Source organism: Molothrus ater, chromosome 1 (assembly GCF_012460135.2).
Source record: "Molothrus ater isolate BHLD 08-10-18 breed brown headed cowbird chromosome 1, BPBGC_Mater_1.1, whole genome shotgun sequence".
Taxonomy (NCBI): Eukaryota; Metazoa; Chordata; class Aves; order Passeriformes; family Icteridae; genus Molothrus; species Molothrus ater.
Window position 1 is genome coordinate 114696567 of NC_050478.2, and position 72089 is coordinate 114768655.

At 39.6% G+C, this 72089-nt stretch overlaps 2 protein-coding genes across 2 annotated transcripts; both read right to left on the bottom strand.

Annotated features, from left to right (window-relative positions):
- Positions 1–4623: 4623 nt before the first annotated feature.
- LOC118683937 (epidermal retinol dehydrogenase 2-like) lies at positions 4624–13363 on the bottom strand. The gene is made up of 6 exons (XM_036378576.1): positions 13037–13363; positions 9619–9750; positions 8091–8190; positions 6259–6403; positions 5218–5340; positions 4624–4717 (listed from the first exon to the last, which is right to left on the bottom strand). The coding sequence occupies exons 1-6, from the start codon at positions 13361–13363 to the stop codon at positions 4624–4626; spliced, it is 921 nt and encodes a 306-aa protein (XP_036234469.1).
- Positions 13364–27970: 14607 nt separating this feature from the next.
- PENK (proenkephalin) lies at positions 27971–32748 on the bottom strand. The gene is made up of 3 exons (XM_036378662.2): positions 32519–32748; positions 31883–32024; positions 27971–28951 (listed from the first exon to the last, which is right to left on the bottom strand). The coding sequence occupies exons 2-3, from the start codon at positions 32018–32020 to the stop codon at positions 28286–28288; spliced, it is 804 nt and encodes a 267-aa protein (XP_036234555.1). The 5' UTR covers positions 32021–32024; positions 32519–32748; the 3' UTR covers positions 27971–28285.
- Between the last annotated feature and the right edge of the window lie 39341 nt (positions 32749–72089).

Consider the following 72089-nt stretch of genomic DNA (forward strand, 5'->3'; position numbering starts at 1 on the left):
CAAATTGTGGGGGTTGTTCTTGTGTAGGAATTCTGTGTGTTGCCTCTGCAACTTTTTCCATATATAAAAGAAGTGGTATTTAATTTTCTGATCCTTACTTTAGTTATTGCAGTGGCTTCTGACTTTCGTATAGATGAATGTTCCTTGCTTGGAAAGCAGATTGTAAAAATGCAAATGGAAGGAAATAATTGATTAGAAAGTCATTGTAAAACCTTTGCAAAACAGGAAATCAGCTGCCATGAAATGGTATATTAAAGAATTATGTAAATTAAATAAACACCACCAGTTTACCAAGTGGTAAACAGATGTATGTAAGGCAAGCAGAGTCCTATGTAACATGGCTTAAATATCGAAGAAGAACAATTTCCTTCTAATTTCCATTCCTTCATGGTCCCACAGTGTGGTCTCTCATCTCCTGCTTTTGCAGACATGGTTAGAATCATGGGTCTTCTCTTAGTTTGTGTGGGGACTCTTAGGTTTGCCAGTTTAGCAGTCGAGGCACTCGTACTCCTTCAGCTTCCAGCGAAATCCAAGCTATAGATAATGAAGGGCTTTAGACAACACAGAAGACATCACGTCTACCCTGATTTCTTGCTTTTAATTTATTTGCTGTCACACTCTAAGTAGCTTTCAAAGATCTTTTCAGGACTATCACACTCTCTGGCTTCTTTTCCTGTTCTGTAGGAGTATCTCAGTCCTTATCTCCTGTCACCAGCTAGCATATCATCCCAGGCAGACAGGCAACACGACAGACTCTTGAGGCCAGCTCTACTCAGCCCATTCAGCTGCAGAAAAGAGAGTATCTTTAATGCAAATATCCAGTTGGACTTTAAATCTAATATCCATCCAAAATGGATATTGGAACTCTTGACATTTAATTTGTTAACTACATTTCTGAGAAAGAAGATATGGAGGAAACAACAGAGCAACTGCTAGAATGCCCCTTCCATCCAACAGTTCACTTGATCAATGAGCACTGCAGAATTGTGGAGCTTATGAAAGCATTGAGCAATGCCTCATGACTCTTTAAATCACTGCTACCTCAGGCACTGCTGCCAGCTGAGATAATTAAATGAATTGGAAGATCACCTGACCATTTATTTGGCTTCAGCAACAGTTCTGTGCAATGGTAGAAGGCAATTAGAGCTGTATTAATTATTTTTAAAATTACACAGTCATTCTTTATTAGCAATCTGTAGCATCCTGAAGAATCTGAAGTATTGAACAGAGGCATTGTATTGACTGCAGAAATAGACTAGGAAAATCCATAATAGTAATCAATGTAGAATTTTGATCTGTTAATAACTGAGCTCTTTGGATTGATTCAGATCTTTCTTCCTCATTAAATTATATAAAATATTGAAAATCATCAGGCAATATAGAAAGTATAACATTTCTCTGGGTGTAAAAGTAAAGAGATGAAAATTCTTTTTTTAGTCATCATGAACAATTATATAGGCATGAAGCCTCCTTTTCCCAGGACAGGGATAAAAGACAGGACAGTACACCTATAACACAGTTTATGCAGCTTTCAATATTTCTTTTGTTTCTCAGGGTACAAATAAGGTCAAAGACAAAGGTAAGTGACAGAGAAACAGGGAATTTCCAGACTTCCAGTGTCAAATCTATCCCTCCACAATTGTACCATAACCTGTGGGAACTGTGAACCAAACATCTTTCCAGAGAGAAGCTGAGAAAATTCAAGTTACTAATGAAAAAGACTCCAAATATTGCAGGATTTCGAAATATGTTTTTCATTTTAGTATATGAAACTTGCCTCAAATTAGCTTTGAGTATTCTTAGAGTGTCTTCTATAAAAGCCATCCTTCTAAGATAATAGATGGTGATCTGGCCTTCAGAAAGATGGAGGTTTTTATGGAAATGTTTTCAAATTTAATGGGGAAATGTCAATTCAGGTGATAAAGAAGAACAGGCTATCAATTTCTGGGAAAGTCCAGTTGTTTCCTTGATTTCCTGCAAGTTGCATCTCGGTGTCTCTGGGCTTTTATTACATGCTTAGGTATATAAATGAGGAACTTGAGCACCTATGAAAATTGTAATAATGACTTACAGGGAACACATAATGAATTTGGGTGAAACATTAAACTCTGAAGTAAAAGAGGAACTAAGTAATGTAGAAGAATGAAATTAATGAGAAATCAAAGTTGCATATCATTGCCTCTAAGGTTTATTCAGAGAGTTAGATTACAAAGTGACCCAGAAGAATTCAGATGTTTCTTCATAAAAATGCTTATAATTTGAATATGATTAATGATCTTCATAAGATACACAATACTACAACTTCCTTTACATGAAAAATGTGCTCTGAAGGGCTATGCTGTACCAATGGGCATAGAAAAAGTACAAGAAACTGACATCACAGATTATCTCACTATAGGTGCAGCAACACAGGCCTTTCTTCATCAGTTTTGCTTAGAACAAGGAGTGAGAAAACGATATGAAAAAATTAACATAAACTATTGCAGTCTCATTGGCAGCTTCTGTAGTAACAGAATTTCTCCTGTAAAAATGTTTTTGTCATGGAGGAATTACAAATAAGATAAAAAGCCTCAAAGAAAGGACAGGATTCTCAGGAGTTGTTGGTAAGTCTGAGATACTTCTTAAGTGGCGCACTATATTTCAAAATATGAAGATAATTTCCCATTAAAAAACATGAACACCATTCAAATGCATCTTCTGAACTTTAATAAGAAGTTTTTGGCTTACAGTTTTAGAATTGTATTACTGGATCTATCACACTTCTTTTCTGTATGAAAAAGAAACTACACCCCCCAAACAGCACCACCATCAGCAACCCCAAACTCCAAATTTTTTTCCTGGTATTTTCATGGAAAAGAGTGAGTTACTGATTTCTAGGACTGATAAGAAGATCTAACAGATCACTGTGAGACTTAGAAAGTATAAGCTTAACAAATTCTTTCTTGAGACAAGCAGATTAGCCTGAAAAGAATATGGAGCCAAAAGTGCCCTTGGCTGAGGTTGCAGCAATACAGAATAAGGTTCTGCAGGGTGGCTTTGCAGAAAAGCTGAAATACAGCTTAGAGAATAGGGTATTATTTCCTTTGCACTATTCTTAACCTACTCATGTCCTGCCTATATGGTTGGTTAATTTACAACTGCAGATGTAGGTGGTAAGGTAGACACACTTCAGTTAAGAAAACTGAAAACAAGAAAGGCATCCTTAAAAGTGAGCCCTCACATTGAGCTCCTCGCCTGCAAATATTTAATCCTGAAACCTTTAACATTTAAATGATGGATAGTCACCATATATTAATGTCACTAGCATGTGAGACTACTTCAAGTGGGAGTTTTGTTTCACAAATAATTTTTAAATACATTTTTCTCATCTCATAACCCCTGCTCTTAAGCTTTTAAGCTCTGCAGCACCAGCAATGAAATTATGCATTAAGATGTTCGGGCTCTCAATATATTCCCAATCATAATGTCATGTCAATTTGCATTGACTACTGTAATCATACTTTAAAATGATAATAGATCTAGAGCCAAATAGTAACATTCATGCAGAACAAGGGAATCCCAATATTCAACATATTTGCCTGCAATTGAGAAAATGATTGGTATTTGCAGGAAGTAATTTAGGCTTTGCTGTCTCATTAATAAGAGGAAAATAATATTTAATTGCTCATCACCTAGAGAGTTTTAAACAATATAAATCAATAAACCTTGCTTTCCAAAGAGCCAAACTTCAGATAGCTTTTCCCTTCTCTCAGAGAAAAGGTTCCCTGTAATAGCTACTGGTACATGAAAGAATTTATTGAATGCATACATGCTTTGGAAACACAGGGATTTCAATAGTGTGTACTCTAATAACTATTTGTATCTGGGAGCTTGTAAGTATGAGTTTAGTTAAGTACAATTGAATTTTGATGGCAAACATGGTCAATAGATGACTGTTAAATGTTTTCTGTAATTCCTTAAGGTTTTATGAACCAGGCTTTGTAGATTCACTATTTGACTATGCAGTTTATTTGTTTTTGAATTAAGATAATTATGAACATTTTATGTTAGCATTTTCTGAAAATTTACATGAGGATTACATCAGGATTGATGTTTACCAATTAAGAACTAGCACATATTTTGTGTAACTAATCCCCAAACTTCTGCTATTGGGGAATTTTTTTTCTTTAGGACCCTTATGTTGTAATTTCATTCGAAGACAGTTGAAGAACATGGGTGTGACTTCTCTCCAAATACAAGGAGAGATTTCACGTATAACTTTCCAGGTATTCCTCCTGTCTTCATTTTCCCATGATTTACAACAGAATTGTGTTCCACACTAACAGGATACCTCATTGAAACTTCAGTCTGAAAACGGTACAGTCTGTGCAAAGTTGTTGCTTGGTCATTCAACACAATACCTAATTTATTTTAGATTTTAGTGATTTTTGAAAAATTTCTCAGAAAATTGCCAAACATTAGGCTTAAAAGACAGTTGGAAAGAATTAAATGGCATGCTGGCCAATGTAAAATATCATAAAAGAAGTGAATTTTTTTGCCAAGAAATAAATAAGACTTAAAATTATTTTTTTACTAAAAATGTTAAATTAGATAGCACTTGAGATCTTCAGAATACTTTTTGTTTCAATCCTTTTTCTTCTGAGCAAAGGCTTCTTCCATGCTCTCAGGGAACTTGACATAAGACTCAAGGAACAGCACTGCTTTTCTAGGAAGGAAACTGAGGAGACAAACATTGAATTAGCCTATTTTTTTTTTTAGATAAAGGTACTCTGTAAATAAAGAAATGACAAATACATTATATGTGCTCAATATTTCTAATGTCTGCTAGTAGCACATTTGGCACTTCAATGTTATGAATTGGGAAAATGAATGACAGACCAAGACATTTTGTGAAATCCCACCCTGCAGTGGTGGCAGGGACTGGAAGCAGACAGTGCTAGACCAGGCATTGCTCCCAGTGTATCATCTCAGGAAAAATTTTGAAGTTTCTGCACCCAACTGCAGCTTAAAACATATCTTGGAGACAGAAGAGGCCAGAGGAATGTTATTCACCTAGATTATTGAAAAATCAAACCCACTGTTTCTTTAAAATTGGGTACATATTGATTGATTGCGGGAACATTAACTAAAGGACTGTTTGACTAAATGCTCCTGCTGGTTTTACAGGCAAATGGCAAAGGAAAGAGGGTAATGCTAGAAGACAAGTCACGTGCTTACATTTTGAGACCAAGTAAGTATACAGCTGGAGGCATGATCAGATAAAATTTCTCCTTTTTAATTGCATCCACGATCCTACTGGCTGCATACTCTGGATCATAAACAGGAAGCAAACAGGGTCTTCTGTAAAACAAGAAAAAAGGGTTGTGAAATTTTAGAACTTTACTTTCGTGGTAAATACACACGCATACATAATTGAATAATGTATGCAATTTCCCCTTCCCCTCACATAGTCTTGAAAAGGAATCTCCAAATCCTTTTGTTCCTGCTATCATCAAAATAAATTGAAGACACTTTGATGATGTTGTGAATTTAAGGACTTTTTTGTAAGCTGACCACAATGAAGTTGATGCCCACACTGATTGCAGCTTTGGAAACTTCCAAGCTTAGCCATACTATGTGCTGCTCTGTGCATCATTGCTCTCCAGCAGATGTAAGTGCTGAGGTGACAGCTGAATAGACCAGGACCAGGCTTGTCACCAGCCAGGAGAAGGGCTCTGCTCTGCATACATATGCTGCTGCACGGTGAAGAATGGTGCAAGCAGGAGCAGAGCACTGAAAATCCAAGATCACTGGTCCTGCACTCCTGCAATGGCTCCTTCAGTGCTTGCAGCCTCTCCTATCAGTGCAGCCACAGAGCCACCCAGCAGATACCATCACCACAGCTGTTCTCACTCAAAGTACAGTCTCTGCCAGTGCAGACAGTTAATAAGTACAGGTCATGGGTATCTTGACAGCCATAAATGTAATTATACTGCCAAAATTACTTGGGGCAGAGAACATCAGCGCTCTCCTGACAAGTAAGGGTCCCTTAACCCTTAAATACTGCTGTGTATCCCCAACTGTTCCTTGACTGTGAGGTTATTGCACAGTTCTTGTTATTCATCGTATGCAAGACTTGCATTTCTTTATGTCTGTGCCAATAGGGCAAAAATACTGAATTGAAAATCAAATCAACCAACCAAAAACTGAATATGATATACCCAGTGAGTGGCAATTATTTTTTATAGATGAAATAGTACAAATCGAAGCTTTACTTACGCGCTTTTGAAGCCTTTGCTTAACCTGGTACTAATAAAATAAGGGCAAATGATTGTGGTTTTAATGCCACGTTTTCCTCCATGATACAGTTCTGAATTTATGGCTTCCATCATTGTAATGATTGCAGCCTTACTTGCTCCATAATCTAGAAAGGGAAGAAAAGAGAAATATCATAAATTTTAAAAGCACCACAATAAAAGCTGTATATAGAATTGTATTCTTTATAATACCATTTAAGCCACAATATTATTTACTTCTATTATTGGCAGTCTTATAATTAGTATTTAAAGCATATTGGTGATCCAGCTCTGGATATTAATGGCTCTTCCCTTGAATGATGCACAGTTGCCTAAGGATAAAATGAATCCTTTTCAAAGGAGGTTTTTTTCTTTTTTTTCAGTGCACTATAGAAAGATATAGGCAAATGAGCTTATTCAGCATTTTCTGTAAATTTCCAGATACTCATATACCAACCAGGCATTCTTTCAGTTCAGAATGTCTTCAACTTTTAATATCATAGGCTACATTTCAGACAGAACTATTTCTAGTAGTAAAATAAAAATACCTTACTTAAATGCTGCTTCAGCCTATTACTTTTGATTTGCCCTGCAACTAGAGCACTATTTTGTTTGCCCAGGAAGACTCATCTGATTTTTATTGTTTGATGAATGTATGGAACCCCATCCTTGGAGATAATCAAAACCTGCCCTCACATAGCCCTGTGCAACCTAACCTAAGCTGAGCCTGTTTTTATCTGGGGATATGGAGCAAGTGACCTTCACAGATTTCTTCCCACACAAATTATTCTACAGTTTTCCAATTGTTAGAAATGAATTTAATACCTTACATGTAATTTCCTAAAACCTTTTCAAATATGTGTGAAAATAGTTGCTAGATACAATGAAATCCAATTTTGCTAAAAGACTGACTCCAAAGTCTGGCATCAGAAATAGTTTGCTATTCTTCAGGAGTTCACTCACAGTGAATGATGGGACCACACAGCCTAAAAGTATATACCTGTATATAAGCTGTAAAAGGTTGTAATGCACGGATGGGAAGGACTATTCTCATGAGCCTTATAGTTATATGATGAAAGCTGAATGTGATTTGTATTATCAATACCGAATACTGATAATATATCAAGGTAACCCCTAGGCAATAGATGGCAAGTAAATGCTACAGTAACACCATCAATCAGTAGAAGAAACAAGAGATCCTTATTACACTGAAGTTCAGGTTTTCACAGGGTGACCTCAGAGATACAATCAACATGTAAGAGAGGCTTGAGGGGAGACTGGGAAGCAGACCCAGACTGATGAAATAGGCTAGACTAGCAGACTGCTGTCCTGAGGGAAACAGCTGAGAATACTGAGCTTTAAATGGCTTAAACCATACTTCATTCAAAATAATTTTATTGAAAATTCTGCCAGAATGCCTTCTGCACTTGATAAACCAACTGAATGTGTAGTTCCAGGTTACAACCCTTGTGTGTCTCAGGTCTCTGAACATTCACCTGCAGAAAAATTGTCATGAGAAAGCACTACACAACCTGTATGCAGGGCTCCCTCCCACTGCATGTGTACAAGCAGAATTGTCTTTTTTTTTTTTTTTTTTTTTGTGGAAAAAAGATAGTCTGTAACCAGACAGTAAAACCTGCAGCGAGCCCCCTGCGTTGCTCAGGCATGTGACACCATCACACTCCAGTACACCATCACCTCTGGAGCCCACAGGCTATTGTCAGTACAGGCTGCTTAAGCCAAGCATTTATAAGGCACACAGGAAAAGTGATTAGTATGTAGATCTATTTTGTAATGGCAGTTGACAATAATTACCTGACTGCCTGTAGAGTCCCAGGAATCCAGCTCCACTGGCCATGCTAATCAGGTGCCCCCGGTTACAGGCCACCATGGCTGGAAGAAAGGCCTTGCAAGTCTAAAAGAATATAAATACATTTATTTTAAAATCTCCTTTATAAATAGGCATAACAAAAATGTTTCTTTCCAAAATTAGGTGGTACAACCTGACTTGCTTTCTGGGACTTCAATATACAAGAAACCCAAATGATATTTTATTTCTGTAACAATTTTTAAATGAAAGACAACATTTCCTTGAATGACTGCCTCTGTCTGAAGATCTAACAGCATTAAAAGCATCTTATTAAAAGCAGTAAAGTCTCTGCTCTCCTGGCTCCTCACAGTTTGTCTATTGCTAAAGGTTTGGTACACAAGAGGGAGCTAGAAGTCAACACATTAAGGAGAGTTCAGCTGTTGTGGGTCCTTTTTGTTACAAGCCGAACTGCCGGACAATTCCAGCGGTCCAGGACATCACTGTGGGTGATACGAACTGGGAAGAATGCTAGTGTTTTACAAAGGGGGAGATAAGAAAAAGAGACAAGAGCAGTAACATTTTTTTTTTCAATAGCTGAAGAATCCTATTAGACTTCAGATGTGAGGGCTAAGTACATTGCTGTCCTCCTGCCCTGGGTTTCTTCAGACCTTTCAGGGGGAACACCTCTCCCAGTCCATTCTCCTCAAGTGTTTGGAAGAATGATGCAGTGTGACTGGGGAATACTTAGAGAACTTCTATCTGCAATGATTATCCATTGAGGAATGCCTTTTAACAAAGGAGTTGCAATGCTGTATTGCTCCCTGGTGCAGGCTGTTCACTCAGGCACATAAACAAAAAATGCAAGAGGGGCAATAGTAACACTCTCTCACAAAAAAACTCTCCTAAATCTACTGAGACCCCAAATAACTGCAAGTTCCTCCAGAGGTAAAAATACCAAATAAATTTTTACTAGCTGGATTAGTTTTCTGTGTATTTCAAGCAGATGGTGACTAGGAATGAAAGCACAGCCCGAAGGGCAACATGTGTAGCATAAAATCATGGGATCATTTAGGCTGGAAGAGGCCTTTAAAATCATCGAGACCAACTCTAAGTGTACCGCTCCTAAGTCTGCCAGTAAACCATGGTTGTGTCTCCCTCAATGCTGCAAGTCTCTTAGGCAAAGCCTTCAGATGCTTTGGAAACATCAGGAGCAGGGAAGTCAAATGCCATCATGTCAGCACTCTCCTTTCAACCACAGCTGTTACAGGTAGGGTGTGTTTCATGATGCAGCTCCACAAGCTTTGATTTACCTGAGTGCCCTGGCAGGTTTGTGTTAACATTGCTGAGACATACTGGGGAGACTGTCTCAAATTACAGGATGATCATGAAAACATATATTCCCCCAATCAAGGTCCTTCATATTCCTATCCCAGATGAGTTTTTAAGATAGATGCCACCATTGTGGTTTTCACACCAAAATACTTGTCTGTACTTTTTGGTCACTCAGGAGTAAAAAACCCACAAAAACTTTACCCAGACTTGAGAAAAGAAGTTGATTCTGAAGGTCTTTTCAAAGTCTTCATCTGTGAGATCACAGAACTTTTTCCCAATCAGTATGCCAGCATTATTGATTAGAATAGTAACATCCCCAACTTCTTTTCTAACCTGAATTAAGGAAAAAAAAAAAAGATAAACAGAAAGCTTTAGAAGGTATCCTTGAGTCTTGTGCTTCATTTATGAAAATGTTTAGTAATATTTGCAATAATTGATATGTATGAAAACATAAGTGTGCAAGAACTGTTGTATTGCATCAGATCAAATTCATGGTGGAAAGCAATGAAAAAAGGACCTGGGCTCTAAGTCCTCCTGCACGCTCAACTTTTCACCTGGTCCAATTTAGGATCTTTAGAGAGGTATAAGATATCTATATCATTGTCTTTAATATATCCCAGTGGTTCTCCACCCTGCCCTCCTCCCCAAATTTGTCTAATTGCTCCCTGAACTCTGGAATACTTTTGGCTCCCACAGAAACCAAAGGTAAAATGTTATGCAGCTTTAGTATGCACTGTAAACACACTTTAACTACAATCAGAACACTTCCAGTCCCCTGTTCTTGGTATTGTGAGAACCTGCATTCCTCTGCTAAGCCTGCTCCCATTTTTCCATGTAATTTCTACTGAACTGAAAAGAATTCAGCTCAGATAACTGGGGGATACCATCCTCTGAGCACAATAGCATCTACCATGAAATAGACAGATAAAATCATCATTAACTCCATTTGGGTTTGTTTTAAAAGATTTTGTGCCATGATTTGGATTTGCATCAAAGCAGATGGCCAAGATTTACTTATAGTATGAAGAATAAGTCTCACAGATTTCTCTGCTAAAGGTAGATGATTATGTGTGGTGTCAAAAATTATGACTACAAAAACATTAAAATCCTATATATGCTGTTTTCTGGCAATTTGGAAACAGGTGATTGGATCTGGTGCACCAACATTTGACCTTCCTTTTTCTCTCTCAGGGAACCTTAGCATTCAGTGAAGATTTGTTTGACATTTCTCCAGCTGTGTCAGGTCTAGGCCTTCTCATTGACAAGTAGGGCTCAGATGCTTGCACCTTTCACCTGCCTAAATGAATGCAGATCTAGACACTGTTCACTATGGCAGGATTACTCAATTCTTCCTTTGAGGAACACATCTGCACCTTCTCCCCACTCTTTTAACTGCTGTGTCAGTCCATATGATGATCCTCTTTTTCTTAACATGACAACATATCTTCACCAATGGCAGCATTTTATTTACCATGGCATCGGTTGTCCTGTTTACTCACTACTACAAAATATGTGTGAAGCTTGGCTTCCATTTAGAAAAAGTCAAGATGATTATTCTATATTATGTACATTTTTAGGTGTCTGTTTATTCTTCTGTTAGCATAATTTCTACTAGTTTTGTGTAAGACAGGTTCACAGTGTGTTTGGCTCTCAAGAGAACTTCAAAAGGCTCTCAAGTGCCTTTTAAGACTGGCAAATTTACTGTGCTTTATTTATTTAACTATGCTTTGTTCCTTGCTCATCTGTTGTAGCAAAATACACATTCTGCATTTCTAGTCCACCAGATCCATGTCTGATTTCCTTCAGAATTCCCAGGTGGGCATCTCTTGTTCCTGAAAATTAGTTGTTGCTCACTTGATCAATTTATTCTAAAACCTCTTCTTTAAAGACTTCAATGGTCTCTTCTGTTTCGTAGAAGCAAAAGTTACATTATGGGAAAATACTTATGCTTTGCAGCAGTAAGTATACCAAATAAAACCAATTAATTTAACTTCCTTGCTATTGCTTTCTTTTCTGTGTCGAAGCTCAAGTCTTTTCATATTACCAATCAAAAATTTGCAGGTATTTCCAAGAGTAGAGTACGTTCATATTTGAAAAGCTCTTCATCTAAGAAATTTTTTATCTCCACCAGGACTGAACAATACCTGTAAATATCTGTGAATATGTTGGTGTTGTTAACAATAATTTGACACCTTAACAGCAATTTTTAAATGTTGAACTGCTCTTTAAGTTTCTGTTGGCAGGTCAATCTGTGCACTTCAGAATAGTGTTTGCTGATTTGGGCACAGCAAATTCCACAGGTTGGAGTCCTGTGGCTGATTTGGTTAATGTGTTTGGAGATTGAAAATTACTGGGGGACACAAAACAAACCTTTTGAGACTCTGCTAAAGTAAGAGCAAACAAATAATTTCAAAATGTTCATTTATTTGTCTACAATGTGAGTGAGCTGTGGCCCACATGCTACTTACAAGTATGGGTAAAAGAAACCCTTGCTGATTTGAAATCATGAGAATTGCAGTTCCAGACACTTACAGATCCTGAATCCAACTTACCTTTTAAAAGTACTTTTCCTCAGGAACATTTCTTGAGGAAAAAAGGTGTTTCAAACTTTCATTACCTTGCTCAGAAAGACTTTATCTGATTTGGTTAAAATTAAAAACAACAACCACAAAACAAAGAGCTGAGCCCCCACTATGTCCCCACCTTTCCACCCACAACTCATAGAAAATTAATGTTACATTTCAAGTCTATTCTGAAACAATCTATCAACATTGACATTATAAAATAATTTAGCTAATTTCTCTGATGTATGCCTTCAGACACAGAATGTCAAAGATGTGGCTTGAGAATCATGTATATAAGCACATACATTGAGAATTTAACAGAAGTTTACACCTGGATGAAGTTTGCAGAGTGAGTAACTGGATTGTAAGTGAAGTTACACTGAGAAGCATTTTGAGGCAGTTTAAGAAAAAGTAAAAATTAATCATGTTAATTCAATGTCCAATTTCTGAACTCTGACAATATTAATAAGGTAATAGTTTACAAAGCACAGGTCAGCACAGCAGAAGAGTTTCATCAAAAATAGAGCTCTTTACCTTGTTTTCCACCTGTATTGATCAAAAAAAGACCTGAAGCTGAATCATCAATTTGACTGGAGACTAACCACATCCCAATGACATGTCTGAAAACATTACATCCCACATCACCCTTAAAGAACTATAGTTTCCTTCCTAAACAAATAGGCAAAGGAAATAATCCCCCTTTCACAACATCCACTGATTGTTCTTTTCTTTTAAAATTATTTGTTGATATCTTAAAGAAACTATAAACTTTATATATGTTAATATATGGAGATAACCTCTGCTGCAGGCTTTACCACACTCTTAATATAAACATCACCATCTCACAATGAAGAACAGAAATGGATAAATCTCAACAGAACCGACTAAACCCAGTTACTTTGTTGCAACCATAGTTTAAGTTCCACCTAGAAACTATTCAAAAGTAGAAAGACATTACCCTACATGATAGCTTCCCTCTAGGCATGGTTTCTAAAAAAAACCCAATAAATTCAATAGGATATTCTATTAGAAAGAAGCAAAAATGCAGATCTTACCTTGTCTGCCTGTTCATAGACCTCCTCCCTCCTGCTGCAGTCACAGTGGTAGACAAACACCCGGTTGGCTCCATTTTGTTGGGCCAATCTGCTTGTTTCTTTGTTACCTTCATCATCGATGTCCCAAAGAACCAAGGTTACTCCCAAAGGAGCCAATTTTAAGGCAACCAGCCTTCCAATCCCATTTGCAGAGCCAGTAATAAGTACTATTTCACCAGCAAAATATTTTTTGCGGAGAGAAAATAAACAGAAGGTGTTCTCGATAATTAAAAAAATAAAAAATTTCAGGTACTGTAATAACTTCTGGATGCATCTGAAGTTGAACATGATTTCTCAGGAACAAGCACCGCTCTTCTGTTGTGCAAACCCAGAAACACAACACATTACAACAGTGGGATATTGACTGAAAAAAAGAAGAGGTTGACCTTTAAACAGCAAGTTCTTTTGCAGTGTTCTTCTGTTCTGACACAAAATACATTAAAGACTTGTTTCGTGAAAGCTACCTTGCTAGTAGGGGTAAAGCAATTGTCTTCCTCTAGATGCTACAGACCTGTTTGATTCCAGGTTCCTCACCTTCCAACTCTGCTTTTAAAAACGTTTAGTAACATACATTTTAGGGAGGTATGTTACGGCAATAGCACTTTGTTTTTGCAGCAAGCTGATGCCAGCTGAACAAAGAGCACTGAACACACTGGTGCGACATCAACCTTCGGAAGGAAGGTGTCTTCCTTAGCAGGAGACGTGACCTCTTTCGGAAGCCAGGCAATTGGAACGTTCCCACACCCTGCGTCTTTTCCAGTGCTGGGCGGCCGAAATCACACCACGCATTCCCATTTGCAATTGGCCAGCCGTGGGGAAAAGCCTGGCCCTGGCACTTACGAGCCTTGGTTTTCATCCTGCTTTAGGCAGCACCACTCCCTTTTCAGTATTTGACACGGGACAGGAGAGGCTCAGGAGGAGAAGCGCCCGCACATCCCGGCGGATCGGATCGGATCGGACCCGTCCCGTCCCGTCCCGTCCGGTCCGGTCCCCTCCGGTCCCGTCCCGGTCCCTTGGCCTCTCCCGGCCCTGCCCCAGCAGTCCCATCTTCGCGCCCTCCCTGCGCCCGCTACCCCCGCACTCACCGCCGGCTCCCGTCTGTCCCGCAGCCGCCTGCCCGCCGGAGCAGGGCTGGCCTGGCCCGGCCCTGCCCGCCCCGAGGGCTTGGCTCCGTGCGGGGGCGGCCCAGGGGCGTGAGGGGTGCGGGCCCGGGCGGGCGGCGCTTCCCGGCTGGGCGGGTGCGGGATGCCGGCGAGGCCACCCGGCTCAGGGTACCGGGGTGCCTTCCCGAGGGCACCTGTTGGGCGGCACTGCTGCTGCTGAGCCACGTCGGTGGCCCTCCTGTTGGGCCGGCCCGGCCAGCGAGGAGGCTCTCCTGGCTCCATCCCGCCCGGCCGAGGGCTCGGAGAGCAAGTGCTCTCTCCTGCGTCTGCTGCTCCTTCGTATGAGGTACCAAGCTAAACACTTCTTAATTTATATAATGTTACTGCTTTCCAGCTTGCCAAGCTGGGAGCAAGAAGGCAGATGATGATTGTGTGGCCCATAAAACAGTGAATCCCCTGATTATAATTTCACATATTTGAAATTATTTTTGTGGGTCCTCAGTTTCCCATACATGAGTTATCCAACTCGAAAAGTACAGCCCCACACCACTGTATCATCAATATTTTTGGATAGAAAGCCACACACATACTTAGGTCCATATGAATGTGCTTCTCCTGTGGCATCAGCTTGTATCAATCACCATGATGTCTTCCACATATTGTTTATGTAAAAAGGCAATGAAGAGAACACTACTGAGTTGGTGTTCTTTGCATTTCAAATGAGTTACATTAGAGGCCTTGTTTATTGGCAAGTCATAAAAGGAAAAAAATGGAATAAACTCACACTGTGCTCTGATGTACACATCTGTGTTGTATACACCATTCAGATTACAGTATATGGGAATTCATAAGGTATTTTTCTGTTGAGCTGAGATAAAATGATAGCTCAGAAAATTTGATGTCATTTACACCAAGAAATACAGTGTAAAACTGTATGCTGTCAGTGTAAACAGTTGTATGGAAAGGATGTGTTTCCATGCACAGTTAACTGTTGAATATTCTATGTAGGTGCCAGCAAAAGGGAAGCTGAAATACTCACACTGAGGAGAGTGGCAGGTCTTTAAAGCCTCGGTGTGCTGTGGTTCCAAACAAGGTGCCAAGAAATGCAAAATAGGTGGGTGACCTGACTCCAAGTGTCCCATGCTGTAATCAGTAATTACATGGCAAAAGCAGCAGATTACGGTGGGGAAACTGAGATGATTCAGCAATGAATTCCTGGTTATGAAAAAATTCAGGGAAGATGCTTGTTTATTATGATGACATTTCAAGGTGAACAACATTGGTGACTAATGGTGTTGCAACCAGAACTTCGTAAGCTGTAAGTTAACAGGAGGAGCCTGTTTCCAAAGCACGTCCTTATGCAAGGATGCAAACACATGACTTCCTTGCTCTTATGCTGAGCATACCTAAGGAGCAGCCAGCTATCATTCTATTTGTGATGAAAATGACAATCATGAGTAATAATTTATATATCTAAATTAGATGCTTTGGTGTGGTAATGGAATGTCACAGCTCATCGCTATCTTGAGATAAAGAGTGGATGTGGTAAGTGACAAGAGTCTTGGGGAAGACAGAGTGATTTAGGATAGCTTGCATTCCACTCACTGCCAGCTGGATTTGATGTTTCATTTAGAGAATTGTTTAGCATTTTGAAATTAAGTATTTGTGTGGCTTTTTGTCTCAATTTTGTCCCAGTGTTTCAAAACATTGAATTTTTTGTCAAACAGAAACTTATTCTCCTGACTGATGTATGCACTATAGCTGGTCTCTAACCCCAAACTTATCTTTCTCTGCATTAACCTTGAATTTGTACCAAAAGCTCCATTTCCTAAGTGATAGTAAGAAAACAGGAATGAAATTGTCCACATTTGATTGCACTGAAAAAAAAAAGAAGCAAAGAAGCAAAAAACTTGCTGCAGCTAGTGAAGCCATGGAAGTAATTCTGTGAGTGATATTTTTATTACTGACCTTCCAGTAACAAACCTTCACATGTCTGTCATTTGGTTTAATCATAAAAAATCTATTAAATGTAGGAAACAGGGCAAATGCACAAATAGATCAATCTAAAAGTACATCACTAATGATATTGAGAGCAGGGATAACCACACAACCAAGAATGCCTAAAAATGACAGTTCACCAGTATGTTTATTCACCTCTGTACACTTTGTATGTACTCCATGTTATGAGAAGTTAAGAGACATCGTAAGAGGCTGTTGTGGTTTAACCCCAGACATCAACCAAGCCCCATGCAGCCCTTTGCTCACTCCCCACCAGTGGGATCAGGGAGAGAATTTGGAGGGAAAAAACTAGAAAACTAGTGAGATAAAGATAATTTAATGTGGAAAGCAAAAGCTGTGCACACAAGCAAAGCAAAAGAAGGAATTCATTCACTGTTTCCCATGGGAAGGCAGGTGTTTGGCCATCTCCAGGAGAGCAGGGCCCCATCACATGTAATGGTTACTTGGGAAAATAAATGCCATCATTCCAAACATCCCTCTTCCTCCTTCTTCCCCCCACATTGTACACTGGACATGATGCCATAAGGTCTGGAGTATCTCCTTGGTCAGTTGGGGCCACCTGTCCCAGCTGTGTCTTCTCCCAGCCTCCCATGCACCCCCAATACATTCATGGCAGCAGGAGAAGCAGAAAAGGCCTTGGCTCTGTGTAAGTCCTGCTCAGCAACAACAAAAGCATCTTTACATTATCAACCCCGTGTTCAGCACAAAAATCCAAAACCAAGCCCCAAATCAGCCACTGTGAAGAAAATTACCCCGGCCAAAACCAGCACAGAAACATGTCAAATTAAGCCTCTCAAGTCTACCAAGCAAGTCTATTAAAATAACTCATTCTCCTTTTTTTATGTGTGTAAGAATCAGTCAAACACATATGCTAAAATCTACCCATGTAGTGAGGGATTTGGTTTTCTCATTGTGTAAATCCTCTGGCATACTTGAAATCGTCAAGGTGATAAAGCTGACACTATTTCAGTATAGTAATGTATAAGCTTGTGTGACACATGAAATTGTCATGGCCGCTAATGACCATGCATAGTAATTGTAAGTATAATTCATTTTATTGGCTGGCCTTTTGATTGGTAGTAAAGATTAGGGTTAGATAATTACTCTTATCCTCAAGCCAGCTGGACCTTTTGAATATTTCTGGTGGATTATACATTGATCAGTACTTTTTGTTACCAAAAATATGAAGATGCTTACTTGCAAGGTGCTGAGATGAATGGTATTGAAAAGTATTTTCACAGCTGAGTTGCAATAGATGCTTTAAATATATGTTTAAATATATGTTTTATATGTTATAAATTACTGTTAATTATTATATCCCACAGCTTTTAATAAATGGTTATTAAGTATTTTTCAATATGTTAATAAATCATTCATATATTATCAGCATAAAACTCCACTGAACTAAAAAGAAAAATATGGATTTAGTGGAATAAGATTACTTTATTAAAGTGCTTGATAAATAATTACCTTACTGGGAAGCTGAATGACTTGGGTTTGTCTTTTTAAAACTTAATATAAGCCATTCACATACTGCAAACAGATGTGACAAACTCCTTGATAAATACAGGCAAGAGATATTTTAACATTTTCCGACAAAACTCATTCCTGCAGGGTCTAACAGTTCTTTAGGTCTCTGCTGAATTTATGGAAGAATTTTATTTAACATTCAAAATTGTTTGATATCATATCATATCAGTGCTAACAATTAATGTAGTTTTTCAAATGAGGTGGCAATTTGCATTCATGTGTTTGGAGGAACAGAAAACCTCCTAAATACACATAATTCCTCAAAAGGTGAACTGTTTAGCACTGGTAAAGACTGGTGAGAAAAAGAACCTCTCTGTAGGTCACTAGCATTTGTTGAAGTTAGTGAATTAATATCATGAAAACAAAATATATATAAGGACCCAGAAAGAAGCACATAGTGTCTGTCTGTGATAGTGAATTAAGTCATGTGATTGACATTTTAGAGTAATCCAATATTAAATACAAGAAGACAAGTGGGAATCCCTTACTACACAGTGTATGTGACAACCTTAACTCTCCAGTTTTAATAATTTTAACTTTCAGAATGGCAGGAAAAGCTCCAATTGTTTCCTGGGTGAAAACATGGTTCTGATCCATAGAGGTCAAAGGCACCAGCCTGAAATCTTACCAGATAGCTATGTCTTAAAATCTAAGTAATAGTTTTATTAATTCATCAGAAGGAAATCCTCAGCACAAGTTCAATGAATCCTGTGGATCTGTGTGTATTCCTTCTGACAACTTTGGCCAAAACTCAGGACTACAGGGGAGCACCCACTAGGCAAAGCCCTCTGCAGAGAACCTGCCATCCTACCTCAAGATGAAGTTGATCAGAGGTATGCAGGAAGTGGCTGTACACCCTATAAATGGAGAAGAAAAGGAGTTCCAGCTCAGAAAACTTTGATCTTGTATCCTGAATCAAAGCATATGTTGCTTGCTTTCCAAGGAATAGTATGGAGCACAGAAGACCTCCTTTTCTATGTTTTTTTTCTTTTTTCTTTTAGTTGGTTCAATATACTTCATCACCAAACAGTCAACCAAACTAATTTAATCTCTACTGAACTAAAAATTAGTAGCTGCTGTATGAGGTAGATGTTGTAATACTGCTGAGGCATGATCCAGGGGATAACTATAGGCTACTGCAGCTGTGGGAGGGTATGTACTTAAGAGGCATGTGAGAAAAACTTTCAATACTCTAAAGAAAATCCTTAGCTAATGAATTTAAGCCATCCTACAGTGAACCTGCAGAGACACTGCAGCTCTAGAGCTGTGGAGATGGGCAGGGATCCCTCTTCAGGCCTGTGCATGCCTCATCCATCTTCTAAGATGCGGCTTATCTGGATCCACATCTAACCCTGAAGCTGCTTCATGTTCTGCCAGTTGGTGACTACCATGTCAGTCAAAGGGCAACTCCACCCTGTGACTGAGAAGGTGCTTTGGGTATGTGCCTCAGCAGCTGCAGGTCTGTGACCTGGCAGTATCCAGGTGTGGTATCTGTGAGGCTGCAGTCATATCTGGTGTAAGGGCACCAGCTGCAGGGCACCAGTGCTTGTCTGCTGCTTCATTCCTGTGAAAACACACAGCTGATGCTGCATTCCCTGGGAGCAGGGCAGAGAGCGCAGAACCTGTCATTATTGTGTGTAAAGACACTTGAGAATTTAAGCTGCAGAGCCTCACATCCCTGGAAATATAAAATATTTGGGGAAAAGCTGCTGTTGACTGTGGTCTTCACAAGGGAATATACAGGTATCTTGGGGACAATTTTAGGCAAATGAGAAGTGGACAAAATGATAAAGCTTTCTGTCACAGGTAGAAAACTGGCTTTGCTTTGCAGAAATAACATATTCGCCAAAAAAATAGCCAGGTAGGAGAATGATGTCTTCTTTAAGTTAGTCAGACATACAAAGTAATTTTGTGTGTAGTCTGACCAGTTCTTCCTGTCAAATGGTATTCCCTTCCTCCCAATTAATTGAAGGCTGAAATAACCCTCTTTAACTCTTTTCAACTTGAATGACAAGTATTTAGACTATTTTACTAGGATGGGTTGTTTATTTACATGTAGGTATAATGGCACTTGAATGTAGTCATAAATAACGTACATATTTTCTTGTATACTGAAAAAAATGAGTTCTTATTTAAGTGATGGTAGTATTGAGGACTACAAAAATGGGTAACCTGACCTCTTTTAGCCTGACTAAAAAATATTCACTATCACTGTGCAGCTACAGAGCCCTAATAGTGATGGGTCAGTAATAGAAGTTATGGGGAGACTGGCAGTAAGGGGAAGGAAAGATGATACTCCTGTTCAGGAAGTATCCCTTATTCTGAGACCACTTTCTGATATCAGGGACTGGGTTGGCTTAGGGACTTTGAACTCCAGCAATACAGAACAGAAGACAGTGCTGATGGATGTCTGGGCACTTAGGCTGACAACCTGCTGTTTTGTAAAAGCTGAAGCTTCCTCAAGGCGTGACTCAATGCAGCTGCTGAACTGGAATTATCAAATAGTCTGAAAATCACTAACAAAAGAATGATTACCCCAGGAAGAAGTGCAACCAGGAGACCAGAAGAGCTGGAGTATACTAACAGTGCCAGCAAACCACAAAAGACCTCAAAGCAGTGCAAGAACTGGAGGAGATGTCTTCAGCAGTGACAGGTAGAATTTGGAAAAGGACTTCCTCTAAGAATTTATTGCTGCTATGCCTATTTATTTTGCCTCAGGTTAAGGTCATTTAGTAATTTAATTGCGCTTTTTGTTAAGATACTGAGAAGCTGAATGACGATGGCATTCACATTTACACAAAGAGTGTAGAGCAGATTTGTTGTCATGCTGTCACCATTTCGGTCATGCTTCACCAGTGACCTCAGCCTTTCGAGGGCCCACGAGGTTTGGTGCTGGGACAGTGAGGCTGGTGATTTCAAAAGGCATTAGCAGGCACCATATGTTCTGAATTGTCATGTTGCTGGGAACAGATTTATTTTATGTGCTGATGGTGAAATCCCTGGAGACTAAAAGATCTCTGAAGAATCCACAGGGAGAAGATATTACTTCTAAACCTCATCTAGCCCGAGAACCCTGGTTCAGACTTTTTGTCTCAGTTACTACAGAGAAATTCAGTATGATGGATACCTGGGAGTGAAACATATCCCCTGTCTTCAGTCTGCTGATCAACAGCTTGGTTAGCAAAGTTTAAGCATGCAATGGCTCCCATAGAAGTTCTATGCTTTGATTAATTTCCACTGAGTCTGTTCAGATGGAAGCTGACAGCTTTTCTTCTGGTTGATGGGCAAAGAATCAGTTAATCATGTTCTGAGAATGACTTTGTCACATTAACTGTGTCAACCGCTGTCATAGCATGACAGCTATGCTGTAGTAACAAAAATGAAAATTAAAAAAGGTATAATTCCACATAATATTTTTCTAGACAGAGAAATGTGGTGCAGTTGAAACTTCAGCCCTTTTCATCTAGTTATTAGCAGAGATGAAAATGTAGAGAAATGTGAAACTCCCACTGTAAAACCCATTTATACTGCAGGTCATGATTGAAAAACACTGGTTTATATGTACTAAGAGAGGCTTATGTGGCTTATCTGCTTCAACTGCTCTTGTGAGAGAAAATTGCCTCTCATTTGTGCTGTTGCTGCCATTTTCTCCTGCTCAAGAAAAAAGCTTTGCCTGAAGAAGGGCTTTAGAGTATTTTGCTGGGCATTAAGTCTAAAAGTTAAGTTGCAGATTCTCATAGGACTGTAGAAGTGGTTTTCCTAACCTGGTATCTTGTAGTTTTATATGGATCGGAATTGTGATGAGCTCAGACCAGACTAACACAGAGATCTCACTGCAATCGGAGTGCAAGTCAGTGCACACGTTTAAGAGTGCAAACATTTAAAAAGTAGGAAAATACAGGGTCTCTTATAAGCAGCTACATGGGCTGGGGAAGACTATGTTGAGAAACAGAGTATGTTGAGGGGCAAGAGGCAAAGGTCATGTATGTCCTAGCAGACATGGACAGCTATGAAAAGGTTTAGCACTCATGATCTGTGCATAAGGAAATGCCATCTTTCTCCTTGAGGAAGCAGTACTGCACAGCACAGAGCTTTTAACTAATCTTTTAGCAGAGTGATGTGCTTTTGTGACAACTATTTAACCTTGAGAGATTTCATTTCATGGTTTCAGCAAGGATTACAGTAAATGATCAATTTAGGTAAAGTCACAATCTAATTAAACAAATTCAGTCTAAATCCCTGCTGGGCCAGTAAAGATTTGTCTGTCAAATACCTCTAAGCATTTTAATTTTCTATAGCAACAGTTAATTGGATATGCAACTGTCAGTTTAAATGCCTTAAATGAGGCTGATGGGATTAGTAATTGAATGCTGGGATTAATGATTTACAGCTGGTTTTGCTGCCCTGTTCCTTGCTTACAGCTATGCTTGTGATAACTCCCTATCCTTCTCAGATGGAGGGAATAGTGTAATAGTGTAACTGCAATATAGTTGTGATAGAATGAAATCCAGGTATGATACAGGTTTGATGTAGCCAGTGCATTCCTGTTGACACAGAGAACGATTTTTAATTCTGCATGGAGCAAAGAATTATGATCAAATTGCTAAAAGCAAGAAGTCTAAGAGCAGCTGCCTAACTTCCACAGGTAGTAGTTGGAACTGAAGGTCTCAGTCACTCTCCAATTAAAGTAGGCTTTTATGGTTTGAGTCAGAAAGCAAACCTCAGTGTGGTGAAATTAAATCCAAGGCTGTGAGTGGAGGCTGACAAAGGGATTTCTGCAAGAGGTAGTAGGATTTCAAAGGGGGTGGAACAGATGAAGTCTGTGCACTGCCAAAGTGTCTGCTGTTGGAGAAAGACCTGACTGCAAAGTGTAGTCATGTAGAGGAGTCTCATTGGGGATGCTTGAATCTCTCAGCTTGTTGGGAACTGAAGAGAAGGATGGAAGCATTTAGGGAAGTGGTTGCACTGTTCTCTGTGTGATTTTGAAGATCCCTCTTTGATGCTTTAAAAGACCAGAAATACAGTATGCTCCTTGGGGTGTCACAGCTTTCAGGGCCAGCTAACCTGTTCCAGGAACTTCTTAATTCTCACAGCAAGCCAGAGTCAGAAAACTTTACAATTTGTTTGCCTTTTAAGCTGAAAATTCTAGCATGGTCTTGTTCGTATATAAAGGAATTTTGTTTTTTGTGTCCAGATGATCACTGTAGTGCTTGAGGAAGAAAGCTATAAGGAAAACTTTCTGAGGCACTGTGATGTGTCCATAAATTACAGAGCACTGTGATGCTCACATAAATTAGAGAGACAAAAGAATTTGTCATTTTGCCTTACATGTAGGCCTCCAAAACCACTCTTAATGTCAGAGACACCCTTATGTACCATAAACTGAAAATTTAGGTTCTTCTTAATTAAGTTCCCTTCAGAATTAAAATGAGTCAGTGCATATTTAGAGTCTCTGTTGAACACAGTATAATAATACTTATTTCAGTATATTAAATTAGAACATGTTTCTGTTGTATAGATTCTATCTTGGGAAACATTATCTGAAACAGCTAACAACATTAGATGTTATAATTACTTGTATTTATGATATAGTTATAAACAATTATAAAGTAAATTATTGTAACTATTTAGAAATAATTACAAAATAATGATTGTAATAATAGCCTTGTAGTTATTTATATTTATTATATATCATACTATATTTTAATTTACCAGAAATAATCAAACAGGAAATTCAAAGTTATGCTGTGCATATTTCAGCTCATATTTCAGAATAAGCCAAGTTCAGCTGAAATGTGGAAATAGATTTATGGCCTTTGCTCATTATCCCAAGATTTAAGATTAGGTTTTCAGGCACAGCTTCAGCTGCAAGCAGTTTGGTATTCAGAAATCACTGTATTCATCAGCTTCTGTCTCTCTCCTGTATGTGAACTCCATTTAGTTCAGGAAATACTTTTTTTGTTGTTGTTCCTTCCTGTAATTAGTTCCTATTAAAAAGCCCAACTCATCCTTGTCTAACCTCAATTAGACTATCTTTTTTTCCCTTTTGTTCCTTATGCAGAGGCATTAATCTCCTTGACTGGTCTGGACCCTTCCAGCTACGTTGTTCATATTATTATTTTTTTTAATATATACTTAGTTATCAGACCAATGATTCTATTCTGGAACAATGATAAAAGCCAGAAAAAGGAAATATATAAATATATATTCCTGTTTTTGGTCTCAGAATGACATTTCTTTCTTCAAAATACTCTAGCAATTAATTTTCTTTCTAGACATCAGGCTTTCCTCCTTTCTCCTTTTATTTATATAAAGGAATGCAGCTATTTCAATAATCTTCTGATGAAATGATAGTTCTAGGAATGTATTGTAAGATGAAAATTAATGGAGCCTTTCAGAACTTGAAATGAGAGGGAGATGTCTTTTTTCATCTCCCAGCTCAGTAGGTCCTATCTTCAACCTTATTTTTGATTTGTGATTCAGGAAACCTTGATTGATTCACTGGCACATTTTGAGCTGATTTAACTTGAAATGTTAATTACTGGAAATATTAGAACACTTTAGAGTTAAAAAGGGCCTGAATGGTGGTATAACTGAAAGTCATAAAATAAGAAATTCCATATCAACAGAAGAAATTAGATCTTATTCTAATTTCACATCTTTTAAATTGTAATTATTGAAGCAAGAAAAAGTGTGACTGGAGATATTTTCAGTTATAATGGAAGGAATGGGGACTATTCAGTTTTACTATTTCATTCTGAGAATCTAAGTCACATCTGCCTTCCATGTACATTGTTCAGCCTTGGAAGAGACATACTCCAGTTTGGATGGCCTTACTCTAGCTTTGGCTTGCATGCAGATATCCCAGTTAGATGTTTGTACCAAGTGCTTTAGTTTTTCTATATAAATTCACAGAATCCATTAGGTTGGACAAGATCTCTGAGATCATTGAGTCCAACCTGTGACCCAACACCACCATGTCAGCTAGAACATGGCACAGAGTGTCACATCCAGTTTTTCCTTAAACACCTCTGGGGAGGGTGACTCCCCCACCTTCCTGGGCAGCCAATTCTAATGTTTAAATGCCCTTTATGTAAAGAAATTCTTCCTAACATTCCAACCTAAACCTCCCCTGGTGTACCTTAAGACTGTGTTCTTGTGTCCTGTTGCTGGCTGCCTTGAGAAGAGGCTGAACCCCACAACTCTCCTTTTAGGGAGTTATAGAAAGCAATAAAGTTTCCCCTGAGACTCCTTTTCTCCAGGCTAAACACCCCCAGCTCCCCTCAGATGCTCATCAGACTCGTACTCTGGACCCTTCACCAGCTTTGTTGCACTTCTCTGGATACACCCCACCACCTCAAAGTCATTCCTGAACTGAAAGGCCCAGAACTGAACAAAGGATTCAAGGTGTGGACCTGTCCCATGCCAAGTTCAGAGGGACAATCACTGCCCTGGTCCTGCTGGCCACACTATTCCTGATACAGACCAGGATGCCATTGACCTTCTTGGTCACGTGAGTGGCCATGTTCAGAAGCTGACAACCAGAGCTTCCAGGTCCTTTTCCACCAGGTCCCTGTCCAGCCACTCTGTCCCCAGGCTGTAGCCCTGCAGGGTTGTTGTGGCCAAAGCGCAGGACCCGGCACTTGGACTTGTTAAACCTCATATTGTTGGATTCTGTCCATATATCCAGCCTGTCCAGGTCCCTCTGCAGAGCCCTCCTACCCTCCAGCAGATTGACACTTGCACCCAACTCAGTGTTGTCCATGAATTTGCTGATTTAATCCCCTCATCCAGATCATCAGTGAAGATATTAAACAGGACTGGCCCCAGCACTGATCCCTGGGGGACACCACAAATGACCAGATGCTAACTGGATGCAGCAGCACCACCACTCTCTGGGCCTGGCCAACCAGACAGCTCTTAACCCAGTGAAGAGTGCACCTGTCCAAGATGTGGGCTGCCAGCTTTTGAAGGAGTATGCCATGGAAGATGATGCCAAAATGATTGTTCCTTTTATACATATTGTTCATATATATTTGTAGCTCTGCAGACTGTTCTTATATAGTTATACATTTACTTCAGTACTTTTCCTATTAGACATGAGAATCCTGAGGGCCTGCTCTAATCTTGCTTCGTATGGGAATCAAGACCAAGAAACCTTCCCAAGACACTTTCCCATTAACAACTACCAAGGAAGGTGAGCTTTAGAAGAGGTTGAACCAAGAAGGGGAATTCATCACTTGTGTTTCTAATTGGGGAGTCTTGTCAATTATGCTAATTTGCTAAACTTATAAAACTCTACATGCCCTATATTACGTGTGCATCTTTGGCACATTTTTGGTGTGCATTTCAGCATGTTGTGCACCTGGAGGGATCTTCATTAAAATCATAACATTTTATTACCTAATCTTGTCTGGCTCTTGATTTTAGGGCTCAAAAGGTGACAAAGATGGTGGCAAAGGTGTCATATTGATATAAATTTAAAGGTTTAGTTGATCAGACCACTTCATTTTTCAATATACATACTAGATCTCTTGAGGTCTGGGAGTTTTATTCCTTTTTAAATTACCAAGTTTTTGTTAACTGTGAAGGATGGGTAAAAACAGCTGGTCAACTGTTTGCATCAACAGGTACAGCAATGCTTGTTTTAGTTTGAAGGCCAGCAAGAGTCCTTTGGCTAAATTACAGGTGAGTAACTTTTTAGGGAAAAGAAGTGACTAAACGTTGAAGTGAAATATTAAGGATGTCACTTATTTCTTCCTGGAGTGTACATTTAAATCAAACCTGTTGGTGATGGCTGCATCCCATGTATGGGTTTGTGCTCCAGAGCAGCCCTAGTGCACACAGCCCAAGGTTCTTGTGGATGAAACCACTCAGGTGATGCATTGTTCTCCAGCCACTGTGGGCAGGTGCAATGGAGGAAAGAATGGGAAGACTTTTCCTGTGGCTGGTGGCATCTTGAAGAACTCTATAGTAAGGTGATAGGGAACACAACTGAATCCTGAAGAGGCTGTGGAGCTTCTCCAGGCACCTGTATTTTCTGGATTTAAAAATTTTATATTATCACTTCTGTACAGCAGGAAGAGGAAAATAGGTGCCATGATTCTAATTGAAGGAAAAGGAATGCCTTACACTTTAGCCAGCCTTCAGCAGGATTTTGACCACTTCAGACTACCTATACCATCCTCTAAGGGCAAAGCCTAAAATCATCATAACTAATTGTATGTGATGAGGCCTTCAAGTGCATTTTGAAACACATCATAATTTTTATAAGACATGAGAACCTAGACAATCCCATTGCCTTGAAATTAAAGAAAAGTCAGACCATTATTTTCCCTTTTTGTAAATAGCTAGTACTGTGCAAAACTGAGATACAGATATGGAAAGCACAGTCACAGATGGTTTTGGCAGTGCCATGGCCAAGGCAAATTTCATCATGTTAGTTTAGGTGGGAAGTGACCAGTAACTAATAGTAATAGGTGGGGGAAAACTGCTCACAGACTAGGAATAGAGGAGGACCATCAGGATTTTGGAAGGAGTTGTATACTGGAATGGGGTCTGGCCTTTGATGTAAGCCTACCTGTGTAAACTGCAAAGGATCTGCAGTGTTAATGTTTGCTTTTATGTTTGTTCTCAGATTTACTTATACTGCCTTTGCTTGAAACACAGAAGTCTGACCAGCACTTTCCTATATTTCAGTTGTGCAAAAGTGATTTATAGCAGCTGAGGAATGAAACACAAAACTATTCCATGGAAAAACATTTGTCAGGTGCCCTGCAAAATCGAGTATTTCTATGCAATTTTAAGTCATGTTTATTTTGCACAAATATCTTACCACTTTTTAAATTAGTGTTTATTATTTTTAAAGCCAAGTATACAACCCTATATAGATAAACATCAAAGATGTACCTAATCAAACATATAACTGTGTTTACTTGAGAAATTATTTTGGTGCTTAAAGTCAAACACACTTGTGATTTTTTCTTTTTTTAATGTCAATTGTTTAACACTGTGAATTATAAATTTAGGCTTTAAATATTTATTCTGTTAACTGATTAAAATTATTTATCATTTTAGTGTTCGAAGAAACAGAAAACTAAAGACAAAAGTATATTTAAACTGTTGTGTGTGCACTACAAATCCTGTAATTATGGAAAAAAAGGTTGGCATTGCTCTGATGGCTTAAAGAAAAATTGAAATGATATTTGATTAAATGACAGAGAAAAAATAGCACTTCAGAATGTTTGCAGTTAGGATGAAGAATTTATTGTATGTACAGTTAAGCAACTCTACTGTAGATGTAGTTCCTCTTTAAAGAAAACGAATACAGTAATCAAAATAGTTCTAGCATGGAAATTACAATACAGACTGAAACTTGACTAAACCAGAAAGTAGTTATTTGACTTGAAAGAACACAGAACCTGAAACAACAAATTGCAGTCTGCATCATTAACCAAGGACAGTAAAAAACTGTACAGTACAAGCAACACGTTACAATAAGTTATGACAAATAAGGCAGTCTTTCTCATTTAGGACAAAAGGGATAAAAGGAAAGGTATTAAAATCTCATAAAACCACCATATCTCTTTTCCATCTCTGGGACTTCTTTGGAATAAGTTTCCCCATCTTCTTCTGAAGGGAGAATGGAGTCGGCAAAGCGCTTAAGGAACCCACCATATCGTTTCTGGTAATCCAGCCACCACTCTGGCCTGCCCACTCTTCTCATGAAGCCACCGTATCTCTTTTGCAGCTCTTTGGCCTCGTCTTCCAACTCAGGGCTGCGCTTTGTGCTTCTCATGAAGCCTCCGTATCTTTTGCTGACATCGCCGTCGTTTTCATTTACCTCTCGGTAGTGCGCCGCTTCGGGGTTATCCCCTGTTCCCAGAAGCTCCTTCAGCAGGTCAGAGGAGTTGGCAAGGGCATCGTCATCCGAGTCTTTCTTCATAAACCCTCCATACCTCTTAGCCAGGATTTCTCCTCCATTAGCTTCATCCTCTGGCTCTGCCCGATAGAGCTCATCCATTTTCTTCATGAAACCCCCGTATCTTTTCATGAAGCCTCCATACTTCTTCGCAAGCAAATGGTTCTCGTCCAGCTCTTTCTTGTCTCCTGGAGCAATGTTGCCATCCTCAGAAAGATCCAGCTTTGCCAGTTGCAAGAGCTCCTTGCAGGTCTCCCAGGCTTTGGCAGAAGGCAGTTTTCCTTCGCATTCTAGTGTACATGCCTGAAAAATGGATGTGGTTTGCTGAGAATTATTTGATAGCAACTATCACCTCGCTACAGCCTTATCTTAGATTTACTTGTTTATAAAAGAGCGTGAGCGAGCCTCTCTTTGTGAGTGGCTTGGTAGAAATGCTCTTTGGGAATAGCTGTTTTGGCACCTGTCTATTTTGAAGCTCTTTATATCCCTCTCTGAAGGACAAGGTAGTCTCCACTACAAGAGGTAGACTACCAGATAACATGAATTGTGGATCCTCTATGTTCAGGTTGCAATTATGCTTCTGTTTCAAAGGAAGCCAAAATTACAGTTCCTGTTATCTGCCTTACACTTGTGAGAGTTATGATTTATTTTTTAAAATTTACTACCGGGAAGCTAAAGACCAATTGTGGTTTGCTTCATAATGCAAGTGTAGAAATATATTCAGACTTCATAATTAAAAGTATCATCCAGAAACTGTGCAGAAAAGCTGCACAGCATGGACATTGCAAAGAAGCCAGCTGTACTGCACTGTTCAGTATCTTCAATACACTGCATAGCTTTAAAGGCTGTGTGTTGCCATTTGTTTCTCGTTGTGGAACAGATCATTCCAACATGTACCAATAGAAATGTAGAAACACAGGCTCTCTTAGGGCAGGATCAAAGTTCCCTTTTTGCTAGCTGGAAAGCAGTGACCATTAAAGAGACGGAAAAAAAATCCTAAGCTGTGTGGTTTCTGACTGTATTGAAAAATTGTCAGGCTACAACATGAAAAAGCTTTCAGTACCTTATGCATATCTCATAACCTGTCTTGTGATGATAATAACATGGATATTAGCTATTATTATCTCTCTTGTGTCAGGGGAATTTACTTCTTGTGCAGCCATACCCTTAAGTTGTAAAATAAGGTGATTCTAGTGTTTTTTCTTCTTGCCTGTGGTTTTCATACCACAATAGGTAAAGAAAAATCATCAATATTTTCAATAAGATAAACACTCATTCTGACTCTAGACGATGTGTTCTAAGGATCCTAACATACTTTAAAATGTGAAATTAAACTCCAGCACAGCTCTGTCTGATAGCTCATTATCCACTGCACAGTCTGTCTCTTCAGCATCACTTTACTCTAAGAAATTTAAATATGACTTTTATGGTATGATCACAAGAAAATTAAAGGGGTTTATATATTGTGTAATACAATAATTTAACTGCCACTACCTGCTTATTACTATAAGTTATAGTCATGCTGTAGAGAGAGTAAGATTTCAGCTTCAGTCTGAATTGCTCTAAATCAAAGAAAGAATAGGTCTCTCTCTTTCTCAATTAGTTTTAATAACCTCCTATTGTCAGATGAACATACTTCATCAGTGTAAGTGACCAGATCAGCGTGCAATGTCTGGTGTCTAACAAATACAACATAATAAATTCAGTTATTATGTTACTTGATACTAATACATAGAAACAATAGTTTCCAAGGATTGTTCATACATGTTTGACAAATACAAGGTGTGCTACATTGTTTCTTTACCTGTTTAGTTAATAAACAAACATTCTCACAGAACAGAACTTTGATTCTTTCTTTAACGACTACTGAAGGTGTGCAAGAGAGACTGTCAAAATAGACATGCAGAATATATACTCTGAAAAGCCCTCCCTCCATAAGGGCAAACTACCACTTTTTTTACCCTAGTTGACATTAAAACTAAAGTTTGATTGAAAGCTAATGTGAGCAGAGAGAAAAAAAAAAGTAGAGGGAACTGTTTGGCCAGCTGTCCAAATAATCTTGCCCTTCTGAGCCTACTATGGTTAAGAGCTCTTGAGCTTTTGGAGTAAATAGAAGTACTCAGTGGTTCCTAATTCTGTGTAAGTCTAGAGAGCCAAGCCCTTCCTTTTGCATGATCCCAAGTAACCAGTGACATGAGAGGAACAATTTTTAAGATCATTTAGAAGTGCTGAGAGCATGATGCCTCAATATAGGTGTGTGTGTGTGTGTGTGTGTGTGTGTGTATTTGAGGTCAGGAACAACTGATGCCACTGGCAAAGTACTCGGCAGCCAGAGTTCCCACCTTCTTCAGGAAGGGCTGAGGGACCCCAGACTTTCACTGACCCCCGATTTTTAAATTTCAAGTTTAATTGCCTCTGCGACTGTTCTTTTAAACTATTTCAACATCATAAGAATTACAGCTAACCCCCACCCCCCAGTCCCCCCCTTCCGGACTTAGCACGACTTGTCTAAGAAGCGAGCATCTTCCACAGGCATATTCCTAACGCTGTGCAGCACCGTGCAGAGAGGAGAACAGCGAAGGTACTGCTACGCAAATAGGCTTTAAACACACTTTTTTTTTTTTTTTTTTAGTGAGATTTCAGGCAGATCTTTTCAGCTCGACAGGCGTCCTGCCCGGAGAGAGCTCATCTTACCATGGAGCCAGCGGACAAGGGTCGGGACCCTCCCTCCCGTTCTGCTCGGCTTCCCCCCGTCCTGTCGGCGCTGGAATGCCCTGGAGGGGCAGCGACCCCTCCTACCCTTGCAGAGATGCCCTCTCCGGTCGGATTTCCCTTCCTCCTTACGTTTTCATTCGGCCTTTTCCTGGCTCCCCGCGGGGCTGCTCGGCGGTGTCGCTTGTCCCCGTCCCCGAAGGCCGCCTCTCGCCGTCGGGCAGCGGGAGGGACGGGAGGGACGGGCGGGCTCGGGGCTCCTCGGGGCGCTCTGGGTTTGTATCAGCGCTCTCCGCTCGCTCCTCGCCCTCTGCCCAGCGCCCCTAAACCCGCTTCTCCCTCTCTCCCCTCTTCAGAAAAAAGGGTCTTCCAAGCGACCCCGGTCGCTTCCCCCACTATTTATTTTTCTTATTTCGCTGTTTTTTCCCCGCTCCCCCTTTCCTCCCTTCAACGTTAGCGGGGAAGCGGCCCGGCCGCGGGGACTCGGGGCTCGGAGGCGCTCCCGGCCCCGGTGCCGCTTACCAGAGGGTGGATGCCGGCGCGGGGTCCCAGGTGGTAGGCGCAGGCGGCGCAGTCGCGGCCGCAGTCGGCCCGGGCCCTCGGGAGGAGGCAGGTGCTGAGGGCCAGCAGCGAGCAGCCGAGTCTCAGGAGCAACGCCATGGGGCTGCGAGAAGGAGAGGTCAGCCGGCAGCCGCCTCCTCCCGCTCCCACCCCGGCACGGCCGCCCCCCAGCCTCGGAGAAGGAAAAGGCGGCGTGAAAGGGTTCAAACCAACTCCGCTAAAACTCACGCTTTTTAGAGCCGGGGTGATGGCGCTTGCGAGGCAAGCGGGAGCTTTAAGCAAGCGGGCGCTTGGCAGCTAGCTGCAAGGCAACTGACCTGCGTTCGGAACGGGAGCGGACCCGGAGGATGAAGCGCCCAGCAGATCCCGTTTGGTGACAGTCCCCAAACGCTTTATCCCTCCCTGCCTGCAAAAGCCGGCACCGCAGGGGGAGAAGGGACGCACCGCGGAGCGGCACGGACGGGATGCCGGCCCCTCCCGGGATGGGTTTCCCACCGGGACGCCCCGAGCAGCCTCCCCGACACCGGCACCAGCCCCGGCAGAGCCGCCCCGGCCCTCCCCCGGTCCCGACCGCGGGCAGAGCTGCTCCTCACTCACACACGCTGCCCTCGGGGCTCCCGGGAGTTGCGGAGAAAGGAGCTGCGCCTTGCTGAAGCCTCGGCGTCGGAGCCACTAATATTGATAGCGAGACCGAGCAGCCTCCGGAGAAGCCCCGGGGGAGGCAGGCAGAGCCGGGCCGGGCCTGCTGGCAGCTCCAGCGAGGGCGGCTCGGGGGGCGCCGAGCCGAGCCCGCTGCCGGGGCCGGGCGCGCCGCTGCGGAGCGTGTGCGGGCGGCGGCGGCGGCACTTTATAATTGGGGACCGCGGGGAGAAGGCGGCCTCCCCCAATCGCCGTCGGGCTCCCGCTGACGCGGCCACTACGACATCCCCCCCGGCACCACCGCCCCGCCATCCGTGACTCCAGCGGGGCTTGGGATGAGGGGGTGTGCGTGCCCCTGCCATCGGGGAGGGGGGAGCGCGGAACCGGCCCCGCCAAAGTTACCGGGGGAAGTTTTCACCGGGGGCGGGCGGGGAATGAGACAGCCCGTGAGTCATGCGGGGGTGGGCGTGAGGGACCGGGAAAGGCGCCCCGAGGCTGCGGCAGCCCCTCGGAGGTAACCCCATTCCCCGGGGCAGCGGAGGCAGGCTCCCGAAAGAGCCTCGCACAACGCGGAGAGTGGGACAGCGTTACAGCGTTTGGGAATTTTTGGGGTTTTTTTTTGTGTTTTTGTGGGGTTTTTTTTTGTGTTTTTTTGTTTTTTTGTTTGTTTTTAATTCTTTTTTCTTCTCTGTTTCCTCCCTCTCTGCTACTCCGCCAAACCCCCAAGCTGCTGTGCTGAGAGTTCTTGCTGCACGTCTTCTGCCTCTCTCCCTAAGCCCCAGGTGTAAAACTGTTTGAGGGAAGCAGAATTTATTAGACCAAGGAAGAAGACAAGGGTTGTAATTTGAAACTATTGGAATTCACTAGTATGGGTAGATTTGCTTTGTTGTCACAATTTTGATGCTCAGGAAAACACAAATAGGAATGAACCAGAGAGAAGCAAACCTCCAAGCCCTTCTACAAGGTTCTCAAGCACAGCAGCTAGGGCTGCTCACTGCTGTGCTCTGACTGACATCTTGGGGAACAGGTGTAAAGCAATGACACTGATCCCTGGCACCTCTTGTTTGTAGAGGGCTCTGCCCCAGCCATGCTCAGCTGCATTTCTTTGACTGTCAGATGCCAGCTTCTACTTTCAGCCCCAAATTGTTTCTAGTTGGTCTATATTAACTTGATTTTCTTCCAGCATGGTTCTTCAGCTAAAAGAGCATTTTCCCTCATGTTAGTGTTTCTGGAGTGGGATTATTCTCTGTAGTCCTCATTTTGCCGAAGTGAACAAACTGTGCTCTTCATCAGTCTGTCCTAAGATGTCATGTGAATGTTCTGCTCTGCATTTGCTTTGGTTGGAGTTCATAATTTCTGTGCATGAGTGATGGGAACAGAACACAGTATGTCAGTTGAAATTTCATTAGGACAATAATGCGTAATTATGTTCCCTGGAGGAAGAAGACACCTCAATTTATACCTCCCCAGGTCTCATTTGCCTTTTCTGATGCTGCAGTACATTGATGTCACACACTCACTGAGATACAGCCAGATCTTTATCCTTTAGAAGTAAGAGGAAATCCAGTAATATTACTGTATGGAAACCGTGATTTTTTGCCACCTTGTCTTTACATCAGCTATCAGACTCAGGTTAAGGATGCTCAAATTAATGTATGGATTTTCAGAAATACATCTGTTCAAGCCAAAGGCATTGTTCTTGCCTATAATCAGTGTGCGTGAGAAGAGAATCAGGTTCTCTGTTTATGCAGTAGTATCAGCCAACTTTGTAAGTGAACCCTCAAGAGAAGAGGTAGACATTTTAAAAATCATCCCAGTGGGTATATTTATGTTAGCATGTGAGGGATCTACATTTGGAACAATGAGCAAATTGCTATGCCACTGAATCAGCAGGATTGCTTTCAAGTTTGCTCCTGAGTTGGTTAGGGAAGCACTGACTAACTCCAGAAGTGACACATTTGATGTCTCCTTTGCTGTAAAGTTGCTCAGTACAAGCAGAGCTTTTTGTGATGGACATCATCAGAGTAGTCCTCAGGGTCACTTACCGACTCTCAGCTCTGCCATCATTTATTGGCTTGCACTCTGATAGTCAGCATGGTGTGACAGGACAGACAGCCCAGTAGTGCCATGACTGTGCCTCCAGCAGCGTACATGCAATGTCCCTGGGCTGAGAGGCTGCTGCTTTCATCATTCTGCACAAGAGCATCTGTGCTCAGCCAGCTCACTCAGCTCCTCAGCCTGCCACAGCCTTCACTACTCTGTTTGATGTCACTCATTGTGCTTAATCTGTTCATGATGAAAGCCAGCCAGTGTTAGAATCTCACTGTGTACAGAGGTGCAGATAATCCCTGTGGGTAAAATACAGATTATAACAGGAAAAGATAAAGAATGAAGTAAGAGTAAAGCATATAAAAGGACCAAATAAAAGGCTTCTTGTAAATTCTGTGTAGAAGTGAACTAGTGAAGAGAGTTATTTTACTGTGCATAAGCCTTTTGCCTGATGGTGGGAAACAGGGAAAAGGTGGAAGAGATCTAGTGTGAAATACACATCTGCAAGGACATTTTCAGCAAGTGAGAGAGAGAGCAGAGGTACCTGTGTACAGCTAGCACTGGGCAGAAGAAATCCAGCTGTGGCTGTTGCAAGCACTACAGATGACTCTTTGGTTCATCTGCTTCTTCCTATCTGTCATTTGCATCTTCACCTGGTTCCTCTCTGTCACTGGTCCTCATCCTACATCCTTATGGAGGTTGTAAAAGGGTCCCCAGGGCATGGCAGAGTTGAGAGTGGGAAGAAAAGAAGCTGGAGTCTTGTTTTACCCTTTCCTACAGTGCCTGCTACAGAGTCCTTCTCTTCCTCCTGAAAGATGCTAATATTCACTGAGGATGTGATACAAGAAAGGAGTGATGTAGATGATATTTCTTGAAGAGCTCACTTTTCCCAGTGTCAGCAAATGAAAGCTCTGTAATTCCCTCTCTGAGTTCAGTTTTGTGTGGGGAAGGTATTCTTTGCATAGAGAGGATGAAACAAAAAGAGAATTTAGCAAATTTTGCCAAAATATTACAGAGCAAAAACTACATAAGGAAAATTACTCACTGTAGGCATGGAGGGTAATATTTCCTCTGCAATGGTGAACTGAGAAACAAAGAAATAGGGAGGCAGAAAGAGAAAGAGAACACTTTTCACAGCAGTAAAGACAGTAGCTTGTTTGCTACTAATGCAAAAAAACCTTTAGCATTTGTATAATCCAGAATTACCACAGATACCAACTGCTTTTTATCTGCCATCTAAAAATACCAGCCAGAAGAAAACTGTTTTTACAACAGTAGTGCTTGCAGTGCCAAGGGCCCCATTGCCCTATGGTTTGTCTAACTCCCAAATTTAAGGCAAAACGAGGTGAAGCCAAGGTGAAATTGTCTTAATTTTACTGATCAAGAACTCAGTCTGAGTGAATTTCTGAACTGTAGCAAAAAATGAGCAGCTGAGTTAGAAATGGAATTTCTCTTAGAATTCACATTGGTATCTTTTCTGCAGGACCAGCTTTACTTTCCAAACTCTACTCATCATGCTAATCAAGCTGCTACAATGTCATTAAATGAAGATGAATTAATATAAATATGAAATAAACATGCTTTCAGCACCTCAAGCAATCCTCCTCACAACATAGAGCCTTTTTGGTAGAATTGAAAAGATCTTTTTTTAGAATTGAATAGATCTTTTACACTGAGCTTATTTTCTTAAGCTCAGTGTAAAAGATCACAGTATGTCTTAACATCAAACAGTCAGGTTCCATTTAGCTCAGCCTAAACGGGCTTAGTTTTTAATGGGAAAATACATAACTGGTATCAGAGCCAAGAAAGACATTGCAGGTCAACTCTTATACCAAATATAATAGAAATAATTAAAAACCACGAGTTACTAGTCTGTATATACAACGCATGCATTGTTACTTTTTAAATATCTTTATTAAATGCTGTCTAATGTAAGCAGAGGGGAGCTGTAATGCAGAGAGGTAGTCAATTACAGCTGGTATGCGTTGCCTAAAATGTACCTTTACAGGACAGAGATGTTCCAGTGCTTCCCAGATATCTGTATATTCCTTAATAAATGTCTAGGTGTATCATTTAAGATATAAAAAAATAAGAAAGATCTCAATGATGCAGACATTCCTGCTCAGAGCTGCTGAAGGCAATCTTGTATAAAGAACTGGAATGCTGAACTTTGGGTCTCAGAAGAAGCTGGCTCTTATTAATATTTTTGCCTTTGAACAATTTACACCTCTTTTAGAAGGCAAAGGTGTGAACAGATCTGGTGGCAATAAGGTGATATTTTCACGGGAAGAGCACTGACAGCTACTGTCCCCGCCTAGTGGTTGATGCCATGTAGCTTTGTCAGGGGGGAGGAGGCTTCATGCTACTTTATCTGAGTGAAATAAAGCGAGTGACATGCATTCAGAATAAGCATGCAGCAAATGCAATTATTAGTGCATTTATTTACCTGGAATTGTATCAGACAAAGTAACAATGAAGCAAAGAATTTTATGCTGTTCTATAAAAATACACAGAGATTCACTTTATTACATTTTTCTGTTTCTCGGAGATTGATGAAAATTTCTGAGATCAGTCCTGAACTGCAGTAAATAGAATGTGCTGCAGAGTGAATAGAATAAACTGTAAAAAAACTCCCCTAAACATATTTGTTATAAAAGCATTGTTTTTCTCATTTCCACAGAGGCAATGGGAGAGGTATTTCCAATAAAATAAGAAGAAAACTGGGTGCTGGGTTGCAGAATAAATTGTGATGGAATCCAGACACAGTGATTATTATTTAAGACAATAACTGCTCCACATAAGTGGAGTGATTTATCCTAATTTTTTCAATTAAGAAAATTCATCCATGAATTACAAAGGAAGTATTAAACTGCATCTATGAAAAGGATTTCAGTGTCTAATGCATATGTGGAAGGATTAGCTGAAAATTGTAAATGAGAGATTTTGATCACTTCACTCATACTAAGAAAAGCAAACAACCAGAATCTAAATAATATATTTGGAGTGTGAGTTTCAATTATTTTCTACTATTCACATTGAGGCAGCAGAATTTTGGAGCTTTTTCTCCAGTTCCAGCCTTACATTTTCACTGCTAGTATTTTATTGCCCAGCTGGGGAGTGCTGTGTTCACACTGTAGCACAACATGCAAAACAAGTTGTTTTTGCAGGCTGGAGCTGTGAGGAGAGCCTGGTGTGGTACATGCAGGCAGGGTAAGGGCTGGCTGGGTTCTCCTTGTGGGGCACAGCATGGTGCTGCAGGGCAGGCAGAGGTGACTTGGAAATCCCACAGTTTGGGTGCTTCAGAAATGAAGCTTAAAACGATTGCTGTGATTTCCAGCAGCACAACACTGTGTGTTTTCCAGGTGATCACTGAGCTCCCTCCTTCCCACCAGACCCACCAGGGCCTGAGCACCAACTCTCTCCTGCTGTTTCTGGGCCATGAAGGGAGCAGCAAAGGGCTGTGTGTGCTCTTCCTCTTCTGCTGGAGGATCCCCCAGAGGTGATGGGGATAGCAATAAGGGACACACACTTCATTTAGTTACACCTCTGCTGGAAATTCCTTGCTCATGCAGGGGTCTGTCTGTCTCACAGCTTGCTGTGGCTGTGCAAGCAGCATTGAGCCTCTTGTGCTCTTACAACATATCTTGGTCTAACACTGGGCTAAATTCCTCAGCTGTAAAAGCAATGTTTTGCTCATTGAAGGTAGAGTCCACTCCAGATTAGGTACTGTCACAGCTGTAATCCCTGTGGAAATGCAAATGCTAAGTGGATGATGCTAATGCAAAAAAATGGTGTGGGAAAGGTACACAAGCACAGGGTTCTCACAAGTACCATATCAAAGGTCCATCATTTTTCTTTCAGGATAAATGATTTTCAGCTGTTTTACTTGAATTGGGCCCCCAGTTGAGTTCCAGAAACTGTTTTCCATAGGGAAGGAAAGGTTCAATTTATCAAGTAACCTAGCTAGGAAGTGGAAGAAGAAGTTGACATAAAAAGAATCATAAGAGCATTTAAAAATGAAATAAGAAACATTATCATCACATTCCCTCATTTTACACATATTTGACCTGTTCTGCTGACCATTGTTTGTACCTCTTTGTGCTTTGCATTTCTATTAAAAAACCTGGAAACTGAACTCTGACCTTTCCCTTCTTAGATTATTTTCCTTTCCTTACAAGCTGCTTGCTTTATACTTGAAAGTCATTTCATTTCTGCTGCTGCATAATTGAACACTTCAAAAAGTAAAAAGTGATCTCAGCCAGCTGAGTCCTTATTGCTTTTTCTGTGGCAAACTGGTGAAAATATTTCATGAATGTTGAAGCATTGAATTTGACTGGGGTCTAGGTTTGATCTGAAGACTGAAGAATTTAAGGAGAAGTTGGGAAGATCCCAAATGGCTTTGGAAGCAGAAGAGTTACCATGTTGAGTGAAAATGGAGGTGCAGTGACAGCGCACAAGAAAGGAAAATGACAGGTGTGATGTTTTGATTATTTTGAGATGACATAAATGTATTGGAGAAGATTGCCTTGTGGTTGACTCCTTTCCAAAGTTGCAAAGGGGCATCTTGCATTTTGATCATTACATGTCCTTGTTATTATGATATCTAGTTTTTCCTTTGTCGGTTTGAAAGCCTGAAAAATTAGGGTGCCAACCACTGCTAAAGTGGAGGCACAATACAAGGATATTTTTAATATAAAAATGCTCACAATGACATTTCCACACAGCTAACCAGCACTGCCTCTCTTGGCAAAAGCTTTCTGTGCCACCTCAAAGTGGTGAATTCACCTCTTCCTTCTAATGTAAAGTAACTGCTACCAATTAGGACCTGATAATGACTAGCTTGGCAGCATTTTGCTAGACAAAGCAATTGATGCCATTTTATAGCCTATGATTGTGTTAATTCAAATGTGATGTATAGTACTTATACCTCTAACACAGGACTAAAAACATCAGGTGTTTCAGACTTCTAGCTTAGGGATTTGAACGTCCTTTGGAGTATCCCTTGTCTACAGTGGTACCCTAGGACTTAATCAGCTGTTGTGTTCAGACACATATAAGGTAAAGAGACTGGTGTGTACTAAAATCTCAGAAAAAAAAAGAATATAAAATAATGCAACTCTCACAGTATTAAAATACTGATGTATTTTAAGCAGTAATAAGTTGTACTTCAGCTTGCTCAAGTGCAACAGCACCTTAAGTATAGATAATGACTACTTCAAGTCACAGTTTTGAAGTTTTTTTGGGATTAGGCTAGTTTATGTCATTAAGTATTTCTCAAGCTGATAATATTTCTCAGTCTTTTCTGCTGTTTCCTGCTGTGCATTTGCCACTTCTCTGCAGGCAGCAGTGCTAATCAGTGCCTGAGGCAGACTCTGTGCCTGGTTCTGAGAGCATCCTGGTAACTGCCTTTGCACCTCAGCCATATCTTCAGGATGAGGAGGAGTTTTATCATGGCACACTGTAGCTAGACACAAAGCATTTACTGAAATGAGGACTACCCTCTAAAAATGCAGCACTGTACTGCTGGTCAGCTGGTCAAAAATGCCACTGACAGGGAGCTTCTAAGCAGGACTGACCACTGTCACCAATCTGGCTGTGCAGCTCCTTGGGCATAGAGCTGTGTATTATCTCACAGGGGCTTTGCTTCCCTTTGGAGATGGGACGTATATTGTATAAGGAAGAGCTGACTGTTGTTTTGAGCCTTAGCCCATTGATTTTACTTATTTAGGCAGTGCAGAAGCATATAGAATTACCTGAAAGTGGAGGGGTTCCTGACAGGAGAACAGATTTTATTACTGACAGAAAATGCAGGCCAGTTGCCTTCTAAACATGTGTGAGTTGTCAATTTTTTTTTCTCCATGGTACATTTCTGTTTCTCTTAGGAGAATGATGGAGCTTCTGACAGCAGTCAGGAGCTGAGCTTCAGGGTCTTCTGTTAAGACCATAAATGAACTCAGAACAGAGCTGCAGATGGGATGCCCAACATGACTTGCATGCATGTAAGCCTAGTGAAAGGCCTTGTGAAGTAAAGTAACTATAGATCAGCAAACCATAATTATGAATCAGTGAAATGTGACAAAGTTAGAGCTCATGAGGAAGAATGTCAGAGAAAATGCTTCATTTATGTAATTTCCAAGTCTTTCAAAATGTAGTTTTTGTGTAGGTCTGCTAGACACACACAGTTCCAGTGATTTCTGCTTTATCTTATCTGCTGTTTCCTTTAGTCTTCTGGATGTCTGATGACCTCCAGGTTCTCTGTGTCCCAGGTGGAGCTCCCTGTCTCCAGGGAGCGTGGTGCAGTGTGCCATGACCAAATGAAAATCTCCTCTGAATACTTCTCATTAAAAGTATAGCTGTAGCAATAAAAAACAGAGACGGGAGAAACTCTAAGGTTCATTATATTTTTAAATTTTGCCAATTATTTAATCTTATGGTGAAAATCCTATGAGGTTTAGTCTGATATCCATATTTGTGTTATCCTTTTCATGGGCTGTTGAAAGGTACTTGGGAGGAAAGAAGTGATTCCACAGTCTAAATGTGCACATGAGGCCAAGAAAATAATTACCAATCCTGTTTAATAAAATTGTGCTCTGTGTGGAGATAACCAAAGTTTGAAATCCAAGGTTGCTGCTTTGAGCCTGGCTTGACTGTTTAACTGTGATGAACTACACCTGTTTCTGAGTCTCAGTGTTTTGAGTTCAAATCACACCTTCCTTTCTCCCACATGCTACCTGCCTGCTCTGCTGAGATTTACAGGAGTGTGCACTTTCCTTTTTACACCTGAAAAACTTTCCATCAAAAATTTAGGCAACAGAATTCTAATTGAAAACTTATGATGTAGGGACCCTTTATAGGCCATTATGGTCATTAAGTTAATAAAAAAAATGAAAGCAAAAGGCAGGGCAATTCAGTGTTAATTTATTTGACATCTGTGTCTTAGGTATGATTTATGAGAATATTTCATAGTACAATACAGTAATCTTATTGCATATCTTCAAAGAAGGAAACAGTAATCTGAAGCATTCCAAATACTATACAAAATGGGTTGAGAATACTGAAGAGGGAAGTAAGTGTTAATTCTTTAAAGGGTAAGTACATTTTAAAATAATCAGGTATGGATTAATTAGTTTTTGTTTAAGACAATAAAATGCTAAATTAAATTTAAGTAATATGGAGTGATATGAAGTTCAAAGAAAGGTGGTGACTTTACCTCTCTGTAATGCTTTCAGTAAAGAGTTTAATTAAATTATAAATTGGAATTTTTTACAAGGTAACCACTATGAATGTGCAGAATCCAATAATGTCCATGATGCACACACAGAAGTGAGTAACATATATATTTTTACAGGATAAGAATATTCCTGTAAACATTTTCATCTGAAGGAAAACTGTAATCAAACTCAATCTGGTATTTTCTAAAGCATTTTGCAAATGCTTTAGACAATTAATGTCATTCTGTAAAACTCTTCATTTAATTTTTGCAGAGGTTTATGGCTATTTCCTATGGAGCTGTATGATATTTAGTTCCAAGAGGCCTATTAAAAACAGAGGTTTGGTTTTAATCATGTACGCCTTCCTTGATCTTGTGCAAAGAAACTCTTCACTTTGTTGGAGTTGTGATTAATGTCTTTTGTGCAGTTACCTGAGTTACAAATCAGAACGTGAGGAAGCTGTGGGGGAATAGTGTCTGAAGCACGGTGATCTAAGTATTAAATAACTGCTACTTTTATGGATCATTGCTTCTCAAACATCATATTACAATAGATAGAAATTACAGTACAGAAAAGAAACTCATGGAAATAGTACTCCTGCTATATTTACTCTCCAGGTAAATATTACTCTTGCTCCTTTTTGTTCTGTTTTTCTGTGTTTTTTCTTGGTTTTCTTTTTTTTTTTTTTGTATGTTTTTTTTTTTTTTGAGTGGAAGGGAAGGGTTACAGGTAATCTGCTCACTGTCTTGAGTGGAGCATATCAGCATTTAACTCACTCTTCAATAAAATAATCCATGAAACAATGAGAGATTTTCAGTACTCCACCCTTCCCTGCCTGTTCAGAGCAATGTCCTTGGCTAATCTTACTTAATCTCTACCTAACAATTAAGATCTGTTGTCTCAGTCCCGTGAGGAATCTTTCATGGCTGAGGAGTACAAGGTGTCACCCTTTAGAAATTACTGCCAATATCTTGGCTGGTCCAAATTCATGTAGCTACAGTGATGCCACATTTTGTATTCTTGATGAAGTTCAAAACTACTTTTTCTTGTCTATGTGTCATGTACTCATGTTAATATTTTTCCAGTCTGCCAGTTTTTATGGCACTGATCTTTTTACTTGTTATGCATCATTTGATTTAATTCCATTGCAGACAGTGATTTATAACTGCTTTATTATAAAGAAAAAAACACCAGAAAAGAAGAAGAGAGATGTGGGATGGTGAGCACTGACATTAAACTGAGCTAACATCTGATGTACTTTTCAGGAAAACCTTTTAAGATAATGATTGTTCCCCCAAATTCAACTGCATATGAGGTAAGTGGTGGCACCCCTATGGCTTGATTTAGTTTCATGCAGTTGATTTAATTATGCAGTGGGGAACAGTATATCAGTGCAATATGGATGTGTAGGAAAGGTCACTTTGATTCTTATTTTGATGCTTTGATGCACAGTTTATTTCAACAAGAATGTACCTATAAACCCATAAATATCTATACATTGAAGAGAGGCCTTGAAAAACTTCTTAATTCTGTTACTATTGGCAAAGGCAAACCTAACAGAATAAAAAAATATTTATTATAAAATTCAGTACAATTTTGATAATTTTTTAAAGTCTGTACTCTTCTCATCCAAGAATCTTAAAGCCTTTGATTTAGTCAGTCTCATTCTCACAATTGAATTACTCTCTATGTGGTTTAGGGATGAATGTAATTCCTATTGATGCTATGAACCTGAATTGCTTCTTCCTGAATCAACTATTTAGAATTGTCTTCATATAGCATTAATTTCTTCTGTGTGGTGCTATATGCTTTGAACTTTTCTGCTGTTACTTTGCCAATTTTCTCTAATGTCCTTAAAAATATGGGGGAGGTGAAGCCTTTACTTGAAGAGTGACTACAGATTACTAAACCTTTCAAGGGTGACATTTGCAAAAAAATTGACATTTCTTTGTTATCTCAGGTTTGTGCCTTCATGAGAAGTGAGAAGATCAGAACTTTGTGAGTCCTATTTCCGTATCCTCTTGGATGACATTTCCCATTTAACATTCACATTGCTGCATCTCAGACAGCATAACAGAGTAGGCAACGATTTCCTTTGCTGACAGAACCCAATTTATGTGGCCACATTTCTAAGTGTTGATGTGCATAGATTTCAAGGACTTGTATTGTCCTGTAGACAAAATACATGTGCTACAGGTTCTGCAGATGTTTTCAGTAAAATTTAGCTGAATTTCAATTCAGCTAAATTGCAGTTGCATATTTATTATAAATATATATAAAGAAGCAAAGCAATTCTTCATATTCAAATAGGTACTTACATTTGTTTTAAGGCCATCTATAGCCCTCGGCTGCTTGAGTTTCACTCTGTCACACTCCAGCTTTACTGCTTCTCTTACAGATGACTCCTCATGCTTTGTGTTGATAGAGAAAAAACTTGTTTCAATTTCTTGAAGTTTCAAAAGCAATTCTGTAAACAAGTTTCAAAAATGTAGGTAATGGCAGATAATGATCAGAGAATGTTAACTATCTGTTACTGGAATTGTTTATGAATAAAAGAGAGCTATGTTTAAGAAAATGTTGGTAGCATCATGGATGTAAAATTTTATTTCCATTGATTAGACAATGATGTCTTTTACTACTCAGGCACAGGAGACAGAAAATACAAACTTTTCATAACACAATTTTTAAACTTTTCCATTTTAGCAGAAGCAGCAGAGAGGCAGCAGGATGCAAAACAAATGAAGCAAAAAATAAATATATGTGATTACAGATTTCAGTTATAGTATTTAGACCTTTGCCTAATGTGTCTACATTTGTCAAATCCAAGACAAACTCTGGAAAGTCTGATAAATAATTTGAAGCTGCAGTTTGCAAGGCTCAGTTGGCCTAAGGTTATCTGGGCAGTAAATTATTTCTCATCCATCACTCTCTGCATCTTGGTTTATTGCAAGACAGATTTGATAAGGTAGGGTTACTTGCACAAAGGATGGCTTTCCTCCATTTCAGACTGCATATCACAGCCTGTGGTATGTACTCCTTAAACTGAAAGGCAAATTTTGTATAGTAAATTGGTCAATATGGAAACAAACGTTGGGAAGTAACCTAGATCTAGGCAGCACATTATTTTGCTAAGTCTTGCCTCACAATAAGAATCTTGGTCACAGAAATATGTTGATTATTCTTATTTTAAAGTTGACTTTCAGGTATAAAAATCTATCTTTATTCATCATGTGTGGGACTTCAAATGAAATGCAGTCCTGGAAGTCTGCAACATAGCATTGCCTGTCTCATCTAAAGATGTAAAAAAGAGCAGCTCTTCAGTCCTGCTGGCATGAAAAAGTGCTGGAATAAATGGGCCACTGACAAAGTTACAAGAGCCCCAACTTGCTCAGGCTGTTTAGTGAAAAAAGCCACTATTGAGCAAGGAACTTTCTTGTAAGTTGGAGGGCTGAAATGGCCAAGGATTCTCTCCATGACTTAGTAGGAAGCTCAGAAGGAAATTGTAGCCAAAGTGTTAATCTATGCACAGCAGCTTGCAGGCACAAAAGAAGTGCAGAAACAGCTGGAGATGAAAGCATTTTGAATGGTCATTTTTACGCTTTTGAGGAGTTTTGTGGCTGAGGAACATCTTTATCATCTCTAATTCATGAAGGATTTAGGTTTCATCCAACTTTTGTTCAGTTTTCATAGATTTTAGTAGTTTATGACAAACATGCCAGAAATTCCAGTCCAGTTCCGTGCTGTGTAGTGTTGCAGACATTGCAATTACTTCCTCCCTCTGAAATGCAGCCCATGGGTGAAGTGGTGCTTTTGTGTGTGAGGAGTTTGTGTCTGTCCTGTACTGCTCCCTGAGGATGCAGTGCACATGTCCCTGTGTTCTGCTAATGCTTTTTGCCCTCATTATCTTTGTTCAATATACATAAAGATATTTAACATTACTTTTAAATGAAAGAGGTATTAAACCAAGGACTTAGTTCTTGTATTTTTATTTGAATCCCCAAGAATGAGTTCATACTAGCTGGCTTTTAAAGAGACAAAGCTTTTGCAGCTGCTGAATAAATGGGGCTAAAGCCATTCTCAATAAGTCCTTTTCATTGTGAAATAATAAATATAAACGTTAGCTTCTCTTTTAAGTCCAACCTTCATTCTTCTGCCCTGAAAAGCAAAGACATCCTATTTTTTTGTGGCCAGATGATGAAGATATTTTTTTAAATGAAGTATGATAGCAATAAAAGAGGAAAAACACCCAATGTCCTCTTATCATAGATATCAGGAAGGATTAATTTTACCAATAAAAAAGGGTCCCATTTATGACATTTAAGGTTATCACAAGCATAAAAATTATTATTTTCAGATAACCATATAAATCAATGGTAAGGTCTTATAAGTATCTTCTTGAATCACTTCCCTCCAATAAATTCCATGAAGATAGTGCATATTAGTTGCCTTATTAAATGAAATTGGACACAACATCATTAAAAATCTCAAGTGTTAAATCTGGGATTTGAGAAATAACTTTCCATACCATTTCCTTTTGCATCTTGTCAGATGAGGTCACAACTGTCTACTTAAATTTCCTTTTTCAATCCCCTGAGTTTTAGAAAGACTCAGATTCTATTTGAAGTACTTTCCATTCCTGTGTACATCCATCAAGAACCATCAGCTGAATGCATCAATTTATTAAAAGGACTTTAAGATGCAAGTTATTTAATTTTTTAATTAAATTTTTAAATTTTTAATTAAATTTTTAAATTTTTTAAATTTTCTCTTATCCTGAAGGTGAGCACTGCAAAATATCTGGGAACTTGTTTGCATTTTTTTTTCAAGCATAAAGACAACTGAAACATTTTTGTTTGTTTGTTTTTTTTGCCTTGCATTACTACAGCAGATTCCCTTTAGGCTATGATTTTGCACCTATGTGCTGTGGTATTTTAGTAGCAGCTGAGTGGGGATTCCATGAAGTCTGCAGAGTAATTATTAAGCACATTTTTCAACTTTGTAAATTTTTATTCTTGTTATTTGCTTCTGATTTTAAGACCAAAATTGACTAGTAAGGCTAATCCTACCTTCTTGTCGTCCTAGGTGAGTCAAACCCATCCAGTTACCTCGTTAAAAGGCAACACCTTGGCTTTAGAAGAAGCATGTTGTTGTAATGGTAGAGTGCTCAGAATATTTTAAATTTTTTTTCCAGTAATTAACCTCTTTCCACATAATTAAGTAGTGATGCCTACTTTTTAATTTGGATTAATTTTGCTTAGGGTTCAGCTCTTGATCCTTGTAATCTTCCTTCTGCATATTATGCAGCCTTTCCTGTCTGTTGTTTTCTTTCCAGGACAGTGTTTATGCTCTATAATCAGATCTTTTCTAAATGTACTTTTTCAAATGAGTTATTAAAGTCTGTCTTGTCTGGTCTGTCACAGTAAAGGATTTTGTCCAACTCTCAAATAGTTTTGCAGTCTCTCTGTTTTCCTAATGCCTTTAGAGAACATTGATCCCAGAAGTGGACACATTATTCCAGCACTGATCTTTATCAATGTTGTTATCTTAAAGAAGGAAATCAGACTTTTTGACATAATTTTTTTATCAGCATTGACAAATGTTAGCTACTATTCCACTGGTAAATGCTCCTTAGTTTTCTATTGAATCTGCAATTATTTCAGCTCGTACTTGAAAAACAGTCTCCCTGTCTCTAGCACAAACAGGAATGCCAACAAATATTTATGATAAATCAAATAACCAATGGTTTGAGGTTTTTTCCCCCTCTAACATCCTTGGGAATTGCAAATGCTTGCCAGCTTACAGATTCCAAGCTTCCATTAAAAAGTGGTTAGCTTCCCCCTTCAACAGTTCGCCTCTCCCAAAATGTCTTAAAGTCAAGTGTGTCAAAGCCTTTTTCTTAAGGAAGGAAGAGGGATTGCTAATTGTGAAAGATAATTTAAATAATGTGAAAACTTGGGAGATAATCTGCAAGTTTAGAAGGAAAGCAAAAAGATAGGAGATATGAGCCCTCTATGATTCCAGGAGATGCCATTGAAAGGAGAAAAGGTTTCTATCCATGCCATGATCTATTTCTTCATCCTAAGCTCATTTCAAAATTCACTCTCAAACTCTACAAGCCAGCTGCAGGTATTCTGATTAACACTGAATAATATTTGATGAGAATTGCATTGATTTCTGCAGAACTACACATGTAGGAATGGTATTGCTCAACGTGACTCAAAATTAGAAAAATTTGGCCCCAAAGAAAATGACTCATGCTCATCTCCCATTGCAGTTATTTTAATACTGAAGCAATTAGAACAGAGCCTGACTATTTCTCTTGTTTCTTTCTCCCCAGCCCATTGAAAGCTCTCTTTTATGCCAATCCACTGGCACCATGTCCAGGTAGCTGATGGCTATCTTGTTAACAAAACAATTAATGATTTTATTCCAAGTAGTTTATATTCTACACAATCATTTTACACAATTGGCAGACTGAAAGATGCTAAGCACAGTTTTTGCTACTTAAATACTACAAAAACCAGTCTTTATAGCATTTATCGAGAGCTGAAAAAGGCAGAAAGCTTCTCAATGCTTCTTTATATTGAACAAAACCCTCTCAGGAAATGAACTTCACTGATCTGAGCATTGTATCTGTGTCATAGCCTGGGACATGCAGAGTCCTGTGTGCTCCCTAGCCACCCCTCTGACAGAAAGGAAACAATCCTGGAGAATGGTTTGAGAGCAGCTCTCAAAGTGCAAGATCAAAACATACTCTTTGAAGGAGGGTAGCCAGAAAACACTTGAAGTTTGTAGAGATTCATGATGAAATAACTCCTACTTTGTGACAATCTTTATAATTTTTCTAACACATTTGTAGAAAATTACTTGATTGCTTCCCTACCTCTGCAATCCTGTAGTCAGAATTTTAAAACTGCTGAGCCCTTGAAATTAATAGGAGCTAAAGATATGATATGGTTGTGAAATGTTGGTTTTCTGAACTAGAAGTGTGTTTAACCTGAATACTGGTGATATATTGATGGAAAAAAAAATAAAAAAAAGAGCAGGAGTCTGGATAGATATGGATACATTTTCTCTTCATTAAAGCAAAGTATAGGAATTCATGATCATGAATCAAGCTAGTTTTTTGGATATTTTTTTCCTGTTGAAAAAATCCATTTTCCTTTTCTCTTCCTAATAAAATGAGCCATCCTGGCTTAGACCAACAACCCATTTAGTTCAAAATCCAGTACCCCACTGTGACTATAAGTACTCAGTTACATCACTGTCTAGGAAAGTGCAAAAGCAGGCCAAGCATTTGTAATACTTCCCTCTTATATTTTCTTAGCATTTAGTTATTTCAGCATGGCCACCTCCTGAGCTGGATTGGTGCCTGTGTGTCCCATAGCAAATGACTCCTCACATGAGCAGCTTTCCTGGCAACTTCTTCAGTTTTTAGTGTTCACAGGGTCATCTCTCAGGAGCTCTGCAGATCTGCTATTCCATACATGAGGAACCACCAGCTTCCCCTCATCCAAATCCTTTTTAAAGATGATTTCTAGTAACTTCATTTTCAGTTCTGATATGAGAAGAGGCAGTGAACAGTTGAATCCTATCCAGATCACTGATGATTTTGCAGCTTTCTTTTGTATCTCCATCAATATTTCCTTTCCCAAATGGAAACGCATTGGTTTACAGAGAAGTTCCTCATGGAGAAACTCATCTTGAACCTGATTCCCCTTCCTGCCTTGCTCTGAGAGTTTCCTAGTTCTGTATATTTCTTAAAGATAAGGGGATCAGATCTGTGTTTTGTTCATGATGTGGATGGACCATAGATTTATATAGTAAAGTTTTCCTCCTACAACATTTATAGAGATGTCTTTATTAGTTTTGGCTTTCCTATATGCCTTAAGAAATCATGGGTGTGAACATTGGGAGGATATACAATTGCTGTTTCAGGAGTCCAGGGGGAAATTGTGCATGTGTCTAACAGCGCATACTCATGCAACTGTTTATCCACTTTCTGAAGTACTTGGTTAAATGCTTAGAAAGAAGATGAAGACATCTTTTCCTTCGTTTTAGGCTGAGATATTTTTAAAGACTGCTGAGCATGTTTTATGTGTACAAGAAAGCATCACTCAGGCTCAGTAACGTTCCGTCTGCTCTATGCTGCTGTCACCATCACCCCCATTGCTTCCAGCCACGTGGGGAGGTGTGTGAGCAGTGCTTCTGCTCCATACATTGGCACAAATTAATACTGTTAACAGGTTTGCAAATTAATGCAAACTTGTTGTTCATATTAGCTCAGATGTACACTTGTTTAACAAAGACATTCTATGGCAAAAGTAAAATGCATACTAAAATGTGCAGAATAGACTTTATGCTGTGTTACATAAAGAGAGTAGATGGATTGATTTTCTTTGCATTACTGTAGCTGTACTTGACAGACAATGTAGCACCATAGCACAACTGATAGTGTAGTTACATGATTTAGTTTTACACTAGACACTAGTCCTGCACAAGCTTTATAGTAATAAGCTTTTACCTTATTGTTCTCTGGTAGGCAAAGTGAATAATTGGAAATGAAATTCCAGGCTTCACTGGCAGTAAGAACAGTGCTTGTTTTGTAAGCAGGATAATGTAGAGACATGTCAAAGCATTACTGATTCTTCAATATCTCTGGCAGTATGATGCTCTGAACATATTTCTCAAGAGGATAATGACAGCAGTCTGTTCACATCAGCTTGCTTGCCTTTTTTTTAGATTTACTTTATCCTCACAACAGAATTTCTTTGCTGCTGTTTGCCAGCAGCAGCTGTTCTGCTTTACATTGGTGCTCCTTTCCACTTGATGGGTTCTGAAAGATGTGGTGGTGGCCCAATTATTTTTCTCACTGTAGAAAGATGTAAGCTCAAATCCAGGTTCAATTCAATTCTATAGCTCTACTCTGAGGACATGGAATCTCTCTTTCTCTTGCTCTAACTTCCAAAGAATTTGGTGAAAATGTAAAAGTTTCCCCAAAGAACACAAGTGCTACAATTTCCAGGAGGCAAATGAGGTTATATTTAGCTTGCTTTGTATTTCCATGAGCTAACTCAGTAAAGCTTTTCCAGTGAAATAATGCTAGGGGACTTGCTTGTAAGTGTTACTCCCAAGAGATGCTAGGATGAAGCAATTTTTAACTAGAAAGGGTCCATATTGCAATTTTATCTGCAGAGTTGTGGTAGTGTTGGAGTACATTTAGTACATCAATTCACAGAGATTAACTCATGGCAAGGTACATATATTTCCCCTAGTGTGCAGCTGTGCTCCCTCCTCTCCTGCTTTTATCTGTGTTCTGCATTACAGCAGGGACTATTTGCCTACAGTCACGTGGAATTTAGCTGAATTTGAGAACAGTTAAACAGTTAAAAAATCAAATAACATTTAGCAAAATATCTCCTCTGAATGAGGAGAAAACAGTAGCCCCCTCAAAAAACTAAAAAGTACTGAGTTTTTAGGTTAATTTCAATAAAACCCTGCTGATGTTCTTTACAACCTGATTGGCTGAATCCTCGTAAGGATTATTAGTAGTCTGAATTTTCCACAAAGAAAAAGTTGTTTTCCATGGTGCTGGTCAATTATTGTTAAGTTTATCTATGTCTGTCCTACATTTCCTACTAGCTAATGTTTATCTGAAAAGTTATAAAATGCTTCTTGGGTACCTCAACTTAATAGAATGAAAAATAAGTTCACAGCATTTCTTTGATGTTTTGCCAAAAACCAATGAAGAAATCTTAGTTGGAATGCTGATGTCATTCCATATTGAATTATTCTTTAGATGAAAAGTATCAGCACTGAAGAGATGCTTATTTTATCACTTTGTATGCCCTATGCACATAAAATCATAGATATTATTGCAGGAGTCTTTTGCCTTAAATTAGTATAAAAGCAGGATGTTTTTATACTTTTCTTGTTGCTGGGATTAAAAGCTATTTAAGACAATATAATGACCCTTTTTTGTTAAAGAATGGCATGTTCATGTACAAACCAATAGAACTACATAACCTTGCTACTTTCTGAGGGTAAAATGACAATACTTTCAGGCATTATTTAAAAGGATGGTATCCACAGTAGCATTAGCAGCTGTAAAACTGCCAAGTGAATGAAACCATGCATAGGAAAACTGCTGAATACTTTATTGAAAGAGGTTGTGAGCTACTCATCCCTGAACAGACAAACACCATGGAATAAGATGAGGGTAGTGAGGAGGATGAGAGAATGCGGATTTCTTTTTTCTCAAGGTGACAAAATTTGGAGCAAGGGGTGCTCTGTACTTTTGCATGGAGGCCACCTGATGGTTTTGGAGTCTCCAAATATAGAGGAGAGAACTGAGTGAAGGTTTGGTGTCAGCTCTTTTAGGAGCAGTGTATGACAGAGTTATGGAGCTGCAGGTCAGCACTTTTAAAATAGACAGCTTCCACATGAGAAGCACTTTGCTGCTCCTTCAATGGATTTTGGTGCACAATCAGTCCTCCCCTCCTTCTCCCTGTGTCCAGAAACCAGCAAAGCCATCCTGAAGAGCGTTTAGCCCTTCCCCTGTATGTGAATAAAAGAGGATCTCACTAACCAGGCCCATGAATCTAAGACTATCTCAGTCAATCAAATTTCCTCTTTATTGTTGGGGAAATGAACAGCAAGATGAACTGATGTGTTTCACAAGTGAGTTTCATATTATTAATTAAATAAAAAATCAAAGTGAGAATTTTTATATTTGTGTGCTCAAGCAGAAGTTTCTGAAGTGATGCCTGCATTATTGGGATAGAAAGCCACATTTTAGCTCTGCCTATGCTCCAGGGCAGCAGAGAACACAGCCACAGCAAGTCTCAAAACTAGAAAACTAGGCAGACAGAGCAGGAATTACCAACTGCAGTGAACTGTTCCTGTATCAGCCACTGCTGGCTTCTCCATGAGAGCCCCTACATGTAATCCTAGAGACCTGTGGCAAGGTGCTAATTTTTTTGTGAGTCATAAAACTTTTGCTTTAGATGATGACAAATTCTGTATTTTGACTCTACCTTTTTTTTTTTCCCCTAGAAAGTGCATGTGAACAAAATGGAAAAGAAAAATTATAGGAATGAGCATAAAAGAAATGCTAAATTTGAAATTAAATGAAGTTCAGATAATAATCTGTCACTCAATTTCTCAGTATTATCCCTTAATAATCTTATTTTTTCTTTACCTATTTGCTTCTTATCTATTTAAAACAGTTGTTTATCATTCACAGCCTGATTGTTTCATCTATTTCCAAAAGAAAGTGAAGATGATATTCCTAGGACCCAGATAGTTTTTCCTTCTTTTTGTTCCATTAGTTGATGAGAAAGCAGGGAATTGGCATAAAACCCCCTAACCCTTTGCTAGCTCCAGATTGAAGATGGCCTTGAAATACAGGGCTTGGAGCCAGATCCATCTTTCCCAAAGTTTGGATGAGATCAGATTTGGGCTTTAGGGGCTGGCAAAAAGCTAATTCCAGGCTAGCAAAGCATAAAGCCCAGGAAAAGCACAGCCTTTTGTTCCAAGTGAATAACTGAGAGACACTGAGGGCACCGGCTGTCAATTGCTCAACATATTTAGTGTGTGGAATATTCTGGGCTCCTATAAATCCAGAATTAATCTGTATAGAGTGTTAAAGCACATGCTGAATTTGAAGGAGCCAAAGAACCTTGAGCTTGGCACAGTGGACCCCAGGAAGATACTGCTGTGTATGCCTACAACCATACTCATCTTCACTCATGCTGTAATTCAAATATAGTCAGTAGGTCTGGTTTTACTAGGCAGTAAGTGGATGCTTGTGTGCTCAAAGAATGAGAAGGTCAGGTTTGAAGTAGCACTTTTGGGAGTAGTTAAGTAAGGGATATTTTACCTTGTCTCAGAGTATTCCCACAGCCTGTTTCTAGGCACATTGCTGCTGTGAGGACTGGCAGCAGAGCTCTGTGTTAACCCCCATGCATGAGTTAAGCCTGTCCCAGCTGTTTGTGTAAGGGTGCTCCCAGCAGACCCAGCAGTAAATTGGTGCTGGGCTGTTGGAGGTCATGATGGATGTCAGCAGCACTACTCTGTGGTGTGCTGCTGGCCACAGAAATACATTTGCTGCACCAAATGGATTCAGGCAGGCTGCAGGTGGTTCCCCATGTGTGTCAGTCTCTCTTGTGCAGAGGAGAACAAACATCATGTACCAGCATATCAAACACCTAAATCTTGCCTTTTCCAGCGGCTCTTGCCTGTATCTCTTTGGCATGGTGCACAGGAACTCCTTAAGGTATTTTGGCATACATTGAAATGGGAAATGTCACTGAGTCAAATGTGAGTAAAATCTGACAACAGATCCACTGCCACACCCATCTTCCCTTCAGGTACTCTTAGGTGAAATTAAATATTGATTGGTTAAGACGTTCTTGCACCCTCGGTTTCCAACCTGATCTGTAATGGCAATATTGTGTGCAGAGCCTGGAGGGTGCTAGCTGAAGGCAGAATGGGCTCAAGGATCTGTGAGACAGAATGGGATTGTATGATTGCTTTCAGGATCTGAGTCAGATTTCAGTGTGATAGCTGAAGAAGTTACCCTGTCAGATCAAGTTACCCTGTCAGATCATCTCTTGAGGATTGGGCATGCAAAGGCCTGAGTGATTTTAAAGCAAACCAGAACTGATGGCACAGTGACTCACATGCTGGGCTGTGAGTGAGGGGGCTGGAGAGCACCTTCAGCTGTGCTGTGGGTGGGATTGGGAGCCTTGGGCATTGGGGTTAGGGGATGAGGGGACAGAAACCACAGCTGCTGTGGCCACACTGTGGCCTGTCAGAATGAGGAGTAGGTACTTGGCAAAGTCACCTTTTTTATGAGGTCAGAGTGAACTGGAATGACTGAAATGCACCACTAGTTCCTCATTTCCAGGAGTGTAATCTGTAGCAATTACTGAACTACGTCAGTTTAGCAGATTGAAGTAAACAAAAATGATATTCGGTACCCCAGGCTGTAAAGTACAAATGGAACAATTGTCACAAGGCTGCTCAGCTGTGGTCTGGGCTGGTGCTTCGGGTGCAGGACAGATGAGCAGCTGGGGGGAAGCAGCTGATCCAGCCTATTCAAGGGAAGCCAGCTCTTTCTTCCCCAGAGTGGTAGGTATTTCTGTGGAAGCAATCAGCAGTGAAACAGGTAATGGTGTGACCCTTGAATGTGGGCCCTGAGTTTCTGGAGGAGCCCCTCACAGCCCTTGCTGCAGGTTCTGGCAGGGATCTGGGTGCACAAAGATCTCTCTCTGAGAAAGGCAGAGGTTCTCTCTGAGGTTTTCCCCTGTGTTATTCACAATTGTATAACATCCCTTTGGCAGTTAAAACAATTGTTTACAGGGAAAAGTAATGCTAATCACTTTTTTACTTCTGCATTTTTTAACCCATCTTTTAATGTGATTTAACAGCTGGAGATGAGGAGATGGCAGCACCAAAGAGCAGCCAGCTCTCTACAGACAGACAGAGTGTGTCTGGGGACTACCCCTGGCCCATGGATGACAGATGGGAACTTATGGTCTATAACTTAACAGATGGGTCACAGACCTGTTTTTTACTTGAATGGAGAAAATCAAATGATTATGGGGCAGCTAAATAAAAGCAACTAATCAGAAAGATCTGTATTTCAGTGTACTGATTTGGGGGATGTAATTCCTGGGGTTGAAAATCTTGTGGCAGTGACTAATGTGTAAAAGTCATGGCAAGTAAAATGAGCTATTGCTGTGATTCACATTCTTTAAAAGTATATTTCATCACATACACATATTTTTATTTTTTTATTTTTTATTTTTTTATTTTTTTATTTTTTATTTTTTATTTTTTATTTTTCTTTTTTTTTTTTGTTGTGTGCCACTCACACTTTTATTTCTGTAAAAACCACAACTTTTCTTCAGAAAGTGAAATTCTAATTTATTGTGGAGAGTAAAATAGAGATGTAATGTTACATTTTGGTGTGACATGCTAGATATACAGTTATATAAATGGATCTATTACCCCACCCCAAATTATTTTTTCTATTTGCTTTGTAATCTACCACTAAATTGACAAAATCAACAAGAATTTTTATGACTTCTATTGATCCCTGACCCTTTGTATCACAGTGAGACACGGCACATTTGTGTATTTGTAATTGCTGATAGTGTGCTGTCTTATTTATTTCTGCATTCCATGAATGCCTGTCACGGTGAGAGATACTTTTTGCTATTTTTATCTTGAAGCATACTCAATAGCACTCATAGCTATACAATAAATACTCTGATGACTGCATTTCTTAGTAAGTCTTCAAGAGCTTTCATTGTTTCAAAACAAAGTAAAAGCAAGTGGGATGCAACAAAGTCATTCCAGGTAATGGAAACCCCAAGGGGTGCTGTAAATTCCCCATTCCCTTCTTCCCAGTTTGCTTATCAGGCTCTTAGACAAAGTGTAGTTTAAAACACATCAGCTTTCAACCTATGTAGATAACTCTCTTTTACCACACTGCCATGGTATGGTTGAAGTTACTCTGAGGACAAGAATGGTTGCTTCTGTTTCATTTTTATTTTGTTTTGTTTTGCTTTTTCCCCTTTTTAAGTAATGCTTTCTTTTCCCAGAATCAAGATTTGGGTTTCTCCTCATAATTTTCCACCTTTCTTCCAAAGGTGTGTTTTACTTTCATATCCTGTTTTTTTATACCTAGATTTCTGAAGAAAATTGCATCTGTGTAGTCCTATTGTGTGTGCATGTGCTTGTATCAGACTACCCACAGCAAGCTTTGAACTTGCTCAATTTCAACACCCTTAAGAAAGTTTAGGAAACCTCTTAGCTCTTAAATTCCTACAAGACTTATGAGAACATGTCTCCTTGTAGATAGAAGTGCTGAGAGGTTCACCCTTTATGAGACATCAGAATCCACAGAGGAAAGTTAGAGAAACTCCAAATTTAAGTGTCATTAGCTCTGCCCTTTATCAAATTGATTGTCTTTAGAAACTTTTGCAGTGCTGTCACTTCAAAGGTTTTTAATCCTTTAAAGTTATTACAATGCTTACTTTCAGCACAAAAAAAGGCTCCTGCACAATGAGTAAATTATAGTGACCCACATAAATTATACATTCCTCTGCTGATTTGTATGAATTCAGCATTGAATATTGTTATTCAACATTGTGTCATAGTTTATGGGACAGTTATATAAAAGAGGGAGGAAAGGAAGCTTCCAGGAGAATACATACATGAACCTAATGAAATGAAACACCAGAAGTACTTAAAATACTTTTTTAGTTAAAAGATGTCAGTGCTTGCAAGAAGAGAGCATCACACCTGACATGCTGTCATGTCATGACTGGAGACTTAACACTGTCCTATGATTGAATATAAAAAAAACCCCTCCATAGGTATGAAGCAGATGTCTCTCACTTGAGTCTAACAGACCATTAACACCTTCTGTATCCCTCCTGAACTTCACAGAAAAAAAGTTGGTCATTACTGCCTCTCTGCTGAGAGAGAAGTTAGAAATATTTCATTTCAAAGCTCCTCTCTCAGACGTAAAACAAATTGCAGAAGTTGATGTACTCAGCAGCTTCAATGCTACATTGTAGTTGGGTCTGGAATCAGAACCTTTTAGGAATCCAAGTGTCTTTCCATGCTGCTCATGGTGTCCTCTCCTTGTATAAACTGGAAGTGGTTTTCTAGTGGCTGACAAGAGAGTCCTGTTGGATCTTACTGTGGCATATCTGCTGCTGTGCAGGTAGGCTCCATTCCAGGCACAATAGTGCACATGAGAATAAAGAATCACAGCAAAATGAGGGCTGGAATGGATCTCTGGATGTTGTCTGGTTCAGACTCCTGCTCAAAGCAGGATCAGGTACCCCAGGACCTTGTTGACTCAAATTTTTAAACTCTTCAGGGTGGAATTGCCACAACCTTTCTGGGTCATCTGCTCCAGTTGTAGTCTTTTCATGAAGGATTTTTACTTAAATGCTCATGTTCATTCCCAATTCTCTTCTTCTTTACTGGTCTCCATGCTTATGGTGGGTGATTTTGCACTGGGAGGTTGTGCAGGAGCTTGAACAAAGATCTCTAAAGCTAAAATCATGTATTTCTTGAGGCACTGTTGTTGCTTAGACCTTGCAGCTAGAAAAATTACCTTGGTGGACTGGCCACAGTCACTAGTAACAATTCCCAGAAGGTTTCTGTGACTAAGAACCCTGAAGGAGCTTTCTTTTAGCATAATTTCCAGGCATTTCAGCTTTGGTAGCTAAATATGCATGGGATGACACTGGAAAATTTTGCATGAGAATGCACAAATGAGACTTTGGAGTAGTTTTGATGGAGCCTCAAATTTTTGTTAACCTCTTGACCTGCACCCCCAGAAGAGGAGAGAGCAGAGCAATAAATTATGATGGACCCTAATGGAGTCTAAAGCAGCACTCTGTTTTGGAGGGAGGTGGGATGATTCTCCAGTCAAAGTCATGTATCCTGGGTAACTGCAGGGAAAGAGGATTTGAGGTATATTTGCGCTTCATTCAGTTCAAACTGAAAATATTAGGGAAGAAATGATGTTGATGGCAAATCTTACCCCAGGGGTTTCTGGCTCTGCAGAGGGGAGGAAATATTGTGACTACTCCCCTGAGAAAGCTGAAATAAATAGGGAAAACCAGTGTGCAAAATAAATTTTGTCTGGACATAAATTATTCTTAGAAAGAACTGGCTGACCTGTGAGAGAAGAGGCTGTGAGTCCAGGTCAGCAATTACTGAAAAGTTCAGATATTTGAGCTGCTGCAAAGATGGTTTGTCTGTACCAGTGTGGGCAGAGAGGAAACATAGTAATTTGACTAGGGTATGAACAAAAGGAAGAATGGACAGCAAGTGTGGATAACAACAGCTAGCTAACTAAGCTTTCTACTTTGTATGGTGCTTTTGAGGCCCTTCACTGTATTGGCCTCCTGTTAATACAGAAACTATATTGTGGCTTGCACTCTCAGTTGCATAATGTCTCTGTGGCAGGGCTGCTGTTGTTTACTGACAAATATTTTTAAGAATGTCTCTTGTGTATGTTTTTTAATCCATTAATGCAGTTTGGCAGCTGGAGAAAATGAAGGTCAGCCAGCTCCCCACAGACCATGGGCAAATTCTCCTTTGAGTGCAGTGGGAAGACAATTGCATATTTAATACAAAACTGTATAATTGAAAAGACTCCTGGTTTTGGGGATGTGGACACTGGCAATCATAATCAGCGGTTCTCTGAGGGTTTGTGGTTACATGGCATTATCTATCACTTGATTGTACACTATGGTACAATGTGGGAAAATCTTCAGAGTGAATGGCCTGTAAAACTCAACACCCACACACAGAGTGACCTGGTATTTGCTTGAAATTCAATATGACTATTGCCATTGTCATGTTAGGTTTATCAGTTTGGTTTTTTTTTTAAATAACTCTGGAAAGGTCATATGCACTTTGTATTGCACACTTACACTGAATTCTCCCATTTCTACATTGTGAATTTTTGTTTTAGAATCACAGAATCATAGAATGGTTTGGGTTGGAAGAGACCTTAAAGACCACCTAGTTTCAACCTCCCTGCCATGGGCAGGGATGGCTCACTAAGTCAGGTTGCTCAGAGCCACATCCAACCTGGCCTTGAACACCTCCAGGATCTATATTAAATCCTTTTGATCTGCATTAAACTCTTTTGATCTGAATTAAATCTTCAGTGAAATATTAATTATTTATGAATTGAGAGATATGCTATCATATTTTCTTAAGATACCTTCAGATTTTTCAGTACCTCAGCAATTTGAGGCCCAGGAAAGCTCAATATAAATCCCTTTTTCTCTCCTGTTGACCAAATGCAGTAGTTTACATTTTCTCTGCTGAAGAATGACATAACCTTATCTTATCCATCTTATGCAGGATGTTTGAATGGATTAAGCAAATACACAAGAATAGCAAAAATCTGTATTTCCGTTTGTTTCAAACCTTTCATCCCTTTTATAATTCACACAAGAGAGGCAGTTAGGCCTTGGGGCTACTTTCCAATGTTGGATTTTCCTTTCCAAGCCCACCTACCATACTGGGAGCAGCTGCTGTGCCTCTCTGGATCTCCTTCCTTCCACTCAATCCATTGCTCAGATCACTTTAGAAGGAGATATTAGATGGGAAAAGCTGATGATCCAGCATTTTGTCACAATGATGGTGAGCTCTCCTTTGCTTTCTGCTGGTCCTCAGGACATTGCATCCCACTTTGCCTCATTGTCACAGCCATGTGCCTGCCCTCAGTTTCCTCATGAGTGAATTTGTTCACATGCTCCACAGTCAGAGTGATGCCAGCTGGTGCTAACATCAGCTGTGAGCATGGGCATGTCCTGGTGTGAAAGTCCTCATCACATGACACCCTCTGTACCCTGATTAAAACCAGTGCCTGTTGTGACCAGGCAGTATTTGGGGTCCAGGTCTAGTCCAGCCTGCAGGTTTCCCCCAGGCTGGACTTCACTCCTTTACTCCCAGTTTGGCTCTTGTCCACAGTGGTGGATCTGCTTTTGCAGATGAACTTTAGAAGGCAATTGGTGCAGAGTGTAGTGCTGAGAACACATACATTCAGGACTGGCTCTTCACAGCTCTGCTGTCTCTGTAGGTATACTGAAGAGGAAGTCACGAGTTCTCATACTTTGCTTTAAAAGCTACAATGAAAGGCTGCTGCACTGTCTTCCAGGCCCAAGGCTGACTGGAAAGGTAGAGAATGTTTAACTTCTCACACAAACCCTGCCTGGTACATTGTGTGCTCCTGTGCTGAGTGGCTACTCCCTCCTCTTCCCACTGAATTCAGCACAGCCCCTTCTCTTCTCATCATTTCAGGCATTCTAGGGACTCTTTTGAACTGTGAGAAGGGTTAATTCCATTGTGGAAAAGGGAAACAAATGTCTATGCAATTATTCTTATCCCCTCTTTTATATACATAGAATTGTCTCTGGATCTTTCCAGTAATAATTATCTAACACAATCCAAAACACCTTTAATGAACTGAAGTAAACACCCAGACAAATCTGAACTCCCTGTAGGAAGGATTCAGTGATGAAGGATTTCCCTAGAGCTTCTCTGTTTTGTGATATTTGTTTCTGTAACAGTGTTTTAATCCTTCTTATGAGGCATATCTTGAATGAAATGACACCTTTGGTTATAGAACTGTTTGAAGGTATACAGAGATGGGAAACTCTGCTAACAGTAATGGCATGATTTAGTTTTTATATCCCAGGTTTTCAATATTTGCATAAACTTCTAGGAATATCTTTCACAGAACATAATCCAAATATGTGAAGCAAAAGAAGAGAACTGACAAGTGATTTGCACAAAGAAAGGGTTCCTGCACGCACAGCAGCAAAACAAGATGGCAGCAGCCCTGTTTCTGTCCAGGTGCACTTGAAAACATTCACCTGTGCTCCTGTGTCTTTGTTTGTCTTAGTCCTTAAAGAAATGTTAAATGAAAGCAAACAAACAAAAAAAAAACCCCAACCTCCTAAAAAGATGGACATGCAAGGGAACACAAACGCTGGCTACCTCCTACCAGCAAAACTGATCATTCCAGTACCAGTGAGAAAAGGAATTAAAAAGAGTAAGTGTGAAGTACAATCTGAGCCTAGCCCCACTGCCTGTAGGATGATCCATTTCTATCTGTTTATTGCATCTTTTCTGTTCTAAAGATTACTTTCTAGAGGTCTATTAGCCTATAGATGAAACAGGCTATAGCCAGAAGGACAGTTTTGAAATACAGTCTGTCTCTTGAAGTGACTTAGTGGTGGTTTCATGTTGTACAGGTGATCTCAACTCTGATGAACAATTTTTGCTTTTGACAATGCAAATAATTGGATTTTTTTTCCTGATGATGATGCCCTTTATGCAAGGGCATGTAGTGATAGGATGAGTTGAAGTAGGACAGTTTTAGAGTAGATATTAATAAGAAATTCTTTCCTGTAAAAGTGGTGAGACACTGGCATAGGTTGCCCAGAGAAGTGGTTGATGTCCCAACCCTGGAAATGTTCAAGGCCATTTTTGATGGGGCTTTGAGCCACCTGGTCTAGGGGTCCCATGGCAAGAAGGTTGGAGCTAGATGATCTTGAAGGTCCCTTCCAACCCATGCCATTCCATGATTCTATGACTGTCTCCTAAAACTTCAATTACTAGTTTGCTGGAGAGCAAGGATTGAGCTGAGGTAACTATACAATATATACAATTTTTTCAGAAGATGTAAGCAAAAATTATTTGCATCACCCTGCATATATTTTCCCAGGTTATTCACTGAGTATGAAGGCAGATGTGCCCTACCAAGCAGAAAAGATAAATGTATGGTCATATTTTCAGGTACCCCAGTGTGTGTCTTCCAGTTGCCCATACTCAAGTGTTTGCTTTGTGAGCCCACTGCCTTTCACACATTCCCAGTGTTACCTGTCACACGAGCGTCAGTGGAAGTGCCAATGTTCCTAGCACTGTTTACTTTTCCTCTTTCACCTGCAGGCAGCTGGTCCTTTGCAAGGGCAGCTGCTGTGTCAGAGCACCAGCTGCGCTCCCAGGCTGAGCCACGCACACTGAAGGCCTCCAGCTCTGTGCTCTGTTGCACAGTTCTCAAACCTTTATAGTCTGAGATATTTACACTCCCTCTCTCCTTCTCAATTTCTGTCAAATTCTGCCCCTGCTGCACAGCTTGCATTTATTTGCATAAAATAGTTACTTTTACAACTACTTACATAAATGCATATTCAATTTCCCTCTAGCTCATTGCGTGCATCACACACTGATGCTTTGCACTCTTCACAGTCCCCAGCATCACTAAAATTGTCATTCTCCATGAAAGTACTTTTCAGGACATGAGCTGAGGAGCTGCAACACAGTGGTGTTGCCAGCCTGTGCCACTGAAACATCACTCACAGTGCTGGTTGCTAATGCTCTGGTTTGGGGCAGACATGTAAAGGTGAGTTTTCCAGCTTACCTAAAACAGAAAGGAGTGTATTGCTTGGCTGTCTTAATGCCAAAGAAGAGAACCTGAAAGGTAAATGTCAGAATAATTGCTCTCAATGACAGCAAAAAACCAACCAACCAAAAAAAAAAAAAAAACCAAAACCAAAAAAACAACCAACCAACCAACCACCCAAAGAATTTCACTTCTAGCAGTGTTAGCCTGGGTTTCTAAATAAAGCAATGAGAAATGATAATTTATTTGTTTTGAGTAAGTTTGCAAACCATGTGTTCACTATTTCTGTGCAGGCTGGTGAATGCATATTGATCAGGGAATGAGATTACTGGAAAAAAAAAAAAAAAAGTGAAAAAAGCAGGAGCAGCTGTGAAAGCCCTGGTTTTTATCAGCCAGCTGGCAGTCATCTCTGGGGCACTGGCCAGTCAGCATGAGCACTGCTGTGGAGTTGAAGTGCTGGAGCATATGTGGACAGAGATGATTTTTGTGGTGGTGTTTAGAAGACAAAGAGCAACCAGCCAGAACAAGAAAGGAGCATCAGTTACATGAATATGCTGCTTGTGGAGCAGTGATTTTCAACATCCTGACTCAGAGAGGCATGATTATGGAAACCTTTGTTGTGGAAGAGGAGAAGCTGATGTACCCACAAGTACAAAACTGCTACTTGATGAACTTTGGGTAAAAATCCTTTGTAGTCTGTTTATTTGTCACCTGTTCAGGGGGAGGAAGCATCAGCTACAACCTCAATCCCCCAGCTATACTGTGACCATATGTTGTAACATCCCTCACTGTTCATGTCAGTTTTGACACTGTGAAACTCCCTGAAAACAATTTCAATGCTTAGTCAGCCCATAAAAATGGATTAATGCAGAGAGACTTGACAGATCAAACAAATACAAGGATATCAGAACAGTTTGAATCCCTGGATTTGGGAAGCAGAGATTTTAATAATGAATATTGATATTGAAAGTGAAAGGGGATATTTCAAAGCTGATAGGAGGCTATTTTCTCTTTTATACCTTGATAAACTATAAACATTCCCTTATATATACTATCTCATAGATTGTTTTTACTCTGTATTTTTCAAGCTGTCCTTTATTGCACAATTTTGATGGAAACAGGAGAATAAAATGTAATGCTCCAATAATTCTTCTTCATCTTTCTCTGGCATACTTTCTGTTGCTTGCTTTCTGTTACTTTCCCTTGCTTTCAATTTCATCCTCATTTTATGCCTTGTATATATAAATCTATTTGCTCCTTTACACTTAGCCTGAGTTCAAATATTAAATGGGCCCACAAGTTTGCATTTTTGTTGTGACTACTCTCTAAGTGTCTTAGTTGAGAAATACACACACACTCTTTGGTCTGCCTTGAGAATTTCTAGAAATTATTGTTTATTTTTATGATAATCAGTAGTTGGTAGATTTTCATATCTTCCTGTAAGCTTCTGTGAACAACTGAAGACACAGCCTGCATACCCATTGATAAGTGCTGTTTGCTGAATATTAATAATGTACATAATGTACATAATGTACATAATGTAAATGTACATTCTCTTGCATAGTGCCTGTACCTCATCACATCCATGCCTATAATCCATCACAGTTTCATTTATAATTTTACAGGAGCCACAATGCCAGGTCCGCTGAATTTTGCAAAATTAATTTTCTGCATCCTAATCTAAACGTGTTGCAGTGTGTCTGCTTCAGCCTTCTGCAGCAGGGTAGCACTGGAATGGCAGAAAGTGGCGTGTGCCCATCACTGCTGCTCAGAGTGGCTTTTGTGGAGCAAATACAGAGAAACTGCTCACACTGTCAGGTGTGGAAGGAGTTGAAGAGGGAGCTGGAGGAAACCAGTTCTGCTCTGCCATAACCTAGCAGTCTGACATCCATACCACAGCTCTCTTCTTCCCTCCACATTCAGCCCAACTGGATTCAGCCTGGCTGGTGTTAGCAGCAGCAAGAGGCAGCTGCTATTAAGGGTCGAGGACAGCATGCTCACCTACTTGGACATTTAGGACCTTTTGATTTAATTGACAGTACATCAGCACATGTAGTTATTCAGAGGTGGGAATTTTTACTGCTGTTTTGTTATTGTAGGGGAAGACAACCATGAGATCAAAAGAAACAAGTTGCTTTAGGGATTGATTTAGGCAATTTTTTCTTATAACAGTCTATTTTTATAACTGTTTTATTTCCAGCCTTAAATATCTTCCATTCCTCCAGGGCTCATCTGGATGAATGTTTTTTGTTCCTGGTACTCTTTCTTCCAAGAGGCTGTTTGCTTCTCTCTCAGCCCTGAACATGTCTTTGAAATAGCCCTGTGCAATGTCCTGTTAGCAGAGATATGGGAAAACTCAAGACTGTACTAGAAATTATTTATGTATTTTTTTGTATGAATACAGTAATAGGACTAGGAATTCAGGCTTAAGTATGATCTGTTGCTAAAGCTTCTAAATTTCAACAAGATGAAACACTTACAGGTGCTAAGCCTGTATTATTGTGTCCTCTGCAATTTAATCCTTCATTTTCTAACATTCTTTTGCATCTGTTTAGTGATATTATGTCACCTAGGCTGATGGCAGGGCAGAGAACTGCAGCCACACAGCCATAGTCTTATCCCATAAGAGGGGCACATTTACCTATATAAGACAAATGCCAGCATGAGCCCTCTTAGCTCCCATCTCTGAGGGAATCTACTCTGCACAGGGCTACACATAGTTAGAGAGCAATTATGAGGCTTTTTAGATCAATTGTTTGACAAATTTTGGATTACAGTACTCTTGCAATTCCATGTGAAGAGGTCTCTGAACTCTCTGCAGTGCAGGGGATGAGGCTTCCCACTCCCTGCTCATTCTGCAGCTCCTCATGCCACGTGCCCTTCCTGAGCCTCTTGTCTCTCTGCAACAAAGAGGAGCCAAAAATGAGTAATGGGGGCTGGAAAGGTCTAATCAACATGGAGTTTATAGTGTTTTAAAATTCTAGCTTGCTTTTTTCCCATAAATGCCCACTTTGGTGACAAACCCTGCAGCCTGTTTGTAAAGAGGGAGCATGCAGTGAGTGGCATTGTGGGGGCTCAGGAAGGCTGTTGCTAAGGTGAATTTTAATTTTATTTTTCTTTAGAAAGTGTCTTCTTCTCTTTTCATGATTTCCCAAACACTTGACTAATAATTGATTAGCAGTTTTAGCAAAATGCTTTATACTGCCAATTTCCAAAAATCGAGGGGATTTAATTATTTTTTTATTCAAGTGAAATGCAAAAAAAATATCAATAATTGTTCATTTGGTTTCTGGATTTCTATGTAGTCATAACAGGCATCATATGGCATGAAGAAGAGGATGGGCAGACAGGCAGAAGATTGTCTCATGAAACCATCTTATTTCCCTGTGACTCCTCCATCTGTAAGGGCCCCAGCAGCCAATGCCAGTCACTCAGTAGCTATCCCATGTTTGGGAACAAAATGCTGGCAATATATGGCTGTTTTGAAACACAGGGTTTGAAATTCAGGGCTCAGAGAATAAATGACAGAACTGTTCTCTTTTCATGACTTTGATCTCAGATGGGAAATACACCTCACACAGGGTGGCAAAATCAGGGAGCAAACTGTAAAACAGGCAAGACCTGAGTCTAAACTAAGCTTTGGGGCAGGGCTGCCTGATGGGTTTAGCTTCAAGCAGGGTAAGCACAGAGCTAGGGGAAACTGAGGAGCAGGGATAACCAGAAGTGAGAATAAGCCTAGATGCATTCAAAAATACAGGATTGAAAGGGTTACTGAATGGGGCTTTGCAGTTTGTCTTGATACAGAAGAGGATCCAATTGTACCATTAAGTTGAAGCTGCTCTGTGAGTATTGTAGTTTCTCAGCAAGAAATAAATGAGGAAAAATCTTGACTTTGAAGTGATTTATTGAGTGAATTCTAATATATTACATATGAAGTTCAGGAGGCCAACACAAAGGAATTTGAAATAAAGTATTTCCACTGATCAGTGGAACCCTTGTCCTTGCCTAAGTTAGCCCTTGCCTCTAAAATTTTACTGTGGGAAAGTTTAAGCCTTCAAATTTAGCCGTGCCTCAAAAATTTCAAAATTCTCAATGAAAGGATGTTTCTCTAAAGCTTTGCAATTTTTTCTGTATTTTAAACCTGAAAAGTTTTAAAATATTTACAGAGTTGGTATTAAAAAAGGGTTAGCTTTGTGCATCCACACAAAGCAAAAATGGACTTATTATAGTCACAATTATTATGCTCTGGCACATAGTTATTCTAAAATACTGTATGTGGTGCCATTCTTAGAAAGATTGTGTGACAGGCAAAGTCCTTGTTCTGCAATATTATTAAAGTTAAATTAAGACTTTTAAGATAGAGTCTTTTATATTGTTAATGTGGAATTATAATTTTTGAACTGATAAAGGTATTTGTCTATGATTTCAGTTTATACATTTAATTTTTTTTAAATTTGAGAATCATAAATTATACATCAGGCTTGGTTTCTGGGAGGAATTATTTTATTTAATTAATCCCCTGTTTATTTGTAGAAAACAAAACCAGGGGACATCTCTGACCACTACAGAATGTGCTACTATTGCATGTTATGCTGGATAGCAGGAGGAATGATATGTTTGTACAGTACACTCACTCAAAATTCACTTGTTTTCTACTTTAATTCGCTTTTTTTGGTAAAGCATCCACGTATTTTAAATGTCTTGTTAGTCAGTTTATACAGTGTCAGGCAAACAATGACGCCATTGATGGTTTAAAGAGTGAGTCAGCTCTAGAGGACATTTGTTCATCATCTTTGTGTTTGAGGTAACCAGTCTGCTATTTTTAAGCATATCACAAATACAGCAAATGTCTATATCAATTTATGTGAATGTAATCAGCATTTCTGTACGATTTTAATCACATCGTGATTTCTTTGAATAGATTAATTACAGTTTCTTCATGCCTGTGATTTATGTGTATTCATATGTGAAATTTATATCTGGATTTTATTTATAGCATATTTTACCCACTTCCTTTTTCCTTTTGGATCAGTGTAATTTAAAGTTTTGGTAAAAATCTTCATAGTTGTAGAGCTATGAAGATAGAGCTTTTTGTAAATATTGGGAAGGTATTTGTTGTCTCAGAAAATAAATTCCATGAATGCTTTAGCTAGTAAACTCCTTTTAAGAATGCTCAAGACTAGTCTAACATAGTTATTAATTATGAGAATGGGATATCTTTATTAAGTGACACCAATAGGCTTATTATTGCCTGATAAACAAATTCAGATAATCTTATGAAGAGTTTAGAATCTAAGTTTGGCTTTTGAAATGTGTTTTTACCTGCAAATTAAATTCATCCACCCCTTTCTCCCTAAAATAATGCTCCACAATAGGAACTACAGTATATTTTTTCAAGAGAGGTTTCTTTGTGGTAGAAAACAGATGGATTTTCCCCCCATTTTCAAATTTGTCGCTAACTGTTTTAGAAGTTTCATTAATATGTACAATATGCATGAGATATTTGGTTAATGTGGTGGGTAGTGAGGAAATAACAAATTAAATTTTTTTGTTGTTTTTCCAGAGTGCAGTGATATAATTTTCTTTTATTGTTTAATAAAACTCAGAGGAATGCACAGATGAATGACTTTAATACCCATCTAGCACTGACATTTCCAGAAGTGCCATATTTGAGAGAAATCATTGGACAACAGGATTTGCACTGATAATCTCAACTCCCCAAAAGACACACCACTAGAGAAACATATACACTCCACTTCTGAGGGCAAAGAGGTCTGGAAATCTGTTAATGAATCACGTAAGAAAAGGGATTTTGAAGTCTTTTGACTGTAATAACATCTTCCCTGCTAAGAAGTTAATCATCTGTTGGCTCTATTTTCCTCTTTTGAACATTAGTTTGAAGAGCTTCCCATTATTGTTTTTGTCTCTAGCTGGGAAGAAAACAAATTCTTTGACCTTACTATGAGAGAAAAAGAAATATTTTTCTTTGCTGTCTCAAAAAAAAAATAAACAAGCATTTTTAAAGACCAACCTTCCACCTCTGTCTGACAGAGTTATCATAGGGAATTTCAAGTCCATGCCCTGTACGAGTCCTTGTGTTGGGACACACTCAGTAGCCTTTTTTTTTTTCCCCTGAAAAAGGAGGATCCTGGATAAGAACCAAGTTTTTAATCTTGTATTGAAGCATGTCACTGTTTCCTCATTTCCAATTTGCTCACAAACATTATATTAAAACTGCTCTGTGTGTACTTGCCTCAGTTTTATTGTAATTTTATAGATATAATCTAGTATATATATAGTTATACATATACCTACTTTCCTTTTTAATTTGGCAGCAACAGTGGAGTATAAAAATATTGGATGCCTGTAATGCAGATAATTAGGAAAGCATCAGTCAACCAATAATGTTCGTTTTTTTTCCCCCAATGAAAAAAAGTGAAAACCTAATACTAAGTGTAATGAAGTGTTATTTTTGTCTGTCAAATGATAATATTTTTATGAGGCATTAGCAAATTTTATCTCACATTTTTCTTCTGGGATTTGCCTAAAGCATGTTAATATGATTACCTCTCTTGCCTTAGTGGTTCTTATACCATGATGGGAGAGACCAACAGGAACAGGGACAGGACCATGCACAGGAGTTGTAAACTGGCACAGATATAAAAAATACTGGGTTACTTGGTGGGGTCCCAAGATAAAATAGATGGATCAATACTGGTTGATGACCTGATACACAATACCTGACCCACCTCGTGGCTACTGGGATGTGCCTGCTGAGGACTTTTTTTGTTTTAAACTTATCCCAGAAATTTTAGAATTTCCAAGTTTAGTTGTAAGCACTAACAATTCTAATAAAAAGGGCATATTTCACCTTTTTCATTAACAAAGTATCTGAGATGTAAAAAAGGTTTCACAGAATGATTGTTTCAAGATCTGGATTTCATCTCAAGCTCTTTATATTAGGAATACTTGAAACTTTGCTTGTGATGTGGGTCTGTGCCCTTGTAGCAAAATTTTTACTGACTAATTCAGGAGAATTTTAATTAAGCCAGAAGGAACCTGAAAGCTAGTAATGGTGAGAATTGAATATTATGCTGTCCTCTTTCTTGGGGCAATTTTAAAATTCAGTTCTTCTGGGAGCTTGAGAAGAAATGGTACAGTCAACATTTTTTAAAGAGGATACTAAAAAAGAAAAAACATTTTAACTTGGGGAACTTGTATGATTTTTTTTCTGAATGTTGGTTTCCTAACAGCTTTGAAATACCTACAATTTTTCCATATATATTTTCTCTCACTCTTCTTGAGATATAAGAAAAGGGAAATACCTGCTTAGATTTCATTGTTCTAAGAAAGGGACTCTAAGCTAAATAAAAGATTGTTTTCCAAATTAAGAACTTGAGCAATTTGAACCTTCCTAACATGTGGGCCTAAGTAACAATTTTATGAAAAATCAGCTCTACCTTTTAGCCCATTCACTAAACTCAGGGCAAAATTCTGTTCACCCATGGCTGGGTATGGAGAATATAATCATTGCCTAATGTTTTCTTCAGTCTGTGTTCAGCACTGACTGCATACAGGAGAAAGTTGCATAAGGAGTAAGATCATCTAATTCATGAAGACCAAAACCAGTTGAAACTTAGGCAAATTAATATTAGACAGAGGGTCTAATTCTAATTCTAAATTCTCCCCTTTATTGTGGTTTAATTGGTTTTTGAGGCACTCACATTTTCAAAACAGTGTTTGAGGAACATCTCTTTTCATATAGCCTTTTGTTTGGGTTGAACTGGGCTGTGTCTGTGGTGTCTGTGACAAGATATTGCACATTTTCTGTGGAGGCTCTGATGACAAAGGGGCATATCAGTTCATGGAAAAATTTGGAAACTAGGAAGCTAGATGCATGCCTTAATTGTCACACAGGGAAAGACTTTTGTCACAACAAAGCTTTTAGCATCCAACAGAGAGTTTATGCATAGTCTAATTTCTTATTAATCAGAAAAGTGCCTATTATATTATTGAGTGAAGTGGGATTCCAAAAATTAACACTGTTTAATTGCCCAGCTGGAATTGTAAACAGTTATCAAATCTTTCTGCTAGTGTCACAAATCCATCTTTATCATGGATTATCATGCTTCTTCTCAGACAGGGTAAAAATAAAAGCTGTGTTTGACTGTAGAACGTAAACAGTCTGTGGAATGGCTGTGATCTTGGTGCTGTTCAGTGGGATAATGGCTCTGCAGATGTCAAAATAAAAAGGCAAACTATCAAATTAATAGGGAAAGAAAAGCTGAAGAAAGTTTTCTGGAGTTTTCTTGTTAGACCAGTGCTAGTTCTGTCTGACCAGCTCTTTTGTTGCATTTGGAAAGCATTGATAATTTCCTTCTTAGCTTTCATGGCTTGGAAATCTGGAGTTTATGTTTGCTTGTCTGGGCTACTACCACACACAGGCAAGACCTCGTGTCTGTTTTTCTGGACTGGGCAATGAGAGATGTGTGAATACAGATCCTGGATGGGCCTGCCTGTGTGTTAGGGCTCAGCCCGAAGAGTGCCCTGGTCCAGTTGTAAACGTGAGAGCAACATTTGTTGATGCCATTAATCAGCATTTTTTTGTTGGTTCTGGCACTGTTTATGGGCAGAGATCTTCCTGGAGCTGCTCTTGCCTCTTCCTGTGTGAATTTGCCTTACTGGAGATGGCAGAGAGTGTGCAGAGGGCAGGGGAGATCAGGGGGAAATGGGCTCCCTTTCACCTCCCTGAGGCCAGTGGAGGCTCTATGGAGGGTGCAAAGGACAGGGGAGCTTGTGCTCTGCATTCACTCACAATAAGGTGAGACTTGTTCTTTCAGTGAGAGCAGAGGGGATTTTGGGCTCATCAACTTGCTGCCACCTGATCTTCCAGCCATGGGTGGCTCAGTGCCATGACTTGAGCTGCAACTGTGCTGGTCTGATTTCTGAGCTGATTTCTCCCATTCAGCCTCCCTGTGGGAGGATGAGATTGCCTCCAGCTCAGAATTAGCAAGCTCTGGAGGCACTTGAAGTCAACCTGGACATTTGTCATTGTCCTCTGACCACTTGCAGATACCTTTAACTTCAGCACTGAGGAAGCCTGGGCACCAGTTACTGCCCCACCTGTGAAGACAGACCTGTGATTCAGAGTTAAATACAGCAGAGGGTCCACTTCTTATCTGAGTAAATGGCAATATAGAGCCAATTCTGTCATGGACATGGATCAAAAAGTATGGTAAATTCACAGTTGAATAGCCATAAGGAAACTTTAACTCAGATTCAGAATAAAACTTTTGGGAAATGAGAATTT

Excerpts from the sequence above, each read along its gene's own strand:
- LOC118683937 (XM_036378576.1), bottom strand. The coding sequence starts at position 13,363 with ATGTTCAACTTCAGATGCATCCAGAAGTTATTACAGTACCTGAAATTT. Across the intron at positions 9,751-13,036 it reads TCTATGAACAGGCAGACAAG|GTTAGAAAAGAAGTTGGGGA; the intron begins GTAAGATCTGCA and ends TCCTTAATTCAG. Across the intron at positions 4,718-5,217 it reads TACTTACTTGGTCTCAAAAT|TTTCCTTCCTAGAAAAGCAG; the intron begins GTAAGCACGTGA and ends TTGTCTCCTCAG.
- PENK (XM_036378662.2), bottom strand. The coding sequence starts at position 32,020 with ATGGCGTTGCTCCTGAGACTCGGCTGCTCGCTGCTGGCCCTCAGCACC. Across the intron at positions 28,952-31,882 it reads GCGCCGGCATCCACCCTCTG|GCATGTACACTAGAATGCGA; the intron begins GTAAGCGGCACC and ends TCCATTTTTCAG.